The sequence below is a fragment of the Populus nigra genome, chromosome 17 (genome assembly GCF_951802175.1).
Source record: "Populus nigra chromosome 17, ddPopNigr1.1, whole genome shotgun sequence".
NCBI classification, from domain to species: Eukaryota; Viridiplantae; Streptophyta; class Magnoliopsida; order Malpighiales; family Salicaceae; genus Populus; species Populus nigra.
The window spans coordinates 11177-82721 of NC_084868.1; the positions used below are offsets into that span (position 1 = coordinate 11177).

The 71545-nt window shown below is 35.9% G+C and overlaps 5 protein-coding genes across 6 annotated transcripts; 3 read left to right on the forward strand and 2 right to left on the reverse strand.

Moving 5' to 3' along the window:
* Window positions 1-1429: 1429 nt before the first annotated feature.
* Window positions 1430-6678, reverse strand: LOC133677489 (uncharacterized). Its single transcript, XM_062099578.1, has 3 exons — window positions 5418-6678; window positions 3974-5243; window positions 1430-2807 (listed from the first exon to the last, which is right to left on the reverse strand). The coding sequence occupies exons 1-3, from the start codon at window positions 6676-6678 to the stop codon at window positions 1430-1432; spliced, it is 3909 nt and encodes a 1302-aa protein (XP_061955562.1).
* An 819-nt stretch (window positions 6679-7497) lies between these two features.
* On the forward strand, window positions 7498-18187 carry LOC133677547 (uncharacterized). Its single transcript, XM_062099626.1, has 14 exons — window positions 7498-7798; window positions 7906-8127; window positions 8271-8342; window positions 9196-9397; window positions 12320-12438; window positions 12856-13233; window positions 13324-13458; window positions 14993-15124; window positions 15232-15387; window positions 15687-15926; window positions 16266-16432; window positions 16581-16695; window positions 17044-17124; window positions 17634-18187. Exons 1-14 carry the CDS (start codon window positions 7670-7672, stop codon window positions 17835-17837), a joined length of 2352 nt encoding a protein of 783 aa, XP_061955610.1. The 5' UTR covers window positions 7498-7669; the 3' UTR covers window positions 17838-18187.
* An 825-nt stretch (window positions 18188-19012) lies between these two features.
* Window positions 19013-24364, forward strand: LOC133676492 (leucine-rich repeat receptor protein kinase HPCA1-like). 2 transcript variants are annotated; one of them, XM_062098162.1, is made up of 19 exons: window positions 19013-19300; window positions 19522-19645; window positions 19773-19844; window positions 20020-20094; window positions 20180-20251; window positions 20335-20514; window positions 20642-20716; window positions 20802-20873; window positions 20969-21040; window positions 21142-21210; window positions 21301-21375; window positions 21469-21540; window positions 21627-21761; window positions 21859-22328; window positions 22422-22574; window positions 22690-22829; window positions 22923-23142; window positions 23325-23560; window positions 23675-24364. In XM_062098162.1, the coding sequence occupies exons 1-19, from the start codon at window positions 19207-19209 to the stop codon at window positions 24218-24220; spliced, it is 2952 nt and encodes a 983-aa protein (XP_061954146.1). In that variant the 5' UTR covers window positions 19013-19206; the 3' UTR covers window positions 24221-24364. The 2 variants fall into 2 exon arrangements, with proteins under 2 accessions (XP_061954146.1, XP_061954147.1); XM_062098163.1 differs by having other exon boundaries at window positions 19015-19300; window positions 20353-20514.
* Window positions 24365-30532: 6168 nt separating this feature from the next.
* LOC133677294 (probable galacturonosyltransferase 7) lies at window positions 30533-38294 on the forward strand. The gene is made up of 9 exons (XM_062099232.1): window positions 30533-31090; window positions 31306-31343; window positions 31469-31537; window positions 33650-33701; window positions 33826-33875; window positions 33964-34262; window positions 36072-36429; window positions 36514-37059; window positions 37487-38294. The coding sequence occupies exons 1-9, from the start codon at window positions 30946-30948 to the stop codon at window positions 37763-37765; spliced, it is 1836 nt and encodes a 611-aa protein (XP_061955216.1). The 5' UTR covers window positions 30533-30945; the 3' UTR covers window positions 37766-38294.
* Window positions 38295-61399: 23105 nt separating this feature from the next.
* On the reverse strand, window positions 61400-65453 carry LOC133677077 (protein SCARECROW-like). The gene is made up of 2 exons (XM_062098914.1): window positions 62672-65453; window positions 61400-62064 (listed from the first exon to the last, which is right to left on the reverse strand). The coding sequence occupies exons 1-2, from the start codon at window positions 64723-64725 to the stop codon at window positions 61542-61544; spliced, it is 2577 nt and encodes an 858-aa protein (XP_061954898.1). The 5' UTR covers window positions 64726-65453; the 3' UTR covers window positions 61400-61541.
* Between the last annotated feature and the right edge of the window lie 6092 nt (window positions 65454-71545).

Sequence of the window (71545 nt, forward strand, 5' to 3'; positions counted from 1 at the left end):
AACCCTAAACCCTAAACCCTAAACCCTAAACCCTAAACCCTAAACCCTAAACCCTAAACCCTAAACCCTAAACCCTAAACCCTAAACCCTAAACCCTAAACCCTAAACCCTAAACCCTAAACCCTAAACCCTAAACCCTAAACCCTAAACCCTAAACCCTAAACCCTAAACCCTAAACCCTAAACCCTAAACCCTAAACCCTAAACCCTAAACCCTAAACCCTAAACCCTAAACCCTAAACCCTAAACCCTAAACCCTAAACCCTAAACCCTAAACCCTAAACCCTAAACCCTAAACCCTAAACCCTAAACCCTAAACCCTAAACCCTAAACCCTAAACCCTAAACCCTAAACCCTAAACCCTAAACCCTAAACCCTAAACCCTAAACCCTAAACCCTAAACCCTAAACCCTAAACCCTAAACCCGAAACCCCAAACCCCAAACCCCAAACCCTAAACCCGAAACCCTAAACCCCAAAACCTAAACCCCAAACCTGAAACCCCAAACCCTAAACCCGAAAAAACAAAGCCAAAAAAACGAAAAAGCAAAGGAAACAAAGAAAAACAAAACGTTGTCGCCTTGCTAGGAACATAACAATTACAATAAAAATTTGCATGGTTTTTCACGTGAACAGCAACCGGGTGCTTCCACGTGAACAGTAACCGGGGCCTATGATTTTGTATCAACAGGCATGACAGCCTTCATTTTCAGTTTCCGATGCAGAAGCCAAAACCAGCTGGGGATGAAAACAGACCGAGGATACCCAAGCCATGAGGGGACCATGCTCATCCAATAATCAAGTTTCAGGGAGGCTCCATATGTATTTGAAGTGGGAGGGGATCTTGTTTTGATCCTTTTCCAGCAGGCAAGTTCGAACAAGCTGAAAAATTTCATCTCCAAGGCTCTGCACTGACTTATGGACATGGTGAAATATTATGTTGTTGCGCTCATACCAGATGAAATACATAGTAGTATAGAGGATTGACTTGGCCAGGTTGTGGGTAAAAGTTTTGGTGCTCTTGAGGGTTGCAGCAGCCCACTGCAGAAGGTTTGGCCAGTTTAATGGAGGCCAAAATATTCTGGTTCGCTTGGCAATTTCACGCCAAACCGAAGATGTGTAGGGGCACTGGAAGAAGAGGTGCTCATGTGTCTCTACCTGTACACCACAAAGGATGCATGTGGCTGCATGGATTACCCCAAAATTTAAGAGCATGTCCATTGTGTGAAGACGTTCCATTGATGCAATCCACAGGATGAAGGCATGGCGAGGGATGTGCCCCGGGAACCAAATGAGGTGATGGAGAGTGTTTGTAGGCCGTGAATCCCTTATCAGTTCCCATGCTGAGTTAATGCTAAACTTGCCGGAGCGGTGGCCTTTCCATATATAATGGTCTGATAGGTGAACCTGCGGGAGGAAGGTAATCAAGTTCTAGAATGGCAGGAGATCAACGTGCCCCTCTGGGAATGCCCAAATGCCTCCTGATATGATTTCAGCCACTTTTGCATTCCAAGGCAGATGAGTAGATGATAGCAATCGGAAAGGGAGGAGATCGCATAGTCTTCTGCCACTTGGAAGCCAGTAGTCCAGCCAAAGAAATGTGTGACGACCATTACCAATGAAAGGGACAAAGTAACCTTTACTCCAAGTTCTGCTAAGAAGCAGCTTCCGCCAGGACCAAGTGGAGGAAGAGGGAGCAGTATAGAACCAGAAGCAGCGACCACGAAGAAGAGTAGAATGAATCCAGGACACCCAAACTGAAGAACTTTCCGTTAGGATCCTCCAGACCAGCTTGAGTATAGCTGCCTTATTCCAGTCTTTGATTCTTTTTATCCCTAATCCTCCTTCAGACTTTGGGTAGCAGAGAGAAGCCCATGCAACTTTAGCACCTGTAGGGGTGAGGGACGTGCCCTTCCAAATGAAGGCAGCAAAGATGCCTTTAATTCGTCTGATTATGAAAGTAGGCAGGATGAAGAGACTTGACCAGTAGACTTGAATGGAGAAAAGAGTGGATTTGATAAGTTGGAGCCGGCCTGCATATGTTAGTGAAGCAGAGGTCCACAAGCGGATCCTTGAGACAATTCTTTCAACTAATAGAGTGCAGTGTTGACGAGAAAGTCTTGAGCTGATGAGGGGAACTCCCAGGTATTTGACCGGCAAGACTCCTAGTTGGAATTGGAGGCAGTTTGTGATGGCCAACCCGATGCTATCCTCTACACCCGAGAGGAAAACAGAACTTTTCCTGTGATTTATGATCAGACCTGATATGCTAGCAAAAGAGTCCAGAGCTCCTCTGATTAATTCCACAGAGGCTAAGTCAGCATGGCAGAAGACCATAAGGTCATCAGCAAATGCTAGGTGAGTGATGGAATTCTGTTTGCATCTCCAGTGGAATTTGAAACTTGGATTCTGAGCAACCAGCCGAAGCATACCACCTAGACCTTCCATGGCTATCACAAAAAGATAGGGAGAAAGGGGGTCACCTTGCCTGAGGCCTCTGCTAGATGGGAAGAAACCATGAAGAGAACCATTAATTCCCACTGAGAAGAAAGCCGAAGAGATGCAGGCTCTTATCCATGTGATCATGCGTTCTGGAAGTCCAATACATTGCAGACCTTTAATGATGAATTGCCAGCTTATTATATCAAAGGCCTTCTTTAGATCAATCTTTAGAGCACATCTAGCCGGGCCCTTGTTTAGGTGATGGTTATGCAGCAGTTCTGGCTGGCCGAGACTGCGTCCTCTCCTCTGCTCCTTCTTCTGCTTTCCTTTGCTTCTGTGTCCACCGATGGCTTTTGTTTCCCAGCAGCTTTTGAAATGATGAAGGAACTAAGAAGATGATGAAGACGCTGGCTGGATTTATTTTGACTGATTTCTGGGTCTTTCCTTTGTCTGCAGGGACGAGGACAATTTCAAGGATAATTCTCGTCTCTGTGTGTGATGCTCTCTTGTTCTCTCCTTCTCTCTGTGTATTTTTTTTGTTTGTTTGTCTCCTCTATTTCTTTGAGAAGAAACCAGGGGAACCTAAGTCTGCTTTTTCTTTCTTTTTTAGTCCCCGGTTTTTCTCTTTTTTTTTCCTCTCTGTTCGTGGCTTTTTCTTTAGCCTCCTCTGTTTCTTTGAGAAGAAACAGAGGAATGCAAGTCTGCTCCTCCTTTTTGCCTCTTGGATTTTTTTTTCGCCCTCATTTCTTCGTTGTTTCTCTGCTTTATAGAGTCTGATCGGTGGTAACGGATGGCATGTAGAGGGACGACAACATTAAAACATCCTTAACTGAGGTGAGCGGATGATTACTGCCCATAACTGCTGGAAACGGTCTCCGGTTAAAGAAGAAGAAGATGAACAGTGCTCTTTCAAACGACGCAGTTTTGGTATATGAGGTGGCCATTTGCGTTTTGGCCCTTGAAGTTTTAAACGTTTTGTAATTAAGCCCCTAGTTCAAACTGTAATTGGCCCCCTGCATTTACGCGCAATTTTCAATGTAGTCCTTGGATTTTAATTTTGCAATTTTTACCCCAAACTTTAATATCTCTTCAATTAAGTCCCTGAATAAGTTAATTTAATTAAATCCAAAGTCCAATTAAGTCTAAAACTTATCAATTCTCTAATTAAACCCCTAATTGGATTAATAAAATTAAATTCAAGCTTAATTAAGTCTCAAAACTTATCAATTCTCCAATTAAACCCTTGATTGGATGAATTAAATTAATTCCAAGCTTAATTAAGTCTCAAAACTTAATCAATTCTCCAATTAAACCCTTGATTGGATTAATTAAATTAATTCCAAAGTTTAATTAAACCCCAAAACTTCCAATCATATTTCCCTTAACCCAAATTTTAATTCATTCTTCATTTATTTCATTTTACTTGTTTTTTCATCATTATTATTTTGTTTTATCATTTTTTTTATCCTTTTCAGTAAATAAAATAATAATAAAATAAAATGGTCAAAAATTGGGTTATGACAAGGGTCGGGCGCTTTATCATCAGGAATAGAGAAAAGGGCTGCTTTGATCTCTTCATTTGTGACTGGCTGCTCAAGTCCTGATTGCTGTGCAGGAGATATTAAAGAAGAGTACAGTCGTGAGATATCCTCATCGGGTTGAGGAGGGGCTGTTAAGAGATTTTGATAATACCGAACAACCAAATGTCCCAAATCATTTTGGTCATGGATAATGTGTCCTGCTTCATCTGCTAAAGCATGGATCCTGTTTCTTGATTGTCGATGGAGCAGAGATCGGTGAAAAAATTTTGTATTTCTATCCCCCAAGTGCAGCCATTGAATTCTGGAGCGTTGTCTGTAGAAAGCTTCTTCATCCTTGCTAAGCCGGGCAAAGAGTTTGGCTTTATCCCTTTCTGAAGTAATGAGATCAGGTATGGTGGGGGATGAATCCAACATGACCTGAGTTGCGGTCCATGCTGCCTTAGCATCAGCCATCCTCGTAGAGATATGATTTGAATTGTGTCTATGCAGATTCTTTAGGGCATGCTTGAGGGCCTGCAGCTTAGATGTAAAACTGTATATGGGGTTACCAGAAGAAGGTGTATGCCAAATTGTTCTAACAATATCCAGGAAATCCTCCCTATCAGCCCAGAAGTTCAGAAACTTAAAGGAAGAAGCAGGTGGTCGCTGCAAGTGAGGCTGGAACTCTAATATCATGGCGCTGTGGTCGGAGTGATCCCTAGGGAGGACCTTGTAATGAGCTAATGGCCATTTGAGGAGTAAGGAGTGGTTAGCAAAGATCCAGTCAAGTTTCTTCATGATAGAATTACCCCCTAACTGTCCATTGTGCCAGGTGAATTTTAGACCGGAGTAGGGAAGCTGAATTAACTCAGTATCTTGAATGCAAGTGTCGAAATCATTCTGATGCCCATACCAGTTCGGATCACCCCCTGCTCTGTCTGAGGACTTGAGGATTGCATTGAAATCTCCTAATAATAACCATGGGGTGGAAGAGAGTAGGGGAGCTTGCTGAGTGATATAGTTCCATAAGGAGCTTCTACCAGCGGGGGTGTTTAGCCCATATACAAAGGTAATTTGGAAAGTTTCCTTTGTAGTAAGGGAAAACACATTACAAGTCACCCACTGGTCAGAAAGCTGGAGGCAAGAGAGATGAAATATAGAGGGATCCCATCCCACAAGGATTCTGCAGGTGGGGGATGTGTTGGAGTTCGATAGGAACTTCCAAGCTGGGAGATTGAGGCTTGTGGTAACAGTATTCAAGTTAGCAGGAGCAATTTTGGTCTCTAGCAAGCCAATGATGCCCAACATAGAATTAAGGGTCCAATTCCTAATAGCAAATTGTTTTGGGGAGCTGTTGAGCCCCCAAGTGTTCCAACATCTTATTTTATTCATAATAAAATAAAAGAAAATAATAGAAACAAGGAATAATGCTAGAGGCTAGAGGCCACTGGCCTTACGCGACTTCTTCCCCTTCTTTTTCTTAACTTGAAGAGAAGAGGTTGTACCTTGAGGGAAAGAGGCATCCAGTGAAGATTCTGTGGTATCTGTCAATGGATTGCTATTGTTAGTAAGGGATGCCATTCTATTTTCCATGCAATTAGAAAATCCAGTAAGCAGATGCTGACAGTCTTCCATGTGTTGAGGATCATGTGTGGACTCTTGGTCTGATCCACAATTATCATTCCATGCTGTTGCTAATATAGGGTTGGCATAAGGAATTATGTGCAACAGCGAGGCTTCCTCTGGAGGTTGAGCAATGTCACTGTTGCTTGTTGAAGCTGGGGAGGCCAGGTGTTGCACCATAACCTTAGAAACAGGGATGTTGAGTGCATGTTCATTACTTACCGGGGGGAGAGTATCGGTAACCACTTGAGGGGCCATAAAAGTATTCTCACGAGGGGTGTTGACAGCTGCTGGAGGGATTCGCATACTTGTAGTAGGCTCACAAATTTCCTTTCCTTTTACCGTAGGAGCCAAGGATGGCACAGAAGGACATACATGACCAAATAGACAGCACTTTCCACACCTTGGAGGCTTCCATTCATACTCCACCTGTATCATAATAGGTTCCACAAAGAGGGGTGTTTCAATTTCAAACTGGTGGATGAGTGGAAGGGCTGCATCAATCTCTATACACACTCTTGCATAGTCCAAGCGAGTGCAGTTGTAAGTTTGTTCATCACAAGATAAGGGGCGGCCTGCCATACTGGCTATGAGGCTTAGACCGGCCTTAGACCAGAGTGGAAATGGTAGACCATGTAATCGTATCCAAACTGGTAGTTTGGATATCTTGTTCTTATCAAAGACAAAATGGGGGTGCCATTGCTGCAAGATGATTGCTTTTCCCCCAAACATCCAAGGACCCTTCTCCAAAACGTCATGCATGGCTGCTTCAATGTTAAATCTGAAAATCATGAAACCACCCGCTGTAGTCATAACGTTCTCTAGCCCATGATTCTTCCAGGCTCTAGTAGCAATCATATTGACAATGTGGTAATTCATTTTGAATCCAGGGCAGAAACCGACCATACACCTTGTCCATTTTTCTGAAGAATCTGTTAGAAGCTCTTCAGGTATACTGAGTCGGGTTCCACAAGATTGCCTGGGAATAGGGTCCAAAGAGAACCTTGTGGTGGTGTCCGTTACTCTGACTCTCTCAGCCAAGGACCCTGAGGAGGGGTTATGAGCCTGCTTTTGTAGATTAGGGTTCTGTGACATATGAGGTGGTTTTTTGGTTGGGGGGCTTTGGGATGTGTTTGAGTGGTTGTGTTTTTGGCAGGGGGTGGCTGGTGGTGACCATGGTTCACTTCAGGGAAGCAAATCCTGAAGATGGGATGAAACAGCGTGGGAAGAAGGGGGGTGGCTGATAGAAGAAAAAATTCACCGGGGAGAATTGACAGACGGTGGGGTTTTGCAAAGATCTGAGACGGTTAGTTTGTAGGGGGGGTTGAGGTGCATAACATGTCTGAAGATGGAAGAGATCCAATGGTGGTCGGAGAAAGTATTGCTCCGACAGCCCACTCTCTCACTAGTAGCCACTTCCAGACCTTCTCTCTCTTTTTCCCTAAACCCTAAACCCTCCCTCCCTAAACCCTAATCCCTAACCTTAAACCCAAACCCCAAACTCCTAACTCTTATCCTCCAATTCCTATACCCTAAATGCAAAATATCCTTAACCCAAAACCCAAACCATAAAGCCTAAAACAATAAGTTTTAAGCCCTAAACTCTAAAAAACCCTGAACCATAAACCCTGAACTCTAAACTCCTAAACCTCTATCCTTAAACCCTAAACTCTAAACTCTAAAACTCTAAAACCTTAAATCCCAAATCCAAAACTTTAAAATCCGAAATTCTTATCTCTAAACTTTAAATTATTTATCTTGTTTATTTTTGTGTTTTTAAAGTATTTTTTTAAAAAAATTAAATAATATTTTTTAATAATTTTATATTGTTTTAATATTTTAATGTTGAATAAAAAAATATTATTTTAATATATTTGTAATAGGAATTGGTTTTTTCAAGAAAGAGAATGAAAAACTTTTGATGGGGTTTAAGTTTTAGAAATCACTAAAAAGAAAAGGAATTTCGTTCAATCTTGGGCCGATGGTTGGCATTAGGGTCGCCATGCCCCCATTTGGTGAATCTGAAAATGAGGAAAGAAGAAGGGGAGAAGTTTTGTAGAGCTGAGTAGAAATAGAAAAGGAAAGAATGGAGAAGTTGAAATGTTTAGTTCCGGAGAGTATAAAGCGGATGGTGGGAGAAAGCTGTGATGAAGATCTTGCGTCCACGTCTTCTACTCTACTTCACTGCCTCCTTAACTTGCCCCAGTTTCAACAAGTAACTAACAAATCAATTCGCTTATTTACTTCGCACTTAATTAATATTGTATCTTCTTCAATTAATTCAGTTATAAAAATAATGTAATTTAATTTTTTTGTTCGTAGATGATTGATGATTTGGCGGATTCAAATAATAGTCTCTGTGGAAAGAACAAGAAAGTCGCTATGGAATTGAAGCAAAAAGGAAATGAATCTTATTTAACAGCAGAGTACGCCTCTGCTTTGGAATCCTATTCCCAGGCACTCCGTGTTGCTCCAATGGATGTTGTTGATATGGACAAAAATCTGGTTGCCACCTTATTTCTCAACCGGGCTTCTTTATTTCATGTCAGTGCAGTAAAATAACAAGCTGTTTTCATTTTTTAATATCTAAATCTAAAACTGCTACTAACTATTCCCTACTTGTTATATTTATTCAACTGATTCAATTCATTTTAAAGTTTATTTTGTTTGTTTGTTTGTTTGTTTAGAAAATAGGTTTTCTTACCGAGTCTCTACGGGATTGCAAGCGCGCGATTCAAATTTCCCCAACGTATGCCAAGGTGAATAGGCAACATATGCAATACTTACAGGATCACTCTGTGAATCTATTGATTATTTAGCAAAACATTTGATTCTACAACAAGTTTAAGGGGTTTTAATTTAGCTAAAAAAAATTTCCTTGGGAGAAACTGCCTGCTAGAGATTATTAAGTAAATTAGATTCCATTTCATGACATGTATCTCAATTTTGTTCCATATTATTATTCATGGGCAGCCAAAATCAACAAGTTTGATCACCATGCTGGTGATTTAGATTTAGGCCCGGCTAATTTGCCTCAGAATATATTTTGATTTCTTCATATTTATGACAGTTATTGTGGCACACTATCTTCAAAATATTGGGCGCATTGCTTCATCAGTCTTTTCTGTTCATGTTATACTGTATCATTACCTATTTCTTCTTTAAGGTTAATGCTTTCTTTGGAAAATCAAACTGCGTGCAAGGATTAACTTTAGGTTAGAGTTTGGGCTATCATGAGTTTTTTGAACTTATTTTAATTGATGGAAGTTTGGTTGCTCTTCTATTTCTCTTCCTTTTTTGGGGTTTCCGTTGTCCAAAGCTTTAGTTCTTTGTTTATGTTTGGGTTTTGGGTTTGTTTGTTGTCTTCAACCTTGGGGTAGTGAGCACTTTGGATGAGATCTGTTGATTTTATGTTAAAAACCCCTTTTCCATGTGAAGAATGTTAGTCTTTGAAATGACTATGTGCTTCCCACCTAATTGTGATCCTGTCTCATTACGTTTGCAGTTCCAATCCTTATATCTATTCACATGGTTTAAGAGGACTTTTTATTGTGAATGTTATGAGCTGGATGCTAGTATTCACCATCTCTGAATTTGGCTTCTTTCCTGCAGGCATGGTATAGGAGGGGCAAAGCAAATGTTGATTTAGGAAATTTTAAAGATGCTGTCAACGACTTCAACAATGCTAAAAGTTTTGAGTTGTCATTGGATGGAAAGAGGCACATAGAAACTGAATTAAACATAATCCTAGAAAGACAAAGAAGCACAAGCAGGATGGCAGTTCAGGAGAATGAGAACTGCTTTGGACATTTTGGTAAGACTTTTTAAGCTTTTCAACTAGCCATATATTTCTATCGTTTAATCTGTGCTTGGTATGATGTTATGCATCCCATGTTTTTGTGTTCCAAACTGAATTCTTGTATAATTTAGGCAATGTCTTAAGTTTAATGACCTCAAGAATGAAAGACTCCTATATCCTGAGCACATGAGGCTTTCCTTCTCTTTTTTTTCTTTATAATAGAAGTTTCAATGAAGCCCTCTCCTTAAAATGCATTCAATATAGTTGAGAGTTGAGATAGAGTATTGATTAATAATTTGTTTTACGTAGCTTGTTGCTTGTATCACATGGCATTGCTTGCAGGGATTGGTATGTTGTTTAGCACTCCCTCAGTCCCTAAATAAGTGTCCTACTTTCCTTTTTTTGGCACTCCTAATTTAAATGTCCATATTAAAAGTCAAATTATAATAACTACCCCACTTTACTTCTTTACCCTTTATCATTATCTAAATTTACTTAGAACAAAAATTGAGATGAAAGTGGAAAAACATAATTAGGGATAGAGATGGAAAGATAAATTATTGATAAAACAAATGAGTTTTTTAATGGCTTCCTTGAAAATTGTGCGCTCTTCTTTGGGACACTCAATTCTGGACCGAGGGAGTATTTTCTTAGTGGATTCAGGCATTTATCTTCCTTGTTTAATCAAAGAGACTCCCTGGCTGATTTCAAAGGTTTGTTTTTGCTCTTTGTTTCTCTCTCCTCTAATTTCTCCTACATGGATGGATGTATATAAAGCTTTTAGGAAATCCATATCTTAAATTGTTACGCAGATACATTTTCCTAAGAAAGGTGTTTCAGGATGTCTTAGAAGTTTAACAATCCAATTCCATCTGGTCAACGATGTGCAAGTGGTGCATGTATAAGGAGATACTTACTCATGTAAGTACTTAGACATGTTATAAATTGGGGAGGAAAGGAAAAGAAACTGCTTGAGTCGTAGCGTGAATAATTTGTTTGATTGGGAGTAGGCATTTTTCAGTACCTTGACTAAAACACATTGTTTACTAGGGCACTGACACATGATCAAGATACATATGCTTAAAAATTGAAGGATGGTACATGAATTAATATTTTATTCATTGCTTTCCAATCTGCACATTTTGTGCAAAATACAAAATTATTCCACGGCTTTGCATGAATGGTAGACATTCACACTTTGGGACCTTTATTTCTCTAAATCATATATCAGGTTCCAGTTTTGCTTATGAGCCTGATGCTCTCATTCCCTTCTTGAATTTGCATACAGTACTTTTAGAATTTCAGTATCCCAACATGGTATTTAAATGCATTTCAGCAACTTATAAACACCAGTTTCATCTTTAATCTACTGTTTTAGATAATAATATAAATGAATTTTATTGGAAAGATAGCAAGGAATGACACGAAGAAGAATAAGACATTTTCCCAAGTTGCAAACTGAAACATCAATCTAGATAAAACTAATTTAGGTTGGTTTACTTGTGAAGGTTTTATAGGAAATGGAAAATTAAAGAAAGTGCATTTACTAATTGAAAATGAAAACTGGTTTCTTGGAAATATGTGTTTTCTATTTTTTCCATTTGTCTAGAAAATTGAAAAACATCATAAAGTTGTTTTCCATTAGAAAAAAAATTAAGTGCCTTGTTTGGTTCACATAATATTTTTGTCCATTTCCTTTATTATTTTCGATGTAAGCTAAAGAAGGCCCTTTTTTTCTATTTGGAAATTTTATATTTAATAAACATGTTTCATTGATTTTCCTTGGAGAAATCTTTTTAGAAAAAAAAAGAAAAAATGATGGAAACTAAAAAAAACATTTCTTAAAGTAAAACACAACTGTAGTAACTCCAATCCATCTGCCTATCTGTTAAAGAAGTACCTCCAAAAGCCCATGCAGCACGACACCACAGAGAAGCCAAGAAGACCTTGATGTCAAATAAGTATTAAAAATCCTTCCATTCCTCTCCATTAAATGCACCAAATAATTTCTAATAGCACAATTTTGTTCTGCTGTTGTGGTTAGTTTTGTATAGAATAAAATTTCCTGAAATAATAGATGTATGATAAGACATCTACTCACCTTCAATTGGGTGCTTTATGAAAACTGCAAACTATCTTAATAGCATGCAAATAATTTTTTGTGCGAAGTGATGATTTAAAGGCCTCTTTCAAAGCCTTATTATACAATTGCACCTTTAGGAAGTATATATCCTAACAAATTATAATGATTTATGCAAGAAAACTGCAACAAGTCCAACTAGTCTTGAATGAGGTTTGTAAGGTTCATTATCTCAACCTTACAAACCTCATTCCAGACTAGTTGGATATATATATATATATATTCTTTTCAATGCAGGTCATGCTATGCAAAAATATAAATTTAACCTGCTATATGTATATGAATGAACAAGTCGTGTCATACTCTCTTTCAATACTGGGTACGTATGATACCTTGTCAAAAGTTAACAAGAGTGTGAATATTTTCTCCCTCAAATTAGGTCAAAAATTCTAAATGTTACTGCTTCAGTTGAAACAGTAACGTAATTAGTTCAAGAAAAGTATAGGAGTTATTTTTATCTGGGAAAATAAACTATGGGATGTACATTTAGAGTTCAACTTTCTCTCTAAAACAAATTGGCCATCCAATATTCAACTGTGGAGCTTGGACCCACAAATAGTTTTAAAATGCTTAATCCCTGTTGATCGTTTGTTTTGTATACATGATGCTCTATATTACTGCTCAAGCTAATCATGTTTTTCTTGCTCGTTGCACTCAAAAGCATACTGGCTTATGGAGTGGCTCAGAATGGAATGTTGCTATTTTATCATGGTTCTAGCATGAACTGTTGGTCTTTATCTATATATCTTTTTCAAGATGTAAATTCAAAATGAAGTGTAGATTAACTTTTGTCACAGATGAGCCACGCCAATTAAAACTATCACAAGTTTCAACACCAGATAAGGGAAGGGGCATGGCTTCACAATGTGACATTCCCCAAGCATCCTTGGTTCACAAGGAAGAACCTTATGCATTGGTATAGATTGATATGCTCTTTTTGTTATGAACAATGTTGGGTTAATATATCTTACTCGTTTCCACTTATTATATTTATTGGATATGTTTTCATTTTATTATTCTTAAAAAAAGATATTGAGAAAGATGTACTCTGAAAATTAGGACAGGATGGATACGTGGAGAAGCACTCATGAGTGTTTTTATGTGATCATAAAAATACAATTAATGTTTAATCTATAAGAGCAGTTAAATCAGCTATACTCAATGGTATAGAATTTCACTAGTAAAGACAAATGTTCATGAAATGAGCGTGTTTAAATGCAGGCTTGTGATGTTAGTATAAAATTGTGTTTTATAGTACCCTCTTGTCACCATTTGATGCACCTGCGTTTCTCTAATGAGGAATATTGATTACAGTCTGCCCTTTGATCTACAGATCATATTGAAGAGTTGCCGGGAAACACACTGTCATTACTGCTTGAATCAACTACGAGCAGATACAGTCCCCTGTACGTCATGTACAATACCACTTTACTGCTCCGAACATTGCCAGATACAAGCTGGAGGAGAACCATTCAGTAATTTTCAGGACAAAATTGGAACCAAGGAAAGTCACTCCCATAGCCATGGAGAGTATAAGTTTGCTTTATGCAGTGATTCCAATCCAATTGAGTGCTTTCCTGAACACAAACATGAATGTCTAGGTGTAAACTGGCCTGCCATATTGCCATCTGATATAGTCCTGGCTGGTCGAATTCTAGTGAAATCTACCTCGCAAAGATGTTCTACCGAGTCTAATGTTCTTTGTGATCTGGTACATCTCATGCATATTTGCTATATTACATCAACCACAGGTTTTTTTTGTTAAATTGAGGATTTTACTCACCACCTTATGGTTTAGTAGGGTCTCTCTCACAGCTATACACAAATTACTCCAGAAAGCAAATTGGAGCTACATATATATGCAATTGTATTGTTATGCTGTCTGCAGCATTCTTTCGGCTTTGAACTTCCAATTAATGGAGTCTCTTTATCACAGGTGGTTCTTTTCTCTCTATCACTCTTTTACAATCGCTACAGACAGTCAGATGATGAGGCGCCTCTGGCTGTAACTTATTTTAAATATAATTCAAAATGTTGAACAGTTACTCTCCCCTCAACTTGTCTATGATACATATTTTTGCATGCCTTTGGTGAATTGGCTTTAATGAAAGGGAATGTGGATGTGGTCCATATCTGCTATTTTATTTCAATCTTGGTTCATGGGGGCATGTATGACATCATGAGAATTGATGAAGAATCCAGTTTAGCTTTTCATTGTTGTTTTGGTTATGGATCAGTGTGTTGATTTGCAATTTGCCTTTGTGGATTTGGCAAATGCAAAAAACCTTTCAGTGTTGCCCTTTATTTTTTACCTATGACTCTCATTTTGGTGAGTTAGCTTGTGCAATTATGAGTCTTAAAGGTCTGTGTCAGTCCAGGTTACTGTTTCCTTTGGGGCTGGTGCTTGAGTGAAGATTTCACTATGATTCTAGCATGCAAGGAAGTTTGTTCATGACCATTATTTTCCATTGTTCCTCCTTTAGTGCCTTGCAAGCATATAAATGTTTGGTAGATAGTATTAAAGAAGGCTAGTGAATTGAAAAACTCTTCATTTACCTAGAAGGATCTTACCAAGCTCAGTTTCCCTTGATACCATTTCTGATTTCTTTTTCAACAATCTGCACTTCATCTCTGTGAGATTTGACAAGATGCAATCTCTTTGGAAGGCAGGGGTTAAATTGATGGTTCATAAGTTGCATGTTCTTCTATTAAGGCAGTTAGGCAGTTTAAGAGCTGGATACATTTGTTTATGTTATATTAGGAGAATGGTCTTCGGTTTTGATGCTGGCTGAGAACATCAGAGACAGGTAAGGTTGGTTAGGACTTTGTGAGAGGCTCTTATCAGATGGAGTTGTGGAAAGGCATCGAAAGTAGTTAGCAATTAAGTCTTGTAACTCTTTCTTTGCTTTTTCTGTTTGTCGTTTCTTTTAAACCCATCAATTGCTTCTTGTGTATGTGGGTTGTACCCACGCAACCTCTTTAATTTAAACAACCCTGTATTGTTATGAGCATCAAATTTGTTCATGTGGAGCTTTTAATACTTGTTCGAAATTTAATAGTTCAGTGTGTGAGCTCTCCTTTTTAAAAAAAATTTGGAAGAAAAAAAGAATTAATGTACTGGACCTGCTAAACAGTTTGCAATTATCCTGCGAAATGATAGTAACTTGTTCTATCTCTGTGTCATGCCTTACAGTCTCTATGACTAGATTTACATGTTCTAGTTATGCTGGTTTCAAATCAACATCCGTATTGTTCTGAACATGATTGGTCATTTTCTATTTACATAGTTACAACTATCGACACCTCTATCAATGTTATTTCATTAAATAAAAGCCATTTGTTTTAAGGTTCCATTTCTTGTTTGAATACAGTAGTTTCAAGTTTCAACTATCAATACCTCCATTCCATCAATCTTACTTCATTAAATGAAAGCCATTTGTTTTAGGGTTTCATTTCTTGTTTGAATGCAGACTATCATCCTTATATCTCAAATCAGGGTGAACTCTATGGCAATTGTCCGAATGAAATCTGTTGATGACCCACCAGATCAGTTCAGAAAGCTTACCTCTGTTGGAGATGCTTTAACTAGTAGTTTGGAACAGGTTAATGGCTATGCTACAACTCTCCCTTATGCCTACCAAGCTTTAACATTATCTTTTGGTAGAGAGAAAGGTCCCATTGTCCATTGACATGATTACCAATCTTATAGGTTCCCGTGGGTCAAGCTATATACAAAGCTGCCAGTTTGTTCAACCATTCTTGCTTGCCAAACATTCATGCATATTTTCTTTCGCGTACTCTGTTTATACGAACAACAGAGTATGTGTCAACAGGTTGTCCCCTGGAGTTGTCCTACGGTCCTCAGGTATCAACCCTTTTCAGCACTGACACATTTCCTTCACTCGCCTTGTTTTTGATACAAGAATATGAATGTTCTTGACTCTCAATAATTTACATACTTGTTTAGATAACATAGAAAATCTAGATGTCCAATGCTCACATGTTGGATGCACCAATCCTGTACACATACCTGCATGCACCTACCAGACATTTTTCTTTACCTCCAACTGCCATAATTTTCTGCAACAGTTTGTGTTTTTGAAACACTTGAGCTGGTGAAGTAATTGGCATTTCAAAAGGTGAATGTGCAGTTGTGTTTTGCAGGTTGGGCAATCGGACTGTGAAGACCGCCTTAGGTATCTGGCAGATAAGTACTCATTTCGATGCCAGTGCCGTGGTTGTTCACAATTAAATCTATCTGACCTCGTTCTTCATGCCTTTTGCTGTGTTAATCATAACTGTGCCGGTGTAGTCCTGGAGAGCACCATCATAAACGGAGAAACACGCAAACTTAATAACTTTCCTAGAGCTCCTGAAAAACAGAAATTTGATTATCACTTGCAGGTATGCTTTGTCTTCTTTATAAAACCCAGGGATAGCATCAGGTGTATCACAGACTGTTGGATTCCAGAAATTTAAATGTTTAACAGTTGCACTGGTCTTTAAGGGGCACAAATGCTCAGAAGTGAATTGTGTTAACCACGCACAGCTTCTTACTTTGAAGAAGCACCAAAAGGATAACAAACAATTGCCAGCAAAATGAAGTTGGCACAACTTTATCGCTGTCAGAATGTGCTCATATCCAATCTTATAATTTATGAATATCAGCTGTTCCTAGACTGCAATACATTAAAAATCATGTACTTTTTCCTGTTTTGTGACCAAATTTTCTTTTCTTAATAGGGTCACAAGCTCAATGTTGTAGATATAAACGATGTGGCAAGCCTTGCTCTCAAGTTTAACAATAGCTCCCTTCATATTCATCCTGGATTTTGTTTGCATTGTGGCTCACATCGTGATCTGGACGCTTCGCATGAAGCCATCAACAAAGCTTGGAGTTATATCAAGAGGTACATTTTTATTTCAGCCTAGCCTTTTCTTTGAATCATTTTTAACTATATCCTACAAGGAACTTGCTCTTCAGATATTTGCAGAAATATATAGATATGCAATTTGTTTAGTTTGGTTATGTTCATGAGAATATTCATTTGTTGACAGGTTGCAGGAAGCAATCATTTCAAAAGATATCTCAGGAACCACCCTTTTAGATGCTTCAAGGGCCCTTGGTATTTTGAGATCAACCTTGCATGCATACAACAAGAGTGTTGCAGAGGTGAGTTCCAGTTCTCTACTTCTAGGCACAACTTGATGCATTGTTGTTTCACTTTAGTGCAACTCTTTTTACTTTATCTTTTCTCTACATTTGTTTTCCAGGGCACAACTTGATCCATGATTGTGTACTTTTTTTCTGAGCAGATATTTAATCTATATATTCTCCATTGTAAATAGATATACATTTAATTGTGCAGATACTATGTTAATGTGAAACGAACACTTGAGAGCAGTACTATATCTGCAGTTAATGTGAAACTAACACTTGAGAGCAGTACTATATCTGCATTTCATGTAGCCAGTGCAAGATGGGATTACCATCCTTTATTTCAATGTTTATCCTGTGCAGGCTGAGGACAATCTTGCACAAGCATTTTGTTTGGTTAGAGACTTCCAATCTGCTAGGGAACACTGTAAAGAATCAATCAAGGTAAACTAATTGAGATTGCTATGCTTTCAGCATTTCATAAATGTTGTCAACAGAATTATTTTTCAAATTCCCACATTTGATTTCTAAAGAACGAGAACCAGTTTAGGCATATGTGAACAATGAACTGCATTAGTCAAATTGTAACATCCTTTATAAACGTTTTAGATGTGCATATACATTTTCATGTGTGCATATCTTAGACCAGTCGCATCAGGAAACGTCCTGTGGTCTCAAAAGAAAAATATTTTTCTCACCTTGAGTTGCACAAAATGTTAGGACAGAGACAGCAATCAGGACCCGGGATACTTCATAGGACAGCTTTCTTTTCCAATACTGAACTAATTCAATGTCCTTTAAACTGCATTTCAATTGTTTAGTGTCATTGCAATGTATTTGTTTCTAGAAATAAATTGAGGTGTGTTATTGGTTGTCATATCACTTGCTACTTTGATATAATTTTTTAGAAATGAAATCTGACTGACATTTCCATGTTTTTGATTAAATGGTAGATACTCCAAACACTGTATGATCCTGATCACATTGTCATTGGATATGAACTGGTCAAGCTTGCAAGCATTCAGCTATCCTTGGATGACCCTGCAGCTGTGGACAGCACAAACCATCTGGGCTTGATATTTGCGCGGTATTTTGGACCGCATGTAGACTTTATTGTCCCATATCAGCAGTTCCTGAAAAGAGTAGCTCACCGGTAGATGTTAATTACTGTGTACCTAGTTTAGTTTTTTACCTATCTAAATTACAGGGGGGGGGGGTAAAAATGAATGGGTAAAACGAATTCCCAAATAAGGATGAAAACAGAACAAGAGCAAAGGCACGGGTTTTTAGTCAGCAATTGATGGTCCATATTTCCTAAACTAAGTGGAGATGAAGACAAGGGAGAACAATTCGAAGGTTCAAGGGAAATCAGAATCAGTACGTCGAAGGATAGGTTTCATATCTGCCTTAAACTGATGGGAATTGAGATTACGTAAAAATCTAATGTTTACTTTTCTAGTTGTTTTCTTATGAATGGTTGCCGAAGTATGAGTGCTTTTTAAGTGAACTAAGCAGTTGTCAAACATATATAACCTTATTTTACAAGTAACTATACACAAGTGATTGTTACAACTGCATATACTAACCAGGAACTCTTTCCTCTGACAATCTCATTTTAGGTTTTATTAGATGGCATATATAAAAATGGATTTTGGTTAAAGGGTCCGAAGAAAACCATCTCATATGGATGGGACGGAAGGACGCAGTAGAAATATCAATCTCATTATAGAAAACCAACTCAAAGGAGAATGACTTCTAGTTTGTAAGGGCTGCGGATCAAATTGCTGCCTAGTTAATGGATCAAGAGTTTGTCTGTACGTGGCCTGTCGTGTTTCTTAAGATTTTGGAGTGCATAATAATGCCCTAACCACCTAATACCCAACTGTCCAAATTAGAACTTGTACCAAAGCAAGTCTTTTAAGTGTTTTGATAAAGTTATGGCATATATTTTGATGGAATGGACATCTGTAAAACATATGATGGTGTGTTTGTGAGCAATGATGATGATGATGATGGGCATTCTTACAATAGACTCAAGAAAGTAGGAAAATATCCGACATTGGGCCGTTCATAAAGATGCTGCCATGCCTACGTACATGTATTATCTCAGTAGCAAAATAAAAATAATAATTATCCAAGTTGGTGGAAGGGCGGACGAGACGGCAAAACGTGAAATTTAAATATGCAGCAGGGACCTTCTAAAGTGATGAAGAAGATGACATTATCAAATATCATTATAGCTACTTAAATTTGCTAGTACGCATGTTAGTGGGAATGGTTAGGCCATAGAGTGGCTTCTAAGACAAGACAAAATCAATTAAAAGAAAGCACCATAGGAGAGGGGACTTTTTTCTTTTTTCTTCTCTCTTGTTGATATGACAGAGCAGCAGAATCCACCTCGTTCCTTGTTCTATCGTCCTCAGCGTAGCATTTGAGACCAGCCCGGCTCCACTTTTAGACTTGTTTTTGTACGTGGCTGATGTTGGAAGTTTAGTAGCCTGACATTAATTCAATATTGTAGCAGCCATGGGACTGGGCGGAGGCACTGCCCGGTTGCTCCTCCTTACTTTCTTTACTTCAGGAATTCATCTCATTTTCTCTGACACGGACCCTAGTGATGGTAATTCAACTGCTTTGCTTCCTTTCTCCATCTCCTTCTTTTAACGTCATTTATTTCTTCGATATTGCTATTATTTATTAACTTCTTTTAACCTCATTTATTTTTCTGACAGTTTTCAGAAGTTGTGGCTAGACAGGAGTACTGTTGCTCTATTGTATTTGTCTCATTTCCTACACCCACTAGTTCATAATTCTAACTATGATTTCTGTGTGGTGGTGCAGCTGCAGCACTCCAATCCCTCAAGAAGCAATGGCAAAATACACCACCAAGTTGGGGGCAGTCTCATGATCCATGCGGAGCACCCTGGGAAGGAGTCACGTGCTCCAATTCAAGGATCACTGCATTGTCAGTACTGGATTCCCTCCTCGTGATTATGATCAGTAACTATTATTATTCGTTCATCGTCTCCACTGTAATAATCCATCTAGAGCAAGACCATTTTGTTCATCACTAAGCATTTTATACGTTTCAGGGGGTTATCAACCATGAACCTCAAAGGGAAGCTAAGCGGTGATATTGGAGGACTCACCGAATTGAGATCCCTGTGAGTTTCTTAATATCTATCTTGACTGGAACAAGTTTATTACAAGCAATTCAAATCGTACTTCTACGTTAGCAAGATTGCTAATAATTAAGACACATTTCCACAAAAGGGTCCGGTGCATGCAACAATCAATTTTAAATCTTAATATTCAAGCTTTGAGGTTATTTTATTGCAGGGACCTATCATTTAACACAAACCTCACAGGATCCCTCACTCCTCGGTTAGGAGATCTGCTAAAACTGAACATCCTGTAAGATGAAATACATACCCAATCTTCTACTTGGCAGGCCGGCTTATGTGTCTTTTATTTATGTGTCTTTCCTACACCTCCTCAGAATCCTTGCTGGTTGTGGCTTCAGCGGTAGTATTCCAGATGAGCTGGGCAATCTTGCTGAGCTATCCTTCTTGTAAGAGTTGTTAAACCAGTAACAATTATGAATGCATGAATTAACAGGGGCACTATATGTATCTCCTTCCCTTTATTCAACAGTACTACCCTTCGTCACAGGGCTCTCAACTCAAACAACTTCTCTGGTGGAATCCCTCCTTCTCTAGGTAAACTCTCCAAACTCTACTGGCTGGACCTTGCAGACAATCAATTGACAGGACCTATCCCAATCTCCAAAAACACCACCCCAGGCTTGGACCTACTACTAAATGCTAAGCACTTGTGAGTATATATTTCTGAAACACCTCCAATATAAAAGATGATTAAACATATTGTATTTAAATGTGCCTAGCAGTGCAATTAATTAAATGGGTATTGCACAAAGAATAACTAATTTTTGAGTTTGCAGCCATTTCAATAAAAACCAGCTTTCAGGTTCCATTCCACCTGAACTTTTCAGCTCTGATATGGTGCTGATACACGTGTAAGTTGTTAATCAGACCAATTTTTTTTTATCTCTCATTACCCCAGTTCTTCCCTTCTAATTGCTTGTGATTCTTTAATGACAGATTGTTCGATGGGAACCAACTTGAAGGAAATATTCCTTCCACATTAGGCCTAGTTCAGACTCTCGAGGTTCTGTGAGTAAACACTGTCCCAGTTTTATCTTCCCTTTTTAAAGTATTGCCCTCTCTGCGAGCTCAATTAGGACTCTGATTCATTTTGTTTGCTGCAGTCGACTTGATAGAAATGCTTTATCTGGCAAGGTCCCAAAAAATTTGAACAACCTCTCGAGCCTCAATGAACTGTGGGTACTCTTACTCTCACAGTTTAACAAGGCAGTGGTTTCAGTCTGTTAAACTTAAATGAGCTTAATCAAACTTTTCCTTCCTAAAATGTTTCTTTCAGGAATCTAGCACACAATAAGCTGATAGGCCCTTTACCAAATTTAACAAAAATGGACGCCCTCAATTATGTGTAAGTCAATCAAAAGGAGGTTCCCTTCGGTTCTTCTAACTTGTTCTTTTTCCATGTTAATGAATCCTGATCTATGATTTACTTTTGCAGGGATCTTAGCAACAATTCTTTCTATTCTTCAGAAGCTCCTGATTGGTTCTCAACCTTACCATCTCTCACCACCTTGTAAGTCTCCAGCACATCAGAACTGTACTATATATCTGGAAATGTTATAGGGCCGTAATCTCATTTCAAAAATCCATGATTGATATGCTGCAGAGTTATAGAACATGGATCGCTTCAAGGGACTTTGCCATCAAAAGTGTTCAGTTTTCCCCAGATACAGCAAGTGTAAGTTTTGACCAAATTCCAATTGAGCTCCTCAAAACAATTTGAGAACATGCAAAATTGATCATTCGTTTCTTTAAATTTTGAAGGTTATTGAGGAATAATGCACTCAATGGCTCCTTCAACATGGGTGACAGCATTAGTACACAGCTTCAACTTGTTGATCTTCAGAACAATCAGATTTCCTCTGTAACACTGACGGCTGATTACACAAACACATTAATGTGAGAAAGTTTCTAGAAATTGCATTTATTTACATGGAAAAATTTATTCTTTCAACCACTCACCATCAATCTTAAATTTTCATTGTCATGCACTCAGACTTGTAGGAAACCCGGTGTGCACTGCTCTCTCGGATACCAATTACTGTCAGCTCCAACAGCAGTCTACAAAGCCTTATTCCACTAGCCTAGCTAATTGTGGCAGTAAAATGTGTCCCCCTGAACAGAAGCTGAGCCCTCAGAGTTGCGAATGTGCCTATCCATATGAAGGGACCCTGTACTTCAGAGCACCCTCCTTCCGGGAATTGTCCAATGTGAATATGTTTCACTCACTAGAAATGTCTCTTTGGGGCAAACTGGGCCTAACTCCTGGTTCCGTTTTTCTTCAGAACCCTTTTTTTAATGTTGACGACTACCTTCAGGTGCAGGTCGCACTATTTCCACCTACTGACAAATATTTTAATAGGTCTGAAATTCAAAGTATTGGATTTGACTTGACCAACCAAACCTACAAGCCTCCCAAAGATTTTGGACCCTACTATTTTATTGCCTCGCCTTATCCTTTTCCAGGTAACTTAATTCATCTTTTTATTCATGCATGCAGTTTCTGTCTTATCATACTTGGAATCGATAATTTACTAGAAAAACAAAAATATGTTTCAGATGCTTCCAGAGGAAGTTCTATGAGCACTGGTGTTGTTGTTGGGATAGGGATTGGCTGTGGCTTACTGGTTATGAGCCTTGTTGGAGTAGGGATTTATGCCATTCGTCAGAAGAAACGTGCAGAAAAAGCCATTGGATTGAGCAAACCATTTGGTAATCAATACATAACATCTTTAATATTCTTGCTAGCACATGAATCGTTGAGATACTGGTTAAATGCAGCATGAAAGAAATTTTGGATTATACATAAAACCTTGTGTGTTTCCAGCTTCTTGGGCTCCAAGTGGCAAAGATAGTGGCGGGGTACCTCAGTTAAAGGGAGCAAGATGGTTCTCATATGAAGAACTAAAAAGGTGCACTTACAACTTTACAGAAAGCAATGAGATAGGTTCTGGAGGCTATGGCAAGGTATATCGATCTCCAAGATTATCAGAAAAGTTGAGGAATAGTTGCTGCTTAGTCATCTCTTATATTATTAAATATGCGCCATCTTGTATCCAGGTGTATAGAGGAATGCTTTCTGATGGCCAGGTAGTGGCAATCAAAAGAGCTCAGCAAGGATCAATGCAGGGCGGGCTCGAGTTCAAGACTGAAATTGAGTTGCTATCACGAGTTCATCACAAAAACCTTGTTGGTCTTGTGGGTTTTTGTTTTGAACAAGGAGAACAGATGCTAGTTTATGAATATATGCCTAATGGAACACTACGGGAATGCTTGTCAGGTATTTATGCTCACTCTACTTTAGCTATGCAAGTCAGCATCGAGAACAATGCATGCTAAGACATTTAGTAATTTTCAGTTTAATTTTTTCTGGCCCACTAATGGACATGTACAAAGATACCCAGGGGAATTTTCCTTTTAATCAGTATGCATATGCTGATACGTGAAGTGGATTGATTATAGGGAAGTCTGGCATTTATCTTGACTGGAGAAGGAGACTTCGCGTTGCTCTTGGGTCGGCTAGAGGATTAGCTTACTTACACGAGCTTGCAAATCCTCCTATAATCCACAGAGATGTCAAGTCCACCAACATTCTGTTGGATGAAAATTTAACAGCAAAGGTCGCTGACTTTGGCCTGTCAAAGCTGGTATCAGACAGCTCGAAAGGACATGTTTCAACCCAGGTTAAAGGAACCCTGGTCAGCATTTACTTGCTTTTGTTTTCAGTATATTGATCAATATGGGCATTGCATGCCATATATATCAAATCTTAATGGTCACATATATTGTGTTAATTATAAATTTGGATGCAGGGTTATCTGGATCCTGAATATTACATGACACAACAGTTAACAGAGAAGAGCGATGTGTACAGTTTTGGGGTGGTCATGCTTGAGCTGATAGCAGCTAAGCAACCTATAGAGAAAGGGAAGTACATTGTGCGGGAAGTAAGAATGGCAATGGACAGGAATGATGAAGAGCACTATGGATTGAAAGAAATAATGGATCCAGGCCTTAGAAACATGGGAGGGAATCTGGTAGGATTTGGGAGATTTTTGGAAGTGGCAATGCAGTGTGTTGAAGAGTCAGCAACAGAGCGTCCAACAATGAGTGAGGTGGTGAAGGCAATAGAAATGATATTGCAAAATGATGGGGTGAACACAAACTCAACAACATCAGCATCTTCTTCAGCAACAGACTTTGGAGCTTCAAGAGGCGGTGGTCCCCTTAGACATCCTTACAATCATGATGTTGTAGCTGCCAAGAATAAGGTGGATGTTGTCGACAATATTAATAATAACAATGCCTTTGATTATAGTGGTGGCTACACTCTCTCAGCAAAAGTTGAACCCAAGTAGCTGTAGCGACCAACCCTTTTTTTTTTTTTTCCTATTGTTTTCCTTCCTTCATGTTGATTTATAGTGTGTTCAATGCGATATGAAAACAAAAGGCCATTATTTTATTTGTAGTAGTTTATATATACATGTGTAGTTTACGCGCTACCCTTTGTTAACTTTTTTTATTATTTTATTATTATTATTATTATTAAAAAAAAAAAAAGGGAAGGGAAGAATTGGTCATTCTAGTTGCGTGCAAAACCATCATTTCATAGAAGGTACAACAATTTGATATCACTTTCGTTTTCCATTTTTTATTTTGAAACAAAATGAAAATATAAACAAAAAAGTTTGTTTATTTTTTATCTTATCTGGTAAGACATAATAAAAACTAAGTATTGTTAAAATTTTCCAAATCAAACAAAATGGTTCTCAAAAATTATATTAGTGGTTGTTGGTTTTACTATTCAAGAAAAATAAAAAAAATCTCATTTATATTTATATCTGTTTGAAAGTGTGGTTGTAGTTTGAAATGTATCAAAATAATATTTTTATTTATTTTAAAAAAATTATTTTTGATATCAACACATCAAAATGATCTAAAAAAACCAAAAATATATTAATTTAAAATAAATAAAAAATTAAATTTTTTAAAATCACATTTGTTTTTCAAAAACTTGAAAATGTGTAAATGAAAAGAAAAGAAACTGCTAAAATTTTCTGCAGGAATTGGGCTTTTTTTTTCAATAGAATTGGGATTCTTCTTGGTTGCTAGTTTAGAATTGGTTTTAATTGTTGGGCTCTTGATTTCCCCCAACTAATTTGAGCTTCATTAGCAACTTGTGATGTAATTGGTCTAGAGCCCATATCATGTAGTTAATTAATGATTTGAAAGAGAAAAAAAAAAAACATTCTTTCAGATAACGACATATATAGTATGGAGTATGGTCTAGATCTGGTTGATAACCTAAAACGATGTGTTTTATTATAAATACCACTAGATTTTTGTATTTTATTATGGAGTATGGTAGTTGATAACCTAAAACGATGTATATTATGATAAATACTACAAGATTTTTCATTTAACAGTTTTTTTTATCTGTTTTGGAATATGGTTTATGATAGTAATATTCTTTATTAAAGTTTTTGAATAAATCATATTAATATAGGATGTGATAATAAAATTAATTTCAATTCACATGGAAGATATATATTTTATTAAAAAATAAGATAGCATGTTTAAACTTTTTAGCAAGTATATATATGAGTAAGCACTAAATTATTATTAGATATTAGTAAAATAAAAAAAGTTTACGAGCTGTCTTGGAAAATAAAAAAAACAGGTAATTATTTGAAAAAGAAAAAAAATGGAAGGGGAAAACAAGAAAAGCAACAATAATAAGGGTGGGAGGGTGAGGGGAAAAGAAAGTAAAATGAAGTGCAAGAGTATGAAAATAAATACTAATTACAAGAGGAGGGGAATTATTACAAAAAATACTAAAATAGCTCAGTTATGCATAGTAGATTGTAAGTGTTTTACTATGGGTCGAAGCAATGTTATCACAGAGAAATTATTTGGTTCTCACGATAAATTGTGAGTTGTTTTGTAACAGTTTCAAATTATAAACTCAAAATATATGATATATATTCGTAGCTATAAATTTTATTTTTTTATATATTTTATATATATATAATTTTCTGAAATTTCAGCAGAGTTTCCTTTATATTCTTTAGATACCAAGTTATCGACTCAATCATTTCTCAACCTGTAACATCAATCACAATATTCGTCCCATTATTTGGACTTCAAAAAACTCAACCATATTTCAATATCTCAAATCTATTTTCTATAGAACACTATAATAAAACTAATAAATTCTTAACATGCATCGTCTCTCTTTTTTTTTAGTATTTGTGCTCAAATATATACACAACCAACCATAATTCAACTTAATAATAATAATAATAACATTATAAATTACATCATACATAAGATAATAAGTTAAATATTACATTTTTAGATATTGAAGTATATTTACAACAAAATATTAGTTCTTCCAATTACATTAATCACATAACAAAATTATTTATCCAAGCATCTACTTTCCAGATCGAGGGTGCGATGTACCTAAAAACATTATCGCATAAAACATGATTAAAACAATTGCACATTTCAATAAGTAATTGATTAAGGACTAATTATTCATATACATTAAAGTGACTTTTCCCATTAATTTGTAAATTAATTTTCTTAACATGGCCATGCAATCAGGCATAAATTCCAGAAATCAGGAAATGATCTTCAAGGCTTATCCATTCAACAGAATATTATTTCCAGTAATTTCCCATTCACCAGGGCATTATTTCCAGTAACTACCCATTCACCAGGGCATTATTACCCATTCACCAGGGCATTATTTCCAGTAACCAGGAAATAATTTTTCAAGGCTTGCCCATTCACCAGGGCATTATTTCCAGTAACTAGCACTAGAATTTACAATCTATAAAAATTCATTCTACAATAATAATAAAAAAATTTAAACTAATTAATTACTCCAAGGTGTCGAACACCTACTTGGTGTCTGTGCGCGTGAAGATGTTCCTTGTTGCTGATTAGGTCATGCGGCCTCCTCTGTACCAATAAAAATTACTTTGTCATTGTTCATTCATTCGAACCGGTAAAAATTCTAATACCCATTACATATTCTTTGATTAAATCCAACACCCTTAATTAAGTTTAATTGATTTTTAATTCAAGGAGGACAAAACCCTCCTTTATGAAACATTTACTTATTATTATTTTTTTTCACAAAAGTCCCTATACAATTTAATCTATCAACATCAATTGTCTTCAATTTGATAAGATTCCTCAATAATATTATTTAAACTTCATTCTCTAATTTTTCTTCTCTATTTAGCCAAAAACAACCTAGGGAAGGAAGTGAAGATTTTTCTTTTCTCTTTGAAAAATTCTTACTTCATTCATATAACAACACTTATAAACCTTCATCTTCCCATATTTTCCAAACAATTGTATTTAACCTCAATTCCCCCAAATTATTCCTCTTTTGGCCAAATATTCAATTAAAATGAGGAAAAATAATTTTTGTTTCTTTTACTTAAAATTAAACACTTACCCAATCATAATTCATGCTTTCTAACATGGTTCAAACATAATTTGCATCATTCCTATAAATTATAACATAAATCCACAATTTCACATAATCATAATTTTGCATAATCCTTCATCAAACATAAAATTAAAGGAATTAATCATTTGGAGCATGTTATTTACCTCACTTTGATAAGGATTTAAGAAAAGAATGCAAGAAAAATCAAGTTTTCTTCTTCTCCCTCTTCAAACCGTAGCTTGAAATCCTTCCTTCAATGCATTCACCACCTTAAAAAATCAACCCCCTTTTTATGTTTAATTAAGTTACTCACTCTAATTACTCGCTTTAATTAGTGAAATCAATGAGCATGTAAGTAGAAAAATCACACAATTCTTCCCCCTCTCTTTCTTTGAAACTCACGGCTAAAAGAGAAAAAAATGGAGCATTTATAGTCTAACTTTTACTTATTTACACATTGGCCCTCATTTCTTCTCATTTCTATTTTTGCCACTCAACTCTTCTTTTTACTTAATTCTCACCTTAACATCTTATATTTTATTCTATTGTATCCAATTACAATACTTGGAATCCTTTTATTTAATATATTCGGTACTTTATTTATTTTACTCAGATTATAATTTAGCGGGTTTTCACAGGTTTGGTTTTTTTATTTTGTCATGGTATGTTGTGGGTTCATCTGTGATTTTAGGGGCAGCTTCGAGGCTGGGTTAGTTGACATGTTGGGTTTTTGGTGAGAGATTGGGGTTTCTGGTCTGTTGGTTGTCTGTTGGTTGTCTGTTGTGGGTTCATATGTGATTTTGGGGCCGGCTTTGAGGCTGAGTTAGCTGGTGGCTTGGCTTGGATTACTAGGTTGTTTGTTGTCAATAAGTGTTTAATGAGCTGTCAATCTCCTGATTTGTTCAGAGTGGAGGGCTGGTAGTTAGATATAGGTCTTACCTGCAATGTACCCGATTGCATGGTTGTTCTTGAGAAAGTGCTTATCTAGTAGAGTTGGATGGGATTTTAGTTGATTTTGCACGAGATGACAATGGTCTCTTTGTTGTCTCTCTTTATTTTGGGCAAGTCACTACGCTGGGTTGTTTATTTTAATTATTTCTTTTGATTTTGCTAGATTCAAGGTGTAAACCCTCGATTATAATTTTTCTAGGTTATTAAAATATGAGAAATTTAATAAATATAAAATGGGTTAAATTAAATTAAATTAAATTAACCTAAATCAAGATAAAAATGGTGAAATTAATGAAATGAAAAGTGAATATAGTGCTAAATTGTTAAAGAGAAAAATATATGGGAACAAAATAAATACGTAAGACCAAGAGGGGTCAATGTTCAAATAACAGAAGATTAAAGGTTTATGTACAAATGATAAAATGACCCTTAGGGTTTAGAGGATTAATGTATATGTTATATAAAAGGGTTAAACAAGAAAATTTGGATTTTTCTTGCTAAAAATCACCTACTGACCAATTTAGCGCTATTAAGCATAACGCTCAATCTGATCGTCGGATTGGATTGAAAATTTACGAGGGACTCCTTCATATATATTTTCATTTATAGTTAAAATTTTAGAGCGATCAGAGTTTGGTAAGGTTGTCAAATAATGTCGACAATTAGACTAAAAAATAGCATGAAAATAATTAATGGCAGTGTTGTAAATATGCTTGATTAGCTGGAAAATTTTAGCAGCTCTCTTCTTCATGAAACCATGGCTGGACAAAAAAAAAAAGAGGAGTAAAGAGAGCTTGGGAGAGAAAGAGAGAAAAAGGCAAGGAGAAATCTAAAAATTGTGTTACGAAAAGTGTTTTTAGCTAGAAATTAACAAGAAAAAGGCAAGAGAGAAAAAAAAATGTTTTTTTTTCAATTGTTTTACAATTAAAAACAACGTATGTTTCCAGAAGTAGAACGTGACAAACTATCTAGTAATAAACTATAAAGTGTGTAGTTTCTTTACTGTAACTACTTTATTTTTTTTACTCTCATATTTTAATATGGTTTTTAATAGTGAGATTTTTTTAAAAAATTAATTTAGTTTTTGAATTTTTTTTGAACAATTGAGTTTTTTTAAAAATCCAAATGAGAGTCCAATTGCATATTTTTTTAGCCTAATTAGAGTCTAATTTATTTGAAAAGTTCATTTTAATCTTTTATTTTTTAAAAACTATTAGGTAACCAGTTCCTATAATTTTATACATTACATTTTGGTAACATACTTCATTTTTCTCTTTTTTAGTTTTTTTGAGATGAAAGAGAGAAAAGGGGTCATCAAATTATGACTTAGATAGAGTTGTCATTGACGACGATTTTGACTACTAAAACGGTCAATTTTTTTATTAAATAATTCTATATGATGAGGGGAGTTAACATTAAGTCGTTTCTTATATTGAAAACATCTAAAAACATATCTGAGCTCTTAAATATTTTTATTTTCTAGTTGATTATGGGTTTTAGGGCCTTTTTTTTTTTGCATTTTTAGAGGCCATGAATTGGTTAAACAATGTTTTAAGGATGTTTTTTAGGTGTTTTGGGTGTTAAAAATAAGTTTTTTGGTTGAAAACACAAGAGCCTTATTTTTCCGACCACCACAATGGCTGGATTATGGGTAATTGTAGGTGACACAATTTTTTTTTTTTCAAAAAAGAATGGGGCACTATTTACTCCAAAACAATAAAGACCCGCACGCGAGCGCTTTTTTTATGGGCTAGGCGCTAGGCCTGGCTTACTTAACCTACAACGCTTGACCTTATTTTTTTATATATATTTTTTTAAAAATCATAACTTTTTTATATGTATTTTTAAAAATAATTTTTATATTTATGTTTTGATTAATACATATTCTCTATGATTTTTTTTATTTAGCCTTTTTAAAATAATAATAATTTTTTTATTATATTGAGTGTGTTTATTTTTTTTCATGAGATTAATATAATTCATCTATAATTTTTTTATATTTTATAGAAATTAAGTTTATTTTTAAAAATAAAAACATTTATTTTATTACATTATTTTTATTATTACATATATATATATATTTATTTAATAAATTTTATATTTTTGTCGATTTTTATTATGTAGATTATTTTTATAAATAAATTTATTAAATATAATATTAAATATTTTTTTTCTATATTCACCTCTCAATTTTTTTCATTTCTGCGGTGGTAAAATAAAAGACGCTAGTTTGAGAAAAGGTGTCACGTGCAATTCTCCAACTCTGTGTGCGTGGGCAATTCTCTCGCCTTTTCTTTCCTCTCTCCTCTCTGTCTCCCTCTCCCTCTCTCCCTCTCTCTCTTTCTGTGCATCCAGAAGAGGATCCATTTGCATTGTCGAGTTGGAGTTTGTATCTGTAATTGGATAACAAGAGGCAGAAGAAGAGTAGAAGAGGAGAAGCGGTGCAGTACATAATAATAATAATAATACTCGTAATGTTTTGATAATGTGAATGATTTGTTGATTGCGAGGGAAGGAAAAAGCCTGCCCCTGCCTCTCGTAAATGCAATTGAATGAAATTTGAATCTGACGGACGGCCCTGCAGCTGCATATTAGATTAGATTCGATAGGAGCGGTGGTAGAAAGGAAAAAGAGAGAATCTCCTCGGACGAAGAGAGGGAGGAGATGAAAAGCTATCATAATAATCACAATCAAGGGAAAAGGCGATGGAGATGTCTGGTAATAGGAGTGCTATTTCTGGTGCTGCTTTCAATGCTCGTTCCTCTCGTCTTTTTGCTCGGCCTTTACCACAACGGCTTCCACTCCACCGGTAACTCCTTACAACAACATCTCCCCCCGCTCCCCCACCCCCCCCAAGATCCAGCTTCCCTTTCACTTTTTCTGTTGTTTTCTTCTTTCGAATCTAACTGATACATACACACTTTACTTTTTACTAAATACACGCCAACCAGATCTCTTTCTTTCTTTTTTTGTCACATCAAATGAATTCGATTACTAAATTATGTCATTCATCTTCCTCCGCAGGACATCTCTCTGATCGACAAATTTCTTCTGCTTCTGCTGTATGTATTTTTTCAATTCAACAATTTTTAATTGAATTGAATTATTAGGGTGTCTTTGATATGATATTACAAGAATTCTTTTCATTTTACGGACTAATTTTATTTTTATTTGCTTGTAACTGTAGACAGACCAGTCAAGCCACATAAAGGAACTTATCAACAACTTTGCACCAACTCTTCCTAAGATTCATCAAGTAATGTCCTTACTTTTTCCTTGTTTTTCTTGCTGCACTTTGGAACCTTACTCTTATTTACCAGTCTACTTGAAAACTGCCACCGTAACTGAGACTGATAGTTTGGTTTTCGTTTTTTAGGATTCAACATTAGGCAGTTTAACCTCCCGTCACTTTCTTATACGTATACAACAAGAACTTTGAATGTGCGCGCGCGCACACGCTTTTCGATCAGTATGATCACTTTCTTATTCTCTGGCATGCTCAGCCTCGTCCTGCAATATTTTATTATTCATATTTGAGCTTCCCGATTCCCATTAGGTTTATTAAGGTTGAGTGATAAGTGGCATATTAGTATGACGCAGTCTTCAAGATTCAAGCTTCATTATGTATTGCTAAATGGGGTTATGGCTTTTAAATAAAATATGATATTAAATGCTAAATAGACTAACGACTCATGAATGGGGAAATACCTGCAAATAACGTGAAGGCCAAAGAAAAAGGAACCTAGTACAGAATTGCAGAAGTACCAACTCTGTCCCTGCCTACAGAGTTGCCTAGATTTGAAACTGAAACCTCTAAACCAAGAAATTTACCATGGACACTATACCTACTCCAAATAAACCTATCAATTGCTGAATGGAGTTGCTATTGTGTTAATCAGTGGAAAAACATTGGAAACAATTATGTTGAGTTTGCTATATGATTAAAAAGTTGGGAAATGGCGATGGGTTATTGTCTTTGGAAGACGTTTGTTGTGGTATGGACCTTCAGAATGTGTATTTCTAATCTGTTTACAATTGTATCTGACAAATGCAATCATTGAAAATCCCCTCACCATAAAAACAAATTCATCCAACCCTGATAAATAAATTCGTTTAGAGATAAACAAATAAAATTCAACAGGAATGAAACTGTCAAGTGTATTTAATGAAGAATAAAACAATAAGATGTCAAAAGAATTCTCTTTTAACTATTCACTCAAGTTAAAAAGAGATCTCAGAATCTCTGAAAATTCTCTCTTAATACCATGGTTTCTGTTTCTGTTTTTTCCTCTTGGCTTAACATCCTCATTGTATTGTTGCTTTGTAATCCAGCAAAGTTTTGATTTGTAGCAATGGTCCATGTATGAGATCAGAAGCATGCATAACATGTGGAATTTTGGAAAACTTAATTATTATGCATAATCTTCAAAAAGTTCCCCTTTAATGTGCATCAATAAAAATCATATTGATTGATGATGATAACTTTGTGCTAATAGGATTTAACCTTGGTCAATTATTTGGATTTCTTCTTTCTTCCTTTTCTTTTTCGTTTTGTTTTTGGAAAACTAGGAATTTGATGTTTGACAGTAAATCATTCTGCTGAGAAGTTGTCTGATTTTGATCAAGTTTTATATCTTCACACAAATGCAGAAACAGTAACTGAACTCTGATTGTCAGGGACATTCTCGATATATTGTATGATAAAAGAGAGATTTGGTGGTTCTCTCTGTTTGATAGAACAAGATTTTATCTTATTTGCTTTACCATGCTGTTCCTGACCTCCTAAAATGGCATTTCATTTCTACTATTCTTCTCTTCATATAGTCATTGTTTGATCTGGAGCGATTCACCAATACTATTAACACTTCCATTTGTTACTCTCTTCATATATGTATTGAAGAAATTCAGGGCCTTAATATTTTCTGTTCATCTCTGGCTTCATATAACTTTAGCAACTGATCGCTTTCATTTGTAGTTCCTTTCCAAGTCCTGGAGTCAAAAGTTTTGCTATCCATTGTTAAGGGGTCTATAAAGGTGCATTATCTGGTGCAAATATCTCTCAGTGTAATGGCTACAAAAGAAGCTATTACAAATTTCATATTTCAATTCAATTCAATTTCAAATGGAATTGCTTCTGGGCTTCTGCAAATATCTTGTGCATCACCTTTTGCCCTGTTCCCTTGTAGTATTAGATTTATTATGGTTCAGTTCCTTCAGTTATGAATGAAGCAAGATACAGATTCACTGGAAGCTTGAGCTTTTAAGGCCTACTTACAATTTGATTTAACCTTATTAAATTTTTTAGCCTATGTACAGGTATCTAAATCTGTTTTTAATCCACTGTGTTTTCTCGTATTTTGTATCTCAGGATTTAGTTATAAACTTTACAAGTGGAGCAGAAAATAAGACCGCAAGTTCAGGTGTTGTTCATGGCAGTCAATGACAAAAAATCTCAAGCGTTTCTTTTATAATTGTCACTTTCCAACTAAAAGACTGATTATTTAAAAAGAAAAAAGGCTTATTCTCCTTTCCAATCATTAACAGGTACTCCTGTGGTGCTTCCTGTTGTACCTCAACCACCTCCCATTAGAAATGTATGTATGCAAGCATCCGAGTGCTTTCTGAAAAGTTAGCCATTTATAATGCTTTTAAAGACTGGAGTTTTTTAATATGCTGTGGCAGGATGCTGCAGCTGCTGGTACAGATGAAATCACAAAGCATAAAAGAAATGCAGTTGAGGAAAGTGAAAAATGTGAGCTCAGATTTGGAGGCTATTGCCATTGGCGTGACGAGCATAGAGAAAATATGAAGGATTTTATGGTGAAGAAATTAAAAGACCAACTTTTTGTGGCTAGAGCATATTATCCTAGCATTGCAAAGCTTCCATCTCAAGAGAAGTTAACTCATGAACTGAAACAAAATATTCAAGAACTGGAGCGAATTGTTAGTGAAAGTTCAACAGATGCTGATCTTCCACCACAGTAAGTCATTTTAAGTTTCATGTCTTTATCTTCCATTAGTTTGAACAGTGCATGGAAATGTTTTTCTTCGATGAAGCGAGGAAATAATCATACCAATTACTACCATTTTAACTACATAATAAACGTCAGTCGAGGGAATGGAGCTTATTATGTGTAAAGCTAAATGTTTCAATGCACACAACAAAGGATGTGTGTTATGAGAGTGCTGTTGCACTGTCCTGGCTTTAAGGAAAGCATGCCACATGAGATTACAGCCTCTCCTCACTATTGTGGGACAAACTCATTCAGGCATGATTATAAACAATGATATTGACTCTCTGAAAATTTATAGGAAAGAACAATGCAATTTGGTATCTAAATCTTAAACTCAAAACCTAAAGGAATGTGCATGCATAAACTATGCTGACTTTCTGGCTGTGAAGAATTTTGCAATGATGACACTCTTCCTCCCACTGCTGCTGATTTCCACCCGGTATTAGAAGTCTCAGGTCGTTATTCTTTGTTCTTCCTAGGTGTCATGCTTTGCCTATTTTACACACAATTAGTGTTCTCCACATTATCTTAGCTCATAGAAATTTATGCATTTGTGTTCCAATTTGTACTTGACTCACCTTAACATGTTTTTCCTTTGCTGTCTTAACAAAATATATTGTTCTTGTGGTTTTACTCTTTAACATTACTGGTTTCCTGTTTGTCTATAATAAAATTCTAGTGCCAGTGGTAAGCTCTGAGGATGTCATGCACATGTGCATGTTACAGCTTCTGCACATGTTGGGTTGCTGGATCCTCCTAGTCCCAATTATGGATCCTCAAGGCTTTGTCCATTCTGACATCCTTCTCTAACAGCTTCAGCCATTTTCTTTTAGGGGACTTAGTTTTCATTTTCATGTTTGTCCTGCAGCATCAGGTGTGGTCAATGCAGATGTAATCCATCTTTTCAGTATCCTAAAATTTTCATTGCATGACACTTGCCTCCCCCTTTATTGCCTTTTTAGGATTTAATTTTTGACATTTTGATGCAGCCTATGGATATAACTATAAAATTGAATGAATATTTAAGCAAAGACAAGTTTGTGACTGCAGTAGATTTCTGTGAAAGATCAGTTATGGCAGCTATATTAGGGAATATAAAGTATCAATTCCTTTGATCTCTCCCCTAGTTAAAATTGGAATTTTGTGTTGCTTATATTCTATTCCATTAGGAGTAAGAATATTTCAAGTTTATAAACATGCTTGTAGTCTTTCAATTCTAGAGATTTTTATGAAGAAAGGTGCAACTGTTTGATTTACCTTATTGAGAGTGTGGTGAATTTTAATTCAAGGTTGATGATTCCTTGATCCCTACAATCTGATGCTTAGTTTTTCCATTAAAAGAGTGGTTCCTTGAACCTTATGATGTGAGCTAGTAGTTCTCCACCATTTTCCCCTTGATTATGCATAAATTGAACCTGTGGTCAATTTCCAAGTCTCAAAATATCTAAATTCCACAACCTGATTCTAACAATAAGTATCAGTTTGTCCTGCATCACTTTTTGAGCAGCTTCACCCACGTTTAACAATACTACAGAATGTTGAAGCAGAAGTTGGTAAATGATCTGTTGAGCTTATTGTTGATTAAGGTGTTGGTGTTCCCTCCCTTGTTGCTATATGGCCTCATTGTTTTTTGATGAAATTTATGCTCGCATTGTTGCTTGCTGTCTCCTTTTGATGTGGACTGTCACTCTTTGATACTTTGTCTCTTGTAATAGATACTGCTTAACAATTTTACATAATTCCTGCTCCAGCACACTAATTTACCTGTTTCATCAGAATTCAGAAGAAATTACAGAAGATGGAAAATGTGATATCTAAAGCTAAAACATTCCCTGTGGATTGTAATAATGTTGACAAGAAATTGAGGCAGATACTTGATCTAACCGAGGAAGAAACTAATTTTCACATGAAGCAGAGTGCTTTCCTTTATCAACTTGCAGTGCAGACCATGCCAAAGGGTTTACACTGTCTCTCTATGAGACTGATTGTGGAATATTTTAAATCTTCTGCACATGATAAGGAGTTCGCTCTGTCTGAGAGATATTCAGATCCATCATTGCAACACTATGTTGTATTCTCCACAAATGTACTTGCTGCTTCAGTTGTAATCAACTCCACTGCTGTGCATGCAAGAGTATGTTGCTAGTATTCTTCCATGTACTCTTTACATTAAAATTTCTGAATTCTGATTATCTAATCATTTTCCTGCATGCTTCAGGAAAGTGGGAATCTGGTTTTTCATGTTCTGACAGATGGACTGAATTATTATGCAATGAAACTATGGTTCCTTAGAAATACTTACAAGGAAGCTGCTGTCCAAGTTTTGAACATTGAAAATGTTACCCTGAAATATTATGATAAGGAGGTTCTGAAAAGCATGTCCCTGCCAGTGGAGTATCGTGTTTCTTTCCAAACTGTTACTAATCCACCAGCATCTCATTTAAGAACGGAATATGTATCTGTTTTTTCCCATTCTCACTATCTTCTTCCTTATATATTTGAGAAGTTGAAGAGAGTTGTGGTTCTGGATGATGATGTTGTTGTCCAGCGGGACTTGTCTGACCTGTGGAACCTTAACATGGGAAGGAAAGTGAATGGTGCTTTACAATTATGTTCGGTGCAGTTGGGTCAGCTTAGAAGTTATCTGGGAAAAAGCATTTTTGATAAAACTTCTTGTGCTTGGATGTCTGGATTGAATGTAATTGATCTGGTCAGGTGGAGAGAGCTAGATCTTACTAAAACTTATTGGAAGCTGGGACAAGAGGTGAGTGATTTAGTTTTACCAAATTTATTTTATGAGATATTACTTTTGTGAATAATTTGTTGTTTGACTGTTTTAATCATCTATGAGGAGAAACTAGTTGTATAGTATATATGAAATAGTAACCCAACCCTCTTTTGATCCAATGATCCAAACATAAAGGTATATCAACTTTGGCAAAAGGATTTGGTTGACCAATTTATGTGATTTCTAATCTTATGCAAGAAAACTAGCTGGATCATAAAACATGAAACTGTAATCAAATGCATCCACTATATTGCTATAACAACTTTGGTAGAAGGATATTGACCAGTATGATTTCTGTATTTTCATGTGGTGGTTCAGTGAATATTTAAATTTTTACTATCATTAGATTTTGACCACCAGGTAGATCTCATTTGTTTTCCTACATTTCAAACATGGAAACCAGGTTAGCAAGGGAACAGAGTCAGCTGAATCTGTTGCATTGAGCACAAGCTTGCTTACCTTTCAAGACCTAGTTTATCCGCTTGATGGTGCATGGGCTTTGTCTGGACTGGGTCATGACTATGGGATTGATGTCCAAGCCATTAAGAAGGCTTCCGTGTTGCACTTTAATGGACAAATGAAACCTTGGCTTGAGGTAGGAATCCCAAAGTATAAACATTATTGGAAGAGGTTTCTAAACCGACATGATCAATTATTGGTGGAGTGCAATGTGAATCCATAACGAGCCAGTGGTATAGATACTGCCATTGTTTGTGGAGAGCATTCAAGAAGCATGAATGTCCAGATGTTTTCTTGGTGCTCATAATTTTTCTGAGCTTAGATTCCTGAAAAGATATTGGGTTGCAACAAAGTGCCTTCTGATGTTTTGGTAAATAAATGGACTGGAATATTTTATCTAGTTTCTAGCAAGCAGAAGGGAATGAACACCTTGGAGGCGCCTGTAGTTGCCAGGAGAGGAGAACGTATTGGAAACTGTAGTGAATGACAAGAAGAACTGCGTTCTCTGCTTCTTATTTGGTAAGTTGTTGTGGGATACAAATGCTTAGCAATATTACTGGACACAAAAAGGGTTCAGCTGTATGCTAAATTTCAAGAAGATTGAATTGCCATCTGTGTTGTTACTGGTGGTGGAGAAAGCAAGTTGTCTTGTGCCTATCAAAGTTAATTCTTTTCTCAGGTTGTTTGTTATTTGATTTAAAGCGTGATTAATTAATTTTGTGATGAGAAACTTAAAGGGATGATTTACCTTACCTTTTGTATCGATATTTAATTGTCAATTTGTTCATGCATTAACCTAATTGACATTGCCGAAATTGTGGCCTGTCAATTGAGGTCCTGGCATGCAGCTGGACATAGCATTGAGGAGTTTTTAGTCGGCAATAAATATTTCTGAGGGCCCGGGGCTCCTACTCTAGATTTTTCGTTTTTGGACTCCATCTTCTGGAGTGTAAATGTCAGATTTCAGATATCATGCTAAGCTAAATTCCAAAGGCAGGGTGAGCATGATATAGTGACACATCAACTTGGGATGTTCCCGAAGGCCAGAAGTTGGAGGATGACAAATTCCTGTGTAATTTATTGTTATCTTGTGATATGTTGTGATTGATTGGTATGCTAGAAAGTTTGTATCCATGCTAAAGAGTGGTTTGACAAGGTTGTGGATCGACAAAGTCTGTCCATGCGACTAGTTCGAGAATGAATAACAAGTTTCCACTAGATTGTTGCATTTAAGAGAGCAAGTATGCCTGCCTGATAGAAATGGTTATGGATAGCGACAGGCTATTAAATATGTGAAGGGCAATTGACTTTATTTGTGTGATATTTGATGTGATGGTGTAATGGCTGGGTTTGCTGCGGTGGTAGATAGGCAGCTGCAAAGGTGACTGTTGTAATGGGAACGTGAGGCTGCGCCAGTAAAGATGGGGTTGGCAGAGCTAGGTGACCATCTTTGATGCCACCAACCCTGATATCAGTTAAAATCCATGTGAAGCCTGCTCGAAAGTAGTTGGACTTGCAAACGGTTGCGCAACCAAGGGTCTATAGAGAATCTCTCTTTCAACCTTGCATAATGACGCTGCTTCTGCTCGTATGGAAAGCCCATTCAGTGTGAAGCCTTTTCCCTGCTCTCCTGCTAGAATATTTCCTCAGCCCAGTAGCTCTAGAAGATCAAAGCAAGTCGTTCCAGGCCTTGAGCCCTCTATCCATTAAGATATGCTTAAAGGATCTCCTTACGTTAGATAATGCTCTTATCAATGTGAGCGAAGATGACGGGGATACGGCAAAGAAATCGTGGGGCAGTGCCCAAACTCTTCGAGGAGAGATTTTCTTCCTTCCTATCATATTCCCACAAGATAGTTAAAGCCAGCTGAGCCATCCCTGACGTTCACCTTCCGCCGTAGAGGCAGATTTCTATTGGGTGAACCCTCATAGATATCAGGTGCCCACATATATAGAGTCAAAAGAAAGAGGGAGTCCGAAGGGGAGGTCAAGTAAAGGTATCCATGGCCCGAGTCGGCAAGTGGGCTTTAAACACATACATAATATGCGCCAAGTCTCGACACGTTAGAAGATGAACTGACAGACAAGGGGCGAAGCGGAGTACTTGACGCCTTCTGCACAGTATTAGCAGAACAGCTCAGGAACTTCTATTTTGAATCTGAGTTTCTACCTTTCCCCGTTCCCGTGTAAGCTATTCCATGCGATGTCTTTCACAAAGGTACAGGGATTTGATAATCGATGGAGCTGGTGAATCTTTTCTTCCCTCGTAGGAACTTGGTCTCTCTAATACATCAATCAATATGGTAGATAGATCAGGTAGAAGATCAGCTGCTACTCTCGCTGTCTTCGATCGGCTTCAAAGCTTCTTCACCTTTTGCGCTTAGCACTTCCACTGATGCCTGACTTTCGTCTATGTATGGGTTAGATTAGAGAAGCAATCCTCCTTCTATCCTATCAACTAAGCTCTTCTTCGTATTTCCCCTAAGGAGGTCAAGAATTCATCGATTCCACATCCCTTGATTCAACTATTGGAATATGACGAAGGATCGGCCGAAGCTAGAGCTAAGTAGCTGTGTCAGGGTAAGTAGGGAAATCATAGGTGGACTTATGAACATTGATTGGATTGGTTCATTTCGTGGCTAATCCGAAAAGGTCAGCCTATAGACAAACCTAATTTGGATGGAAATTCCCACGGAGATGATTAATAAGATATCCCTGAGCTGGCTATGTCATCTGTCTACGTTTAGAGTGCTTCCCCGCAAAAAAAGATGGAAGCCTATTTGCTAATACCAAGCAATTATCATGATGAACTTTTCGACAAAAACAGAGAAAAACAAACAAGATAGCAGGTTATTATCTTAACCAAGACAACAAGAGCGACAAAACACTATAGCGAGGATACAATAGATAGACTTACCCGAAGAACCAAAAGAGATATTTCTTTTTAGCCTTCGTCCCTCGGCGGCCTCCTCTTTAACTAGGGGGTTATGCCCATCCCATTAAAAATCATTTGAGCTTCCCCTTTTCTAAGATCCTGGAATCTTAGTTTGCTTCCTTTCTTCTGTCCCTTGGGACCGCTCTTTGGTACTTCAACTGTTTACCGATTCTCGTCCCAGAACCTGGGGTCAATCAGCCCAATCCCTGGCGTCTTTTGTTTCGGTATGCTGAAAAGCTAGCAAGTCTTTTTCATTGATCTTCTGCCCGTCTATCTCTTTCTGGTTAAATGCGTCTATCAAGGGCGTGTAAACGGGAAGAAGGCCAGTCGATGATGATGGAACTGTGGTTGTTGATTGGGTCTGGGACCTCCGGGAGAAGGGCAAAAAGAGGCCGCGGATGCTGAAAGACCGGATTTTATACCAGCGGATTCGAGAGCAGCGGAGTTGCCTTCCTTCTGCATTAGAGGTCGATTGTGCGACAATAGGCTTCTTTCACCGAAAGGAGCGATGGGATCCAGTTGCTTATGCCTTTAGTTAACAAGTTAACAGTGGACCATTCAATACTAGTGGCTTTAACAAGGGTTGAATTAAAATCCCAGGGGCACCCTCTTCCAGCGCATCCAACTCAGTAGTGGGTGCAAGTAACATGGGAGGTAGCAGTAGGGTCGCCACTGAAATTAGGCATACCAAAAAAGATCTATGGCTTCGGCCATGCAAGAAATCCGAGTCCCTTTCCTCTTATTTTCCCATATGCATCGGCTTTCCTAAACGCCCGACAATCAAACGTGAGCCTAATCTCAAGAAATCTTTCTTTTCTCCTAGGAAAGGCTAATCTCCGCTCTAGATGGGAAATTGATCAAACCTCTCTTGTTCGGAAGAATCGAAACATATCGAAATGGTACCAGCCGTACTTAATAATAGAAGGATTTGGCAGAAATATGTAAAATTGTCCCTCCTAAAAAAATGATTCCAGAATAAATGGGCAATAGTTAGGAGAGGTGCGCCAGCGGCGAGCAGAAACAAGGTTATTAGATATCTTAATTGACAGAATGGAGGAAAGGAACCTGCACCAAAGCGCAAAATTGGAATTAGAAGAAAACGCATGGCAAGCTCTAATTGCTAGGGCCAAAAGTAACTAGCCTAGTGCGCCATGAATTCAAACAAGAAAGGAAGGGGGAATCGCACTCCTAGTTCTAACAAAACCACCTTAAAGAACCAATTCGACCCTTTCTAACCGAGCTAGGTTAGAAGCTATGGAAGCATGGAAAACTGGTGAAGCTTTGGATGTTTGTGCTCTAAAGGATAAAACCATCATTAAGGATTTCGTATTCACCAAAAGAAATTCTATGGGTTTAGGATTAGTTTTGCCTAACAAAGCAAACCTTATAGGATTTCCATTATGAGACATATTTCCTTTAAATATGTGCTTTAAGCCTGTTTTTCTAACCATATGAAATTTGTGTTATGTGATTTTTTTATTTACTACTACTATTATTATTATTATTATTATTATGATTCCTTTTAGATCATTACTAAAAAAATTGTAGTAATTAGCAACTAACTACTCCGTTACAAATAATACTAAAATCCATTGCTAAAACAATTTAGCAACGGAATCAGCAACGACAAATATCGGATGCAGATTTGTCGTTGCTGATTTTTTAGCAACGAATTTATCCGTTGCTGATTTCGCAACAACGAAAATTCTGTTGCTTACAATCAGCAACGGATAATCCGATGCTAACAAACCAGCAACGGATTTTTTGTTGCATATATTAGCAACGGAAAATCCGTTGCTGGTTTTGTGAATCAGCAACGGATTGTCCGTTGCTAATTGATGAATTATTCACAATCATCAATGGAGAATCCGTTGCTGAGTATATTAATTTTATTAAATTAATTTTTTTTATTTATTAAAATGACTTTTAATTTGTTTAATTAATTATTTATGAATATTTTAGAAGTTGTAGAATATATATAACCAACATAAATTAATATTAAAAATAATTGTATCACTAATAAAAAATGGAATAAAAATAATATTCATATTATAAAAATTTAGTTAAACTTGCATTAATACAAATAAGTCGAAATACAATAAAAAGAAACAACAAAAGATACAATCACGGTGCTGGTTGCGAAGACGAACCATGATATTGTGGATCAACACAAGATGAATCAGGATATAGTGGTCGAGGTGTAAGTCGATAAATTGGTTGAGAAGTGGGACCCATAAGTGTCATTATCTGGGGAGCCATAGGTGGCGGCATTGATGGGGCCAAAGGTGGTGGTATGCCTTGGCCAATATTTGATGTCCCACCATGGTATCCAAGATTGTTCACAAGATATTCTTTCATGGAATCCATCTGCCGTTTCATTTCAAGAATAAAATCATCTTTTTTCTTTATCTCCTCTTCTTTACTCTTTATCTCCTTTTGCAATGCCCGATACGATGAACTAGGATATAATGACTCCACCGAGTAGGAACGCGATGAAGAGCTTGTACTAACTATAAATTTTGGCATACGAGGTGCAACATATACCCTACCCTTTTAACTCCTCCTGAAGCCACACACCAAGCTACTCCATCAAATGAAGGATGATTTTTCCAATTAGTTCCATACTTTGAAATCATCTCCATTTTATAATTTTCCTACAAATAAAATACATGCAATAATAAATTCATTTGAATGTTAAATAATACTTAAGTTATATAAATAAATAATCAAATAAAAATACATACAACCACTTTTTTAGACTTATTGTCGACGAAGCTACCAGACTGCTTAGTACTTTGATGCAAAGCTAAAAAGACATCATCCCATGGAGGTTCTTTTCCACCAGCTTCCTCTTGCTTCCAAGATTAATAAATATTATAAAAGATAAATATAAAAATTTTAATTCATTTAAGCAAAAAAAAAATCCTTACCATATTAGCTCGATATGATGCAAATGACACTGTTCCTCCAGAATGAGTGCTTATTTTGCCATCTGTTTTGGTTAATCGATTCCTCCTAGCAGATTCCGACCTCCTTTGAAATTCAGGGATGGACCAAACATCTTTGATCATTTGCTTCCAGTCGTCATTGTTTATCCAAGCAGGATCTTTATCAAAGCAATCTATAATATTTGTAGTGTTTTCATTTGACATGGCTTTCTTGCGAACTCGTGTCAATTGTTGATTCAAAGCAATCCTAGCCTTATCTTCCCAAATATTACGAAAAATCGACTCATCTTCCTCATGAAAGGAATATTTTTTCTACCAAATAATATATATACCAAGTAAAAAGAGTGCACAAAATTTCAAAGTATGGAAATGATTAATCATATTGTGTTATGTTGTTCAGAATTTGCAAGATTATGTAATAACTAAAGAAATTAAATGATATTAAAGAGTAAATAAGAAATAAGAACAAATTAGAACACAAATCAGTCCCTACTACAATACCTCTATTGGAGAAGAGATGCATATTTATGGTTATCCGTAAATAAAAAAAGAGAGGAATATGACAACTCCTTAATCCATATCTTATTGATTCAGCAAACTATATAAACTAAACACCCCACATATAAAAGAAAAGGAATATAAAGCAAGTGAATCCTGACAAGATTTTCCATTTCACATGCAGGTTCAAAAATCAATACCCCAACACGTCAATAAAGTAGTCTCAATGAAAGAGCAAATATATTTCCTTTTGAACTCAAACACAAACAAATTACAAGAATATTATAAACAGGAAAAAAAAAGAATATGGCAATTAGTGTTGGTTCTTAACTTAAACTCTTTAAAGAGTTCATCCCTGCACATTGAATCTACTTTTTCCCAATAGTGCCATGCTCCCTTAAAATTGGACCTCAAAATATCTCCGATTGCACGTCCACACGATGCGTTATTGAACCTAAAAAAATATAATAACAAACTTTTATTAAACAAATAATTGCACAATAATAAGTAATTTTTTTCATACTTGAAAATATAACCTTAATAAGTTAGTTTTTAAAAGTTTCAACTTACTCTGTTGTTCCATACAAACAAAGCTCTTTTTTTTCTTGTTATTGGATCTATTTGTGTGTCAAAACCCTTCCTTTTAACACTTCAATCATAATTATATGGAGAACAGGTTGAACTGTGGTTTGATGGGATGCCATCTTGATCCTCATCACATACATTTTAAAATAAAAATACTTTAAAAACAACAACAATCTCGATAAAATATATGGATGAAGAGGAATAAAAAGTGCAATCCAGCAAAATCAACCGAGTTGTCAAAAGCAACACCAGTAACTCGCTTGAGAGAGAAAAGGACAGGACCGAGGAGAAGGGAAGGAAGAAGGGTGGTTTTGGAAGATAATTTTCAACGATCAATTCTCAAGTAAATATTACAGTTGACTTGACTATATGTTCTTTCATAGTCAGCACATCTAAGTCTTTCATAGTCAGCATATCAAGGATAGGTTCACAGTATAGTAAGTGGAAAAGAGAGACAAAGAGAGCAAAATTAAATTGGAGAATGACTAAACAAAAAGCAACTAAGAGAGATCCATAACATCCTTGGTGCAAGCAGCAGAAAACACTGAAAAATCTTAGGGCAAGACCATCCACTATAAAACTCAAAATAAAGTACATGTTTGTCTATTTGCATTGGCAATAGGAGGATTATATTAGGGAAGCAGGAACAAGCCTGTAAGCAGGAGCAAAAATTCTTACTTCTTTGTATCCAGTGCTATCCAGAAACATCTCAAAGACCTCTACTGCAAAATATACCAAAGAGTGGACAAACAATGGGAAGCAGGAACAACTACCTTCATAGGAATTAAGAAGAAGAACGAACCTGTGCTTCAAGTTTATTAGAAATGGTTTCAAAGGTCAGTGAAAATGATATATGTAATCTGATCCATAACACACACTTGAATAAAATAGCAAATAAATAACATTGAAAGCCTAAACTTGTCAAGTAATATGAGGAAATAATATGAAATCATCCATACATATAATAAAGATAATTCATTACATATACTACAAAATATAATTAACTCGTGCTACTCATTATTATCATCACTCACTACAACATTATCCAGTTTTACCGACGGACTAATTTCGTCGGTGACAGTAATGAAATCCGTCGGTGAAAATAATACCGACGGACTCACCGACGGACGTGTTCCGTCGGTAAAACAGTCGTCGGTAAATCCCATTTCCGTTGCTAATTCTGTCGCAAATAAAAAAAACCACCCACCGACAGAAACACCGACGGTTTACAGACGAATACGCGCGCGCCAAAAAAAAAGTTTCCCACGGGAACATTATCGACGGAATAAATCTGTCGGTAATTTCAACGATAATTACCGACGGCATTACCGACGGAATTTCCGTCGGTAATTATGGCATGGCTGGTAATTTTGTTGGAACTCTCTGTGTAATACCGACGGATATTAGGCCGTCGAAATTTAATCACCGACGGATATAATCCGTCGGTGATTCCGTCGATAATGATGGCATGGATGGTAATTGTTCAACAAATCTCTGTTAAATACCGACGGATACTATCCGTCGGTAGGTATTTAAAATATATAAAAAAAATAATTTATTAATTGTAAAAAACCTTAATAAACAAATAGAAATGCATTAAACATTAATAATGTAAAAGTAATGTTAAATAATATTCATTACAAATTTAATGTGTTTAAAAAACAAAATTAAACTAGAATAGCGGCGGAGCTGGAGGAGGAGGCGGAGGAGGAGGAGGAGGCTAGTTGTTCCCGGGACCATACGACCAAAAAGAAGCTGCACAAGTATCATCACCCATCTTTGATCTCATCTCCATGACTATTTGACGGAGCTCATCATAATTCGTCGAGAGTTGTTGATATTGTTGTTTCAACGCAATGAACTCCTCAGACTGGGTGTTCGATACTGATGGAGAGCTTCCAACAGTTGAGACACTACGAGTCGAACGCAAGTTGTCAGCCGTAGTATTGGAGAGCCCGTAGACCCTATTTTTATCGGGTCCACTAGACGATCCCGCCTCCATCCACAAATCTGGATCGAAATCTAGATGGGTCGACGGATTGTCCCCATATCTCTCCCTCAACCGGCTATTATAGGTCTCCTGAAAATTCCATCGGTAAAAAAATCATCAAATGCAATTCAAGATGCAATTCAAGAAAATAATAACTTACAAAATAAAATGAATGAACGAACATACCACGAAGTGCTGAGCACGGTTGTCCACGAACTGCTACACCCCCTTTTGACGGTCTTGACTCCGCACATGCGTCTCTAGAAACAGCTCCATTGGACTCGGTTCACGTCTAAGAGACGCAGCCTGTAAGGAAAAAATAGGTTGAAAGTTAAATATATTATAAGGAACGACAAATTAATTAACGATATATTTCATTAAAATTAATCTTACCATCCGCTTTGCATGTGCGCTGAATGGGACGGATCCGCCAGTGTGCGTGGTCACCGAACCATAAATTTACCGGTTCCGGTTGTCGGCGCCAGATTGTGAGCGCCGTGAGAACTGCTCTGAGGTCACGTGCTCAATATATGCCGTCCATATTTCCCCTGAGATGAATGGCGGTTTGAATTCCTGCCAAACTGCCACCTCATTCCATCCTTCAAGACCGTTATCCCTCGCATGTCTTTTTGATTTTTTTTGGGTGTCATACCAAAAATCACGCAACCTACTTCCATAGTAACAAATTAGAATTTAAAACATAAAATTATGAAACAAAAATAAATATTATTTTTCGATGTTACCTAGTTGCCGCGTGATTCTCCCATACCCTCCTCACAACATTGTTGTCCGCCCTATCCCACTCAAATTTGTTCTGTGTATATAAATAATTCATATAAAATAACAATAGTACAAGATATAAAATTATAAAAATCATTTATTAAAAATTAACACCGACCTAAAATCGCTTAAACCATGCATCGATATTAGGTTTCCACTCAGGATGGTTGGAAACCTGGCTCCATTGAAACAATGAAATCTCCATTGACGATTTAAACGCCAATGTTATAGTCCTTGCAGCCTCAATGTTTGTGAACCTGAAATTAAATAAAAGTAGTAATTAATATTAATTAGTTGTTCATAAATTATGTTATAAGTATATAAAAAAAAACTAAAACCTAAACAAACTTACATTGAGAGGTCATCCTTCCATTGTGCCTGGTACTTGCGGGTGAATTGACCCCGCTGTGAAGGCACACCGCTTCTGCGCTGTGAAACCGCGCTAGAAGAGGCAGCATCACAAGTTGGCGTAGATTCCTCGCCGTGATCAGCACCTAAGGATACGTCCTCCTCGCTGCTAGAAAAACTAGCTGCAACCGTCTTCTGACGACGTGCTGTAGATTTCATTCTACGCATCTACACAAATGTATACGAATAATTACATAATTAACTTCGATTATTTAAAAAAAAATTCGACAGAGTCTCCCCTGTACTGGGGGGTCCCAAGTTGTCGACAAAATCATATTACACTTTCAATTTTATTTCACATCCCGATCCAATCATCCTGGATCTCAACCCAACTCATCATCATCAACACAATATTTTATTCAATAACATCATATAGAATTACAACTATGAACATTCAAATTTACGGATTAATATTACATTTTTAACATAAATTCAACAATAACAATTATAGCAATACAAACAATAATATCCTAAATTAAGATAAACTAATTAAATACAATTCTATATATATAAATTAACATTTTTAAAATAAATCAACAATAACAATTATATTTATAAATTAACATGTTTAACATAAATTCAACAATAACAATTATAGCAATACAAACAATAATATCAAAACTAAAAAACTAAAATTAATAAATAAAATTAAAAAACTAAAAAACACTACACAACACACAACATAAACACAAAACAAACAATACACAAAACTAAAAAACATTATATCAATTCAAAATAAATTTGGGAATAAAAAATGCTTACCTTAATAATGTGTTGAATTTAAGATTTTATCTACAAACAATATACAAAACAAAGAACACCAAAAAAAATAATCATAATTAAAATAAAAAAAATACAAAGATAAAGAAAAAAAAATACATACCTTTTAAAACTACCACCAAAACAATAAAATCCTTCTAAAAGCTAAATATAAATGAGAGAAGAAGAGCAAGGGAGAAGAGAAAGGGAGAAGAGGAGAAGAGAAAGGGAGAAGAGGAGAAGAGGAGAAGAGGAGAAAATGAACAAAGTGGGGGGATGGGCGGTATATAAAGCAATATTTCCGACGGAATTTCCGACGGAAATTAATTGCTGTCGGTGCAATTAATTTCCGTCGGTAATTCCATCGGAAATTAATTGAAATTCGCACCAAAAAAGTTTGAAAATCCCGCCAAACTTTTCGATCCGTCGAAATTCCCGTCGGTAATGGTGCAGACGGACACGTGTCAGACATGCGTGATCCGTCGGTAATGCCGTCGGTATTAGAGTCGGAAATTCTGTCGGTACTGGTGCGTGATCCGTCGGTAATGCCGTCGGTAATCGTGCAGACGGACACGTGTCAGACATGCGTGCGACAACCCGTCGGTGATTCTGTAGGTATTGGAAGGAAATAGTATGAGATAAATGTTAAGATCTCCTCAACAATATACGCCTCACATATTGACGCCTCAACATGCGCTTTGTTCTTAACCTTTTTTTTTAGATTGAACAAGTACCTGCATATATATTAATAAAAAATTATCAATTAAAAACATTAAAATAAAAATAAAAACATTTAATTATAAATGTCATAGCAACTATAATATCTAACCTCTCGAATGGATACATCCATCTGTACTGGACCAGTCCTCCAACTTTTACCTCAAATGGTAAATGTACGGGTAGATGCTCCATTGAGTCAAAAAATAATGGAGGGAATATCATCTCAAGTTTGCATATTGTCTCGACGATATTCTTTTCAAGCCTTTCAATGTGATCAACATTCAACTTGCTGGAGCATATGTCTCTGAAGAAATGACTAATCTCCGTTAGTGCATCCCATATCCCCTTTGGCAACAAATCACGAAAAGCTAATGGGATGAGTGTTTGCATAAACACATGGCAGTCATGACTCTTCATTCCATATAATCTGCATTCCTCCGTATTAACCAGCCTTGATATGTTCGAGGCATGTCCATCGGGGAAACGCAGACTCTTAAGCCATTTGTAGACTAGTAGTTGTGCGTTTTTCTCTAGCACGAAGCTTGCTCTTGGTTTTGCGACCCGTGACCCATCACAAACCAACTCCATATTTTTACGGTTACAGAACAACGCTACATCCAATCTAGCCTTGATGTTGTCCTTTGTCTTCCCCTTCACATCCATGACGGTGTTGAAAATGTTCTCAAACACGTTCTTTTCAATGTGCATGACGTCAAGGTTATGGCGGAGAAGATTGGTCTTCCAATAAGGAAGCTCCCAAAATATACTTCGCTTCACCTAATTATGGGTCAAACCAAAACCAGGAAACTTCTGCTTACCTGATTAGAGACTAAACACAATTTCACCGTACTCTGACACAACATCAAACAATTCTTCACCGGAAAGACGCGGGGGTGCAACATCATTTTCAACTCTACCAACAAAGAAATCTTTTCTGTTCTTTCTGTACCTGTGGTTATGTGGCAAGAAACGACGGTGACAGTAAAAAAAAGAAGCTTTACCCCCGTTTGTTAGCGTGAATGCCTTGTTGTTCTCCATACAATATGGACATGCTAGCTTTCCATGCGTGCTCCAACCAGAAACCATTCCATAAGCTGGGAAATCATTGATAGTCCACATCAAAGCCGCTCTCATAACAAAATTTTGTTTCCTCGAGATGTCATAAGTCAAAGCTCCAGAGGACCATAACTGCGTCAACTCATCAATCAACGAACGAAGACAAACATCTATATTCCACCCCGGACTGCTCGGACCTGGTATGACCATAGATAAAAACATGAACTCCGGCCTCATACACATCCCCGGTGGCAAGTTATAAATCGTCAGTATGACCGGCCAACAAGAATAAGGAGCAGCAAATGACCCGAATGGGTTGAATCCGTCTGTACACAACCCAAGACGCACGTTCCTTGATTCAGTTGAAAAGGGAGGATGCATACTGTTAAAGTGTTTCCAGGCTTCACCGTCAGAAGGATGAACCATCACTCCATCAACCGCATGGTGTGATTGGTGCCATGTCATGTGCTCAGCAGTCCTTGGTGACATGAATAACCTCTGCAGTCTAGGTGTGATTGGGAAGTATCTAAGCTTTTTATATGCCACGAGAGTCTTCCCTCTACCAGTTCTGGGTTTGTAACGGGAATGCCCGCATGTCATGCACTCGATCATCTCAGCATTTTCAAGGTAGTATAACATGCAGAAGTTAGGGCATATATCAATTTTCTGGTATCCTAAACCGAGGAGTTTCATCATGGACTTGGCAGCATAGAAGTTCTCTTTCAGCCTGTTCCCTTCAGGTAAAATGCTTCTCGCCCATTCAATAATCTTGTCATAACCGGCCTCACTCAACCCGTGATCTGACTTGATGATGAACACATGTGCTACGGCTGATAATTTACTGTGGTTCGTGCAGCCATCCCATAATGGTTTGTCAGAATCTCTCAACAGATCAAAAAACCTTGCTGCATCTGCATTAGGTTCTTCTTCTACGATTGGACATTCCCTGACATTACCTTCACTCATTCTCATTGCATCCATAACCATATTCCTGTAAGGATTACTGTTCTCATTTCCAACTTCATGCATGTTGCTAGCACTAGAAGTTGACCCAACCACCTGTTCTTCCATGCTCTCATCAGGAACAAATAGTTCTCCGTGAGCATACCAACACAGGTAATCTTCCATGAACCCTTTGGTTAGAAGATGCATCGTTACAAAATCTTGATGCAGAAACTTTAAATTTTTACACTTCCTGCATGGACACCTAATACCGCCATCAGTAAAATTTCTCGGAATAGATGTTGCGAAATTAATAAAACCCTGGACACCGTTACAATAATCCATCCTCCGCAATCCTTGGGGTGAGTCCCGATACATCCATAAACGATCATCCATGACTTCTATTGAACCTCTATAAAACATAACAAAAATATTGGTTTTCCCCGACATTATCCAACAAACTAAAACAACATTTATGTTAAATATTCATTATCAATTATCAACTATCAACGTTCATACATACAAATTTATACATATATAAATTTACAGAAATCATAACTTCGAAATATAATTGATAACAATTAAACAAGACACTTAAACAAGCTATTAATTATTTATTTCATCACAACGACACATTTAATTCGGTGTAATTCAAACAAAATTTCAACAATTTACAAACAAATATAATTTGACAAAATCTAAAACAAACTATAACAACTACAAAATTATACATTCATACTACAAGTTTCTTTGACAAATAACAATTAAACAAGTACAAACGTTAACAAAATACATATACTAAAACAATAAAATTCACAATTAAATATTAAAACTAAAAAGGATAGATTTACTTACAAAAAAATGATAAAATCTATAAGAAACGGATATTGTGACCACGTACAAGATATAAGAAACTTGAGTGCTCGTGTTGAGAATAGTGGAGAGTTTGGGATGAGTGTTTGGCTGCAGTTTGGGAGGGGAGAGGTGGGATGGGAAAGAAGAAGAAGGAGAAACAGAGGAAGAGAGTGTCGGCAGATGGGTGCATATAATGGTTTTTTCCGACGGAATCACCGACGGATTTATTCCGTCAGTGATTCCGTCGGTGACGCCGTCAGTGACAGCGCCACGTCACTGTACGGCTATCTCAGTTTGAATCCCTCGGTAATTTCCGTCGGTAAAATCGCCTGACGTCACCACGCCGTTGCATATTTCCAGACGAACTGTATACCCCGTCGGCGAAACCGTCGGTATATACCGACAGATTTGGAGACAGAATTATTTCTGTCGGTATAAATTACCGACGGAAAAATTCCGTCGGTAATTCCGTTGCTTTTCTCCGGTTTTCTGGTAGTGACTCCTAACCATGTCATCATCATCACACAAAACCATGTCGTCGTCGTTGCCATCACCACCACCACCACAACCACCACCACCACCATCATCATCATCTTCTTCTTCTTCTTCTTCTTCTTCTTCTTCTTCCGCAACCCTTTCATCTTCTTTTCCCCAATTTACGTCAAGCTGAAGCAATTCATGTTGACTGATTTCTTCATAATAAGATGATTCAACAAGTATATTTGGATCATCAAGTGTTTGAGTAGGAAGGACACAACATGGTTGAGAAATCTCATCCGATTGATCAACGTCAAATGATCTCACATTGTTTTCATCTTCAATAAATTCACCCATATCAACATTATAACGATTTCTAGCAATTTTCTTAATAATCGTCCACCATTCAGAGGATTTATTATCAGGTGGATATGTATAGTAGACTTGTTAACATTTTTGTGCTAACACAAAATCTTCATTTCCATGTAATCGAGATGTATGCTTGATTTCAAGCAAACCATTCGAACGATGCACTCTAATCCCTCGTTTTGTATCATACCAATTACATTTAAACAAAAATAACTTGCACTTACTCCCCAAATATTTTATCCGAACAACTTCTTTAAGCATTCCATAATAATCACGTTCATTATCATCATAGCAACTTCCTTTCACACGAACTCCACTATTCATTGCCTTTTTAAAACGACCATAACTTTGAGTATGAAATTTAAAACCATTCACATAATACCCATTATAACATTTCACTGAAGTTGAAGGGCCCATAGCAAGTCTAAAGAGTTGATTTTCAATTTCGTTAGATTGGTATCCACCTAGCATAATAGTAAACTCCATAACAAATATTGTTTTAAAAGAGATTAGTAATTTTTTTAAAGTAACTAATTGACATAAATATAAATTAATTTTATGAAAATACTTACATTATTTTTTAACCAATTTAGAAAGATCTCTTCGCATAATTTTTCAATTTCAACATCACTCGCATGTGGTTGTTGTGACTTTAACTCTTGACGACATTGTCTAAAATTTTAAAATGTTAAAGTTAATAATAAATCATAAATTAAGTACAAAATAATATTTCATACTTACTCTAAATAAGGCTTCAATTCTTGACAATTGAATATCACATAGTTATGCGTAATTTGCATTTCAGCATGTGACAACAGTCTTCTATAAAATCTTTTGGATAATTTTTTCCCTGATAGAAAAAAATAGAGAGATGTCCATCTAGACTTTTAAGGCCACCATCATCATTTCGTTGAACTCGATTCCAAATTGTTTGCACGTCATCACCAAAATAATGAGATGCAAAATTGGTAATTTCATCAATCAAGTATGCTTCACATATGGAACCCTCAACTTTAGCTTTATTGGTCACTTTTTTCTTCAAATAAAACATATACCTATATCATTTTTGTCAGTTAGTTTATTTTTTAAAATAAAAAGGGAATAAAATTAACATATTATCAAAACATACCGTTCAAATGGATACATCCATCGATATTGAACAAGTCCACCAACTTCTGCCTCATAAGGTAGATGTATCGTCAAGTGTTCCATGGAGTCAAAGAACGATGGAGGAAAAATCCTTTCAAGTTTGCAAATTATTTCAATTATATTCATCTGTATTAACTCTATATGTTGGACATTTAAATTTGTAGTACAAATATCTCGAAAAAATACGAACAATTCAATTAATGCCTCCCATAGTGGCCTAGGTAAGTAAGGTTGGAAAGCAGTTGGAAGAAGTCTTTGAATGAAGACATGGCAATTATGACTCTTCATCCCCGAAACCTTACATTGTGCCTCTTTCACACATTGTGAAATGTTTGAAGCATAACCATCAGGAAATGATAATTTCTTCATCCATGACAAAACTTCTTCTTGTTGTTTCTTGTGTAGATAATAAGTGCCTTTAGGTTTATAAACCCGACCACTCGTATCTTGTTGCAAATGTAAATTTGGCTTCTTACAATACAACTGAATATCCAACCTAGCCTTTAAATTATCCTTGCTTCTATTAGGACAATCCATTACTGTATAAAAAATATTGTTAAAGAAATTTTTCTCAATATGCATGACATCAAGATTATGACGAATCAAATTTGTATGCCAATATAGAAGCTCTCAAAAAATGCTCTTCTTCACCCAATTGTGTTCAACACCAAAGCCAAGAATTTTAGCATTATGTGAGGAACTTCCATTATGTCCCTCAGTAAACTTGGACACTTTGTTTAACATTTCCAAACCAGATGCACGAGGTAAAGAAGGGAGCCTTTCAAAAACTTATATGATTGACATCTATATGGGTGGTTCATAGGCAGGAATCGTCGATGACAATAAAAAAATTGTAGTTTTCCCTCCTTTTTTTAATCTAAAGGCTTTGCTATGCTCCATACAATAAGGACAAGACAGATTGCCATGAGTACTCCAACCCGATAACATGTCATATGCTGGAAAGTCACTAATAGTCCACATCAAAGCTGCCCTTAATTGAAAATTTTCCTTTCTATATACATCATATGTTTCAACACCAACAGACCATAAATTATTTAACTCATCAATCAAAGGTCTTAGAAAAACATCAAGCTTTTTCCCCGGATTCTTTGGCCCAGGAATCATCATTGACAAAAACACGAATGGTCTAGTCATGCACTTCCATGTAGGCAAATTATAAACAGTCACAATTTCTGGCCAACAAGAGTATGTATTTGAAGACATGTCAAATGGACAAAACCCATCAGTGCATAACCCTAACCGAATATTTCTCGGATCTGACGCAAAGCTTAAGTGGACATGATTAAACTCCTTCCATGCCTCCCCATCAGATGGGTGCACCATAACCTTATTGTCTGACTTATGAAAATGATGTCATGTCATATCTTTGGCATGATATGGAGACATGAATAGTCTCTGAAGCCTTAGTGTCAAGGGAAAGTATCGAAATTGCTTCTCCGCCTTATTGGAACCTTTACTAATTGGATTTCCAAGTTTGTATCCTGAACTTCCACAAAAATCACAATTTATTTTCATTGCATCTGCCCCATAGTACAACATACAGTAATTAGGACACACATCATATTTCTCATAACCAAGTCGAAGTGGCCGCATAAATTTATTGGCATCATAAAAATTTGTTACCAAATTTTCATCATTAGGCATGCAACTTTTTGTAAAATTAATAAATTTATTGAAGGTTGTCTGGGTCAAATTTAAAAGTTGACTTCATATTAAGCAATCGTACACAAGCAGATAATTTGGATTGATTGGTACACCCATCCCGCAAAGGCTCCTCCGCAGCTTTCAAAAGTTTATAAAAATTAGTTGCCTCCGGATTTGGAAGTTCCTCTGTTACCACAGGACTAGACACATGTGCATCACCAACCCTCATTGCATCCATAACCAGATTTCTATATGGATTTTTTAGACAAACATCATTCATAACATGACTAATTCCAACCGATGAAGGTCTAGCCAATATTGGTTATGCGACATAAGGCTCCCCATGTACAATCTAATTTTCATAATAAGGTAAAAAACCTTTTGTCAATAGGTGCTTACAAACATCATCTTCCTTTAAAAACTTTTGATTTTTTCACCTCACACAAGGACATCTAATTTTTCCCCCATATATATGTTTATCAATAGAAAACGCAAAATTGATAAATCTTCTAACACCCATAATATATTCAGGACGAAGACGACCATTCATAAGACGATGATAGATCCACGATCGATCATCCATATTAATCTAATTAACATGATAACACCAATAAGCATTTTAGAAATAAGCATACTTCCTTAACAACCAGTACTTAAACAATCATTTAAAATAAAATATGTACCACATAAACAAACTTTAATATTTAACTTTGATTTACCATAGTAATCTATCTTGAAATTAATATTAAAAATAATATACTAAAATTATTCATATTAACACAAACTTTATTTCTTTTCATGTTTTTTTTTTATTCTAGAAACCCTTGACAATACTGTATCTTTGTATGTTTAGCATCAATTTTCATCGAGATATCTTTATTTCTTATAAAATATATTACTATTTTTTTCCTTTTCCTTTTTCTTTCTTTCATTTTTTTTTTGGTTTTTTATTGATCTCTCTCTCTCTCTCTCTCTCTCTCTCTCACCTCAGCCAATTATACATGGAAAATAGATTGAATGAGTATAAATTAAAAATATTTTTTATAACAAAAAATAGTTAAGACTTCTAATTCAATTCATTTTCACATATATTTTAAGCATTAAAATTGAATTCAATTACATAATTTAATTCATTTAAAAATTATGTTAAGGATTTAGAAATATTGTTATTTATCCATTTCATTAAGGATTTAAAAATATTGTTATTTAAAAATTATGTTATAATAATTCAACCAACATAGTTACAAATTTTTTTTCTAAATAAGATTTACATTTCAACACTAGGTACTAAGCCTCTATATATTTTATACTAACTTTCTAAATAAGAAATGCATGCTTGTCCGTTGTGAACCTGGTGTCTTATTGACTTTTTCCATGGTTTCAATACTACGCCTCTCTATATTTTATCCTAACTTTCTCAATAAGAGATGCATGCTTGTCAGTTGTGAACCTGGTGTCTTGTTAACTTTTGCCATGGTTTCAATTTTTATTTTTCACATACACACACAAACATTCAATTTAAAACCTATGGTGAATAAGCTTGGATAGATAGAAAAATAGTAAACCTGCCACCTCCCCCAAAACAAAAAAAAAAAGAAAAACCAGCATCTTGTTGAATCTGCATCCTTTTGGTTGTAAGTCCGTGATTTTTAGCATTACAAAGATTTATGATTCTTTATGTGGCCATTATTTTCTAAAAGTTACATTTTTTAAAATATTTTATTTGTCCCTTTTTCTGGTCAAATAATATGGGTGGTTATTGTAAAGTACTGGTATATGAGCCCCATCCCCAAAAACTAAAATTAAGTGTACCATTAAGTTGCTTTTATTTAGATGTGTTGCAGTGATATCAATGCTTGTACCTATGGTTCATCTAATTGAATCTTTAGCCTAGCAAAGCAAATTGCCAGTTGAAGTTTCCTTGTGTGCCTGGTTACTCCCATATTCACTTCTGCTTTATAATATTCTTACACTGGCTTGTATTTTTTAAGAGTGTGTTTTGCATTCTTTTGCTTTGGTTTTTATTTTATCTTTATGTTCTTAGTGAAATAATGATTAGTCTCTTTGGTTTGAAAAAAACTCAATATTAAATCTATAAACACTCAATTGTTTCATGGGAACTGTTGGAGCCTGCATATTGTCCCCTGGATGTTTTGTATCTAATGAGCTGGCTTTGCTATAACAGGCTAAGGAGGTATGTACAGAGGCTCTGTATAAGTCTGTGACTGAGCAATACAATGTGCTTAAATCTGCCGTACATGGAAAACAAGGGCTAGGGGTGTCCATTCCAACTGTTTCTTTGTCACAACCATGGAATTAGTCAACCTTTTCTATACTTGATTAGGTATTTGCGTATCCTTTTATATTATCTGTAAATTAGGTTCACAATCAATGATTTTTCTGGTATAGAAATTAGAATCTTTATTGTAAGTAGATATGCAAACCATGGTATTCACAGACAAAAGACATCTATTTTCCTACTTGTGTTTGGTTGTACTCGTTCTAATAGAGTTGCTGAAAACAGACTTAAGAGGAAGTGCATACACTTCAAGCAGTTGTGAACAACCTTCTAGGGCACATTTTGATTTACCTTAGATATTGTATCTGTCCGAAGATGCAAACAAGCTGCTAATACACATTATGCAGCACATATTTTATCCTTATGTTCTTAGTGAAATAATGATTAGTCTCTTTGGTTTGAAAAAAACTCAATATTAAATTCTTATATTTTTTATATTTTTTTGCCACTTGTCCTCTCATAACAATTTATTTTTTTTCTAAGATCTAATAAAAAATTTCAATCTTGAACATATGTTGTTCAATAGCCTGATATTTTTAATCATTTCAAAAATTTTTTGTATGTTTTGTTTCTTACCATTTAAGTTTTATCTGCTTTAAAGTGACCCTATGTTGGTTGGTTATACCAAATGAAGAGATGAAACACTTACTGAAGCTTTTCACACAGAAGTAGTTCTTAATTAATTAAATCCAACATAGATTGCAAAACACACTATTACATTCCAGCTTGAAGTTGTTCAGATGTTGGTGTAAGTTCTATGCATGTATCTCTATATTTTCCTCAACCAAATATAAGTTTTAATGGTTTCACTCTATTTTAATCTGTGCAATTTACCACAGGTTTCACGCATATGACATTGACACTCAATTTCACAACATATATGTAAAGGTAACTCTTTAATAGTCATGTATACTTCTTCCTTTGTTTCTGCTCTTCGTTTAGGAAGAAATAGGTTTAACCATGATTTTCTTATTTGTAGTTTATTAAAAAGAAATCTCCCTAACAAAGTTAATTCTCTTTGTAAGATCAATATGTTTGGTCAATAATAATTCTCTGTCTAGAGCAACATGTTAAATGTTTCACCATTCGTGCTATTCTTATTGAAGTCTTGGTTGGAATTTGTAAGACCAAGTGTAAAGAATCAATTTAATTAAAGAGATGGATGGTCAAATAATTATGGTTTTAATAATGTTGAAAATGTACCACACAATTCAAATAAGAACAAGGAAAAGAAATCCATAATTTATAATGCCTAGGTAACAGAATTCAAATCCTAAAACATAAAAGAAAAATAACATAAAATCTAAGATAACACAAGAAATCCAAACAAAATTAAAAATATATTAGTCAAGCATAATCTTTCAAGCCTCATTTCAGATTATCTACATAATGGATGAACCAACAACACAATTACCTATATGATTAGACCTCTCATCCCTGAATTTGAGCTTCAAATCTCCAAGTTTAAGCGCTGAATGGCCTTCTTAAGGGACATGCTCTTATCCTTATCGATATTTTATTATAGGGACTAATTTGGAGGTGGATAATATGTTTCTAGGTATAGTAAACGACAGTGACATTATATTCTAAAAATGTTTTTAATAAATTTTTAAGAGATACACTCATTGAATTTGAGATAAAATTGGACAGCTAATTACAGTTAAATTAGAGACACTCCTTTACACCCTCCCCATTGAGGATAAATTTTCGCTGGATAAAATACAAAAATCTCTATAGGTACTTAATTTGATATGAATTTAAACTGGAAAAAAAATGGAATTAATGGTTGTTCATATTTAGCCCTTAATTCAATAATTAACTTTTTCTCAGTATGTTAAAGATTCAAGAAACCTATTGATTAACTGTTCTAAATACACAATGAAGCACCAAGTGAGAATAATCTTAGGATAAATTTTCTGTTAACCATATGGTATTTTTTCTTTATTATGTTTTTGGCAGTGCGGTGGGTGGGGGTTGCTAATTTTGTTATGCCCTATATTTATGCCTGATGATGTATTTCTGTGCAAACATGGGAGAGAAACTTGTGTTCATAAATAGATTTGGACTGACTACAGTTCATTAACCCTTATTTTATCAAATGAATAACCTAAAACCATTATTCAAAGCATCGATCAAAATTTTTTTGTTACCTGTGTTCTTGAGTTCTGGGCGAGCAAGATGAAATCTACATGACAGAAGAACACCTGAGATTGGGAAAGTTAGGTAAAAACTTTTTAGTGTAAGTTTAATTGCAACAGAGAAACAAATAAATTCTAAAATTAATTACCTAAATTATTGAAGAAAAGAATACAAAATCCAACCCATATACAAAGAGTGGGGGTAAATCAGGATGTTCGATGGTGACAATGATGGGTATAGTGGAATGTTGTCATGGGTCTGTGTTTTTAGTGGTTTACGAAAAAATATTGAATCTATTAGGGATGTTGGAGATGAATAAGAAGAAGATAAAGAAAAAATGTTAGGGACAAAGAAAAAGCAGATCGATGAAGAAGAGAGTGCAAGTTAATTGTTTTTCTACTGTTATGGATGTTATCAGGGGACGAAGGGGATGAAGAGATTCACTGCAAGTTAATTAATTTTCTGGGTTGTTTGTTTATTTGCTCTATTTATGTTTCTGAAGGGGAGAGAGTGTAAGTTTAGGATTGCTAATTAACGGTTGAGATTGTCAAAGTTAAATACCTCATCAACGGTCTGTATAATTTTAATTTTAGATCAAGATTTAAATATTTATTTTTTCCATCAGCAACAGATACTTCGTTGCAAATTTTATGTTACCTTTAACAACGGATTTTCCGTTGATAAAACCTGTTGTTAATATTAAAAAAATAATAAATATGCAATCTGTTGCAAATACGTTACTGAATTTAGTAACGGAATTATCCGATGATAATAGTAATTTTTTTAGTAGTGGATGGTACGGATAACGAACCCAATTTTGGTCTTGTATTTGTAAGTTCATAGGCTGCTCAATTCCATATCAAGCCCCTTTTCTAAGTTTGGGATGTCACGGAACGGTATCAGGTCAACATTCACTTCAACTCCATGAGACCTTAATTTGGCGTGTCTTATTGACATGTTAAACCGTGATGTTTTTTAAGGCAAACCCCCTCGTGAGGACGCAAGTTATATTTCTTACATGAAAGATTATACCATTGATATATATTTTCCAGTTCCCTTAACTATACATTTTTTAATTTTTAGAGAAATCTCAACATATTTTTATTTTTTTTCTTGATTAATGTATCAATTGATAAAAATTAGTTTTAATTAACAAAAATGTTAAATAGTCACCTGAAATTTGCGTGTTTTTTTCATAACAATTATGTGAATTTAGTTGTAACTTATACGCAGAAAACGGATGAAATTTTTTTCTTGAAAAAAAAGCATCTGGTTAATCTACATGAAGAATAAAAACTCTGCAAGCTTTTTATATCCATAGTCCAATGTAGAAGACAAATGGGATGGAGACAAAAAGGTTTAATTCATGCTGTTTGGTAACAACATTGAAAAGTAGGCAAGCAAATTAACCAGATCGATAGCTAGCTAGGCAGTGACAAAGCGGTGGTGGTGGTGTTGTTGTTGTTGTTGTTGGTGGTGGTGGTGGTGGTGAGGGGTGGTAGTAGCAGTTTCAAGAGTAACGTGAAAAGGCCTCCAGGCAGAAGCAGTGAGCAAGCAAAGGTCTTTCCAACCAAGCTTGAGGGTGCCATTATCCTCCACTAATGTATAACCATCAGAGGGGAACATGCCAAGGAGCAAAGTGGCTTGTGTAGCAGCATTCCCAGCAAGAGAGATGCCTTTGAACCCGGACTGTTGTAGTTTTTCCCTCCAGTTGTGGAACTTGACATCCCCACTTCTGGAAGGACCTCCCACGGCCAATACATTGCGTATCTCTCTGGAGAGCAACTGCTGCTCCACTACATGCCTCTCCTCACTCTCCTCCCCATAGCTTGCTCCCAAGGAGTCGAACAGTGCGGAGTAGTAGTGTATGGCCTCCACAAACCTTCCCAGGAAGGATCCCGCATGGCTTAGGTCCTGTTCTACCACAGTCACTACTTTTGGTGCCAACCTGCAACAGAATCCATATCCACCCCATCCCATTAGCGACCACGAGCGTGGTGCATGCTAAATTAATTTATCCATAACCTAGCTTAACTAGCTCAACATGGATAATGGAACGGTTAATATTGGCTGGCTGGGGCTGGCTCTTAATTTAAATTTATGTGTATACTGTAGTAACAAAATAGAGTATATGTGGATATCAAATCATGCACTAAATCTCATTGCAAATTCAAGATAATATGATTCATTAATCCAATACTTCCAAAATCATATCTACTAGTACAAGAAAAATAATAAATTTGAAGTCATTATCATTAGCATCTACCCTTTTGATGTATAGAATATAATACGAAAACAAAACTTTTTATTAGCTGATAAGCTCCAGCTTGCTCCTACAATATATATATATAGGAAAATGTGTCTGTTATAAGTCAAAAAGAAATGCTTTTTTGTATAAGAAAAGAAAATCAATAGGAAAGAGAGGAGGAGAATGAGATCAGATTATATATTATGAACCCTTTTTTAGGTATGGGATCTCGTGTTATGATCTTGTGAGTAAGTAATAATACTTAAGACGTAGTCAGAGATGATGATGATGATGATTTAGTTAATACCTTTGCAACAGACAAAGCATATTTGTATCGGAACCGGTGACATCGTAGAGCGAGTGTTGCAACCAGTGGACGGCCACAGCCTCCCTCTTGCTCACATTAAGCCTCTCCGGCTCCAAATTTCCAACCTTTTCGGCCACTGGAATGAACTCAAAGGGAAGTCCCAGTTTGTGTGCGAAATCAGACAGACGTTTCCCCGTTGCTTCAAGAGCCTCCAAAGAGGTCCCCAGCCCAGTCAAGCGGACATATGGTGGTCCACCTGGCCTAGATGCTAGGATATGAAATAGCCCAGGCCACTGCAAACCTTGCATGACGTCCAGATCTATGATGTGGACTCTCTCTTCCCTTTCAAACGCTTCTTGTATCGCTTGGTTGGCTGTGAAATGAGAGAACTTGACGAAAGGGCCAATCCCATTGAACACCTGAAAGGCCGAAGCCATCTTCTGGGTATGGCTTTGGGGCATTGAAGGAAGCGTGGCGTATATCCCCAAGCAAGAGCTGACCAGCCTTGCAGACATAGCCTCCGAGAAGTAAGCAGCCACTCGCTGCGCTGAAGTTCCAAATGGCGTCGACAGCTCCGAGATCTCAAGTAGCATCTTATTAGCTTCCTCAAAATTATCAGCGGAGACGGCCTCCGCGCATTGGAGTAGTAAGGTCAGAAGGTGTAAGCCTTCTTCGTCTCTCTTTTGCTGCCGCATCTCTTCTTTCTTATCTCGGCTGGCTGCTGCTGATGAAGAGGGAGGGGATGTGCTGCTGCTTACCTGTTCTGTCTCCGCAGAAGATGATTTTTCCTGCTGCTGATCTTGTGCTTGCTGTTGTGGAGGTTGTCCTTGATTTAATGCTAGAATAGTCGGTGTAACATTGGAAGTAGAAGAAGGGCTCTCTTGTTGCTTCTGCTGCTGTTGTTGCAGATGCTGATCATGATGAACAAGGTGGATTTGTGGCTGCTGGTGTTGCTGTTGGATGTTTGGTTGGCAGATGAGAGGTGGCGTCGGTCCCCAGTTAGAGTAGTGACTAACATGTGAAGAAACTGGAGGAGCGGAATTAGAGACGATATTGTCAAGATCAAGAGTGAGCCCAGAATTAGAGGCATGACCTTGATTGCAACGCCTCTGGGTCTGAAGCGGTAATGATACTGCTGCGGCTGCCTCCTTATTCCTACTCCTCTCCACCGGGAGAATATTGGGCGCCGGGATTATTGAGTCTGTCAAAGACCGGAGCCTGTACTCGAGGAGGGAGGCCAGATTGGGGTTGCAAGGGTAGATGATCTCCCTCACATTCTGAATGAGCTGAGGAATGGACACGTTGGTGGAAGTGTGGAGTAGGTCCTTTATGAGGCCATCAATCCAAGCAGTGGCGGGTGTGGCATCTTCCATGGAAGCTGAAGCAGGAGTACTAGTAGTAGGAGCAGTAATAGAGGTAGTGATGAGGCCGGGCGTTGGATCGGCGGCGGCGTTTGATCGGATATTGTTTCTTTTTATTTCAGCTGGAGGGAACAAGGGTAGACCAGAGAAACCACAGACGGCTGGGAGTTGGGATTGGGTGTGGATGTGGGTGTCGTTGCAGCTAGTAATTAAGTTGGTGGAAAGTACTGTAGGAGACAAGAACTCAGAAACAGACAGAGAAGCAGACACGCCTGACGTACTTGCTGTCAAGTTCGTGGAAGAAGGTAGCATAGAAGTCATAGCAGAGTAGTTGAGGACTGGATATAAGATTGAGTTGGGGTTATTAGGGTTAATATTGTTGTTGTTGGAACAACTTGTAAAAGAAGAGGCACCAGTACTTCTAGTCATACCAATAACATCATCATCATCATCGTTGTTGTTGTCTGATATTGAAAGTGAATAGACGTTGGTGCTACTGATGATGTTACCTCGAGATAACCTCTGATGATTTTGGGGAGTAATCGCTGATTGCACTTCCATCATCTCAGAAGCCATCCTCTTCCTCAACATCTTCCCACCTGCTGCTTTTACTTGTACTGCTAATGATATTGGTGTGGGTGCGGGGTGTTTGCTGCTGTTGGTAGTGTTGTTGCCACCGTTGGTAAGCTGCATGCAGGGAGGCACTTGTCAATGAAGCAGTAATACTGGTGGTGTCGTTATTGCTCTAGGTGCCACTGTTTTGATATATTATTGTTGTCGCTATTAATGCTGGCGCTGTTGATATGACGGAGCAAAGATGAGGCAGCTGCCATTTTAAACCAATACACTATACTAGTAATAATAGAAGTAGTAGTGAAGGCAGCAAATACAAGAGAACCAGGAGAAGATGATTATGAGAAGATGCTAGGCCTCGACTGGTTCTTCTTGATCTTTGTAGATAATATTATAAGTAGAGAATTAAATACTTGGAAAGAAAAGGAAGAACTTGAAGTTGCTGTCAAGTGATGTGTGTGTGTATGGGGATTCTTAAATCTTGCAACATGCTAGCTAAGCCCAAAAACAGTACTTACACGACCTCCGATAACTTTTTGTTACTAGAAATTTCTTCGATCGGCTAATGGTGCTGCTGCTTGCTGAAATTTAATTGTTTGAGTAAGTGGGTTTAAAATGGCAAGTATGGCGTAGTCTTCTTGCCTTTTGGATGCTTCTGATCATGAGTCTTCTCGCAAATGAGAAACATTGAAAAGGTAACTTGAATGGGGTACTACTGGTAGCCAGGAGGGGATGGAGCTGTGTGTGTAATGTCTATGTACGTATGGGAGGTGCTGCTCCTCAGCTGCTAGCTGCTAGCTGCTTGTGGGCGATGGAAATATGGGTGGTTAATTGCGGATGGCATTTAGTAAGGTGTCCTTTATGTGTGTGTATTGTATATGTGTGGAGATCAACGAGCATGTTCATGGATTTAATTAATTCTAGCTAGCTTGGTCACGATATGAGCATATGGCAAGGCAAAGCAGGACATGCATGTTGTTGCTGTTTCTTGTTAATAATGGGCATTTAATAATATTAAATGCAAATGTTAGTTGCAGGGAGGGCAGACAGAGGGGGAGAGAGATGGGCTGGCATGGTGAATGCATCTAACAGCACAAAGGCTAGAGCAGAGCAGCATTGTTGGGGTTGATGGGATTTTTGTTTGTAGTTCGTCGTTGCTTGTTTGACATTTTCCGGTCACATTCCCATCAACGGCTATTTCAATGATCCTCGTAATTAATTTATACCACTCCTACGCTAGCTAATGCATGTCCAATCTATATTAATTATTATATTTCTTTTCTATTTAATCCATGTCAATCAACCACGTTTACCAATGACCAATCTCTCTCTTATTTCATCCATCCCTCTCTTCCTTCCTGTTAATGAGACTGATTGACGAATTTCCTTCTAAAGCTAAGAGAATCTTTGAGATTTCCCTAAAGTATATCATAATTGATTATAACATTTCTTTTCAATAAAAGGAAAATGGTAATTTCATTATAATTATATCACTATTTTTATTATGCATCCAGACAACGCATAACTAGCTTTTTGACAAAAAAAAAAAACAATTAAAGTATAAAATAGTCTTTTGGACATCAATAAATAGTCTTGTTAATGATTTAAAAGACAAAGAAAATCAACTAAAAATCCTAAACCTACACTATTTATATAACAATTGATCATCACATCTTACATACACACACATGTAATCCTAGTCATCATTAATCAATAAGGAAATTGTTTGCATTATATAAATATGCTGATGAAAGATCTAAAAATATAATTAATCATTATCCATTTTCTCCTTCTAGTTAGAGAACAACCGCCAACATTTATTTTAAGGAGAAAAAATAAGAAAAATTTAGATTAGACTAAAAAAATTAAAGATAATATGAAACTATTAATAAGAAAAAAGATCAAATTTACGATCATTTAGAACAATTGACAATAGCTAGATGTCAGCTTTAGAATAAACTAATTTTAAGGGGTTGTTTTAAAGAGAGAGAAAGAGAAGATTGTTGTTAAAAATTTATCCTATTATATTAAACTAATTTATAAAAATATTTAGTTTATTATAATAAGAACATACAAAGCATAAAAGATTGTTCAAAATAAACCTACAATAATAGCATATAATTTTAAATCTATAAACATGCAAAATACAAGTAAAGACAAACATGCTTTCAACCTTAAATATAAAAAAAACAATACTAGCATGCATACTAAGTATATATTTAAACTTGATATATATATAAGATTAAAGTCCTAGTAGTGAATTTTTTTTTTTGTTGTCAATTGTGAATCATTTCATTTCAAAGTTTTATGGCTCTTCACTTATACAATTAGAATGTCTGCAACATGCCTCCTAATATAAAACTCAAATATCTCTTAACAAGATGGATCTAAACTCTAGACTTAAGAGGAAAACCAAAGTTTAAAATGATAAGAAAACACTAAAATATGAGGTTAGGAAGAGTATGTAAAATCTGGAAAAAAAAAATCAAGTTTCAAACTCTTTCTTCACTTTTTTTTATAGTGAATTTTAAAAGCTAAAAAATTAAAGAATTAAAAAGAATTAATTCCTATAATTATCAACTTTTAATTAGCCAACATAAATCAGGAATTAAATTTATAAAAATATCAATTGTTCTTAGAGTAAGAAAATCAAAATTTCTTTAAAATTAATTTTTCATTCATCCATAATTTATTTTTATCATGCTAATTAAATAAATTTCCTGCAAAGATGTGAGCATCTAGCAGGGGTGTTCACGGTTCGGTTCGGTTCGGTTTTTATCAAAAAAAGTAACCAAACCGAATTTTTTTAAAAAAAAAAACCGAAACCGAACCGAAACAGGTTCAAACCGACCGGTTTCGGTTTGGTTCAGTTTTTTAGAGCAAAAACCGGTTCAAACCGGTTTGGCTCGGTTTTGGCTCGGTTTTTTCCGATTTGACTCTGTTTTTTCGGTTTGGCTCGGTTTTTTTCCGGTTTCTTTTTGTTCCGGTTCGGTTCGGTTCAGTTCGATTTTTCCGGTTCCAGACTTAAAAAACCGAAACCGAACCGAACCGGTCGGTTTTTTCAAAATTTTAATCGGTTTAATCGGTTTTTTTTCACGGTTCGGTTTTTTCGGTTATTTTTTTTTCCGGTTTTCTCGGTTTAATCAGTTTTTCGGTTTTTTTGAACACCCCTAACATCTAGTATTGATTACATTTTATATAGAAATAATCATGCAGCGAGGGAAAAATTTATGATGTTCAAGTTTACATAACTAATACTTACAACATGGAAGAGAAATGGACACAAGTACGAGAAAAAAACCACATGTAAGTCTATTTATTTTTTATAAATTATTTATCTTTATTTTCTCCATTATATTTCTCTTTTTTCCCTTTTATCCATCTCTCCTTATGTTGTAATTATTGGTACATAGTTATAATTTGAGCATCATAGAAATCCCCTCCAACTTAGTAGCCAATTTCAGTTGAAGCTAAGGTGAGGCATACCTAATTAATGTAATTAATAATCATGTTTCTTCTTATAAAAGAAATTAATAGTAAACAAATTTCTCAGTATAAATTGGGATACCAATATATATTAACGTAATGGGTGTTGGCTTTCAATATACTTATTTTATATACAAAATAAATATTTACGTCGTAAAGTCACAAATCTAAATATTTTTATCAACTCATTAAAGTTTTCAGTATTCACTTATTATTTATTATTAATTTAATGTAGAATAAAGGAGTAAGACGCACACCCATATTTAAGGCATGTATATGTATTCCAATATATAGTTGTGGCTACTTAGATAAGCTATTTTCTATGTATGTAGCACTGTTATCATAGAGAGTAGAAAAAAGTTATGGACCAAATAAATAAAGAAGAAGAAGAAGAAAAAGAAAAAGAAGAAGAAGAAGAAGAAGAAGAAGAAGAAGACGACGACTCCCTCGTAATTTAAGGTGGTTGATAGGTATTTGACTTTGAATGTCACTTTCGAATATAAGTGGATTAACCTTAAATTACAACTACATCTGCAGACATTTCATGCCAGTTTCGAGACCATAGTACGAGGCAAAGACATGTAATTAATTCATTACAAACCTCCTTCTCGTCCTTGGCTAGATAACATTATTACAAACAAACCCAAAGGAGCTCAATTATATATATATATATATATATTATGCATTTTCAGTAAATATTGATTGTGGATTGAAACAGTGTTTATCAGGAAAATTTGGATTTTTCTCGCGAGTTTTTCAGGCGTTGCATCCTTTCTTCTTTTTTTTCATGAGTTTTTCAGTCTTAATTTTTTGGCAGCTCAGGACTTTCCATTGTGTCTAAACATTTGATTAAACACAAATATCTTAATAAATATTAAATATATTGATGTGGTTTAGAAAAAAAAATCAATTCAATTCCATAGAAGAAATTCCATAGAAAAAAAATAATGTTTTTTTATATATGATAATGAAACATCTAATTAATAATAGGCTAAAATATTAATATAATTATTTAAAAATAGATTAATCTTTTATTTTCCATTATAATCTTATATATGCATCACATCAAATCTTAAATAATATAAAGTAAGCTTCTTAAATCACTCATATTGTACCTTATTTGTACTTTGTTTTAACTATCATGATTGTAAAAATACTTAAAATAAGTCAAAAAGAGTCAATAATTAAAATTTTAAAAATAATAAAATTAAATCAAATTTCATTAAATTAAATCATTATTTTTTTCTCTTAATTATGTGTGTGGAAACCTATGTCACGGTCTTAAATTATCTTTAACTCCTTTGGACGAAAGAATTCATAAAATATTTATTACTCTGTTTCTTGTAATCCATACTAATAAAAGAAGTCTCCTTCGAACCAAATGATTCATAAAGTTTTTGTTTATGCTTATTTTTTAAATATTTATGCATGGAAAACTGGTGAAGCTTTTCGATAGATATACCAAAACCTTTTCTTCAAACTACTTATAACCTTATTAATATAGATTAAAAAATAGGTATTTTATTCATTGAATAATTTAAAAAACATTAATCCACAGAGTTTCCCATTAATGGAAGGTGGTAACACCAATTGATCACTTGATTATTTTATGACTAGCATGGAAAGTAAATATTATTTGAATTGGGGGTGGTGCAGGACAATTAATCTATGTCTCACAATTTTTTCTTCCTTAATTCTTCACCAAACACTTTATCCAATGACTTATATAATAAAAGCAAAGTAATATATGCATTCGTTGTGCCATAAGTTATAAATTATAGCTTATGATGTATAAGAAACATTCTATATAATTTTATGCTGTTTTTGTGTTCGAATAAATATTTTAATTCCTCACATATAATAATTTATTCAAGAGAAAGAAAGAAGGAAGGATAGGAATTTATCGAAACACGACTTGCGTGAAAAACTTATCTTAAAAACTTAAAAATAAGTGATGATTAGACATTAAAGCTAATTATCTTAAAAATTAATTCATTGAATAAATGAAAGCATTAGCATCTGGTAATGAAAGTTGTGCTTCTTGCTTATGAGAAATATTACTTTTAAATTAAAAGAAGTTCAAGGTATGTTCTTATTTTGTACCAAAACTAGATAACTCTACGAATAAAAATGACTTGATTGAACTAGGATTAACTTGTTAAATTCATGATTTTGATTATAAGACTGAGATAACTTGATAGAAAATAAATTATAAAACTCAATTCTCAATCACTCTTATTAGACTCAATATTGAATGATGAAATTTATAAAAAATTATAATTAAAAAATGACATAAAAAACAAGTCAAGTCAACTTGGATTAACTCATTAAGCATTATTATCGGGTCATAAGATCGGGATAATCTAATAAAAACAAATCAAAACAAATCATGAAGCGTAATTTCCAATTAAACACAATATTAAATAATAAAATTGGGTCAATTGAGTTAACCCGTCAAACCCGCGACCCGGGTTATAAGATGGGAACAACCCTAAAAAAGCAAATTCTATGTTGAAAGACCCGGGTCATGAGATTAAGATATTCTCTTAGAAAAAAACAACCCGATTTAACCGAGATTAAAATACCAAAACGGGATACCTTGATTGTGAGGCCAAGATATACCCATAGAAAATAAATAAAAAAATATGAAGTTGAATTCTTAAAAAATTCAATATTAAATGTTGAAATTAAAAAAATTAATTAAAAAATAAAAAAATAAAGTTAATTTAAATTAACTTGTTAAATAAATAAGTATTTGTTTTTCAGTAAAAACCGTCCTTTCTTTAGTCTATATTTAATTAAGAGGAACAGGGCAGGTAAGGTACTCAAGAGGGGAGGAGGGTAGGTAAAGGTGAAGTCAGTTCCGTAAAATGAAACATAGCTTTTGAACTTTCATGGTTTCTCATCGACATCCCATCAGTACTTATCAACTTTTCACTATTTTCTATTTATTTATTTTTATTTCTAACTATCAGAGTAAGGGAAAAAAAAAAAAGAGTAAAAGGGAGAGGAGCTGGGAAATTCTTCATTAACGAGGAGCTGGGGGTGGGTGAGTTTGACTCATGCTCCCTCCACGCAAGGAAAGGAAGGAAGACGAAGACACAGCATCTTTCATCGATACAAATAACAAAGAGATGACAGACAGCATGTAAATGTATATACCGTGAAAGTAATAATTATTTTGTAGCGTTCGACATGGACAGCACGTAGCAGCGAATCATGAAGGGAGAGGAGCATTTTACGAGAATTACAGGACCATTTTTATCTAGAGAAAAAGTATACCGCTGCTCGCTCCACAGCACAGTCTACGTACTAGTGAATTATTATTACAGAGCAAGGGACAGAGGACGTGTAGTTGGATGTTCCATGTTTTGACTAGCTAGCTAGGCTAGCCAGCTAGCCATCTCCACAATCAAGTCTTGCAAATTCAGGAGATGAGTGGATGGATGGATCA

Excerpts from the sequence above, each read along its gene's own strand:
- LOC133677489 (XM_062099578.1), bottom strand. The coding sequence starts at position 6,678 with ATGTCACAGAACCCTAATCTACAAAAGCAGGCTCATAACCCCTCCTCA. Across the intron at positions 5,244-5,417 it reads AAAGAAGGGGAAGAAGTCGC|AGACCAAAATTGCTCCTGCT; the intron begins GTAAGGCCAGTG and ends TTGGCTTGCTAG. Across the intron at positions 2,808-3,973 it reads TCTATTCCTGATGATAAAGC|CTGCTGGGAAACAAAAGCCA; the intron begins GCCCGACCCTTG and ends TCATTTCAAAAG.
- LOC133677547 (XM_062099626.1), top strand. The coding sequence starts at position 7,670 with ATGGAGAAGTTGAAATGTTTAGTTCCGGAGAGTATAAAGCGGATGGTG. Across the intron at positions 7,799-7,905 it reads ACTTGCCCCAGTTTCAACAA|ATGATTGATGATTTGGCGGA; the intron begins GTAACTAACAAA and ends TTTTGTTCGTAG. Across the intron at positions 8,128-8,270 it reads ACCGGGCTTCTTTATTTCAT|AAAATAGGTTTTCTTACCGA; the intron begins GTCAGTGCAGTA and ends TTGTTTGTTTAG.
- LOC133676492 (XM_062098162.1), top strand. The coding sequence starts at position 19,207 with ATGGGACTGGGCGGAGGCACTGCCCGGTTGCTCCTCCTTACTTTCTTT. Across the intron at positions 19,646-19,772 it reads AATTCAAGGATCACTGCATT|GGGGTTATCAACCATGAACC; the intron begins GTCAGTACTGGA and ends TATACGTTTCAG. Across the intron at positions 21,376-21,468 it reads TTACCATCTCTCACCACCTT|AGTTATAGAACATGGATCGC; the intron begins GTAAGTCTCCAG and ends GATATGCTGCAG.
- LOC133677294 (XM_062099232.1), top strand. The coding sequence starts at position 30,946 with ATGAAAAGCTATCATAATAATCACAATCAAGGGAAAAGGCGATGGAGA. Across the intron at positions 31,344-31,468 it reads AAATTTCTTCTGCTTCTGCT|ACAGACCAGTCAAGCCACAT; the intron begins GTATGTATTTTT and ends TTGTAACTGTAG. Across the intron at positions 36,430-36,513 it reads CCACTGCTGTGCATGCAAGA|GAAAGTGGGAATCTGGTTTT; the intron begins GTATGTTGCTAG and ends TGCATGCTTCAG.
- LOC133677077 (XM_062098914.1), bottom strand. The coding sequence starts at position 64,725 with ATGCAGCTTACCAACGGTGGCAACAACACTACCAACAGCAGCAAACAC. Across the intron at positions 62,065-62,671 it reads ATGCTTTGTCTGTTGCAAAG|GTTGGCACCAAAAGTAGTGA; the intron begins GTATTAACTAAA and ends ATTCTGTTGCAG.